General features: G+C 38.7%; 5 protein-coding genes across 8 annotated transcripts; 4 read left to right on the forward strand and 1 right to left on the reverse strand.

Moving 5' to 3' along the window:
* Positions 1-21752: 21752 nt before the first annotated feature.
* On the reverse strand, positions 21753-24199 carry LOC107772581 (subtilisin-like protease). The gene has a single exon (XM_016592079.2). The coding sequence runs from the start codon at positions 24160-24162 to the stop codon at positions 21892-21894; it is 2271 nt and encodes a 756-aa protein (XP_016447565.1). The 5' UTR covers positions 24163-24199; the 3' UTR covers positions 21753-21891.
* A 3432-nt stretch (positions 24200-27631) lies between these two features.
* On the forward strand, positions 27632-30228 carry LOC107772580 (subtilisin-like protease). The gene has a single exon (XM_016592078.2). It carries the CDS (start codon positions 27763-27765, stop codon positions 30031-30033), a length of 2271 nt encoding a protein of 756 aa, XP_016447564.1. The 5' UTR covers positions 27632-27762; the 3' UTR covers positions 30034-30228.
* A 5979-nt stretch (positions 30229-36207) lies between these two features.
* On the forward strand, positions 36208-38776 carry LOC107772579 (subtilisin-like protease). Its single transcript, XM_016592077.2, has one exon. The coding sequence runs from the start codon at positions 36342-36344 to the stop codon at positions 38610-38612; it is 2271 nt and encodes a 756-aa protein (XP_016447563.1). The 5' UTR covers positions 36208-36341; the 3' UTR covers positions 38613-38776.
* Positions 38777-40795: 2019 nt separating this feature from the next.
* Positions 40796-63219, forward strand: LOC107767246 (uncharacterized). Of its 4 annotated transcripts, none has more exons than XM_075246395.1 (18): positions 40796-41195; positions 50849-51070; positions 53100-53195; positions 53854-53906; positions 54039-54135; positions 55249-55322; positions 55985-56099; positions 57063-57173; positions 58123-58199; positions 58994-59060; positions 59197-59262; positions 60231-60338; positions 60479-60609; positions 60739-60805; positions 60892-60959; positions 61039-61120; positions 62353-62423; positions 62516-63219. In XM_075246395.1, the coding sequence occupies exons 1-18, from the start codon at positions 41058-41060 to the stop codon at positions 62892-62894; spliced, it is 2022 nt and encodes a 673-aa protein (XP_075102496.1). In that variant the 5' UTR covers positions 40796-41057; the 3' UTR covers positions 62895-63219. The 4 variants fall into 4 exon arrangements, with proteins under 4 accessions (XP_075102496.1, XP_075102494.1, XP_075102497.1 ...); XM_075246393.1 differs by having other exon boundaries at positions 60479-60604; positions 60689-60805; XM_075246396.1 differs by having other exon boundaries at positions 58994-59042.
* Positions 63220-66529: 3310 nt separating this feature from the next.
* LOC107767227 (subtilisin-like protease) lies at positions 66530-68892 on the forward strand. Its single transcript, XM_016586149.2, has one exon. It carries the CDS (start codon positions 66817-66819, stop codon positions 68761-68763), a length of 1947 nt encoding a protein of 648 aa, XP_016441635.2. The 5' UTR covers positions 66530-66816; the 3' UTR covers positions 68764-68892.
* Positions 68893-72089: the final 3197 nt, after the last annotated feature.

Raw genomic sequence — 72089 nt, forward strand, 5'->3', positions numbered from 1 at the left:
ATGTTGCTATGGAATTTGGGATAGAACCAAAACAGCTTCATGAGCCGTTATTTGTATCTACTCCGGTTGGTGAGTTTATTTTGGCCACGTGGGTTTATAGGGATTGTTTTGTCACGTTGCGTGGTCGGGACACCGTGGCCGATCTTATTGAATTGAGAATGGTCGATTTTGATGTGATAATGGGGATGGATTGGCTTTATTTATGTTTTGCCAAGCTTGATTGCCGAACCAGAACTGTTAGGTTCGAATTTTCAAATGAGCCAGTTATTGAGTGGAAGGGTGATGATGTAGTGCCGAAGGGTAGGTTTATTTCTTACCTTAAGGCCATAAAGATGATCAACAAGGGATGTATTTACCATTTGGTCCGGGTTACAGACACCGATGCCGATGCAGCTACACTTGAGTCCGTGCTTGTTGTGAATGAACTTCCGGGAGTCTTTCCGGATGAACTCCCTGGGATCCCACCAGACAGGGAGATTGATTTTGGGATTGATGTGATGCCAGACACACGTCTTATATCTATTCCACCCTACAGAATGGCACCGACAGAATTGAAGGAGCTAAAGGAACAATTGAAAGATTTGTTAGAAAAGGGTTTCATCCGACCTAGTGTGTCACCTTGGGGCACAGCTGTTCTCTTTGTAAGAAAGAAAGATGGGTCACTACGTATGTGTATTGACTATCGACAGCTTAATAAGGTCACAATCAAGAATAAGTACCCACTGCCAAGGATAGATGACTTGTTTGATCAATTGCAAGGTGCAAGGTACTTCTCCAAAATTGATTTATGATCCGGGTATCACCAATTGAAGATCAGGGAGCGGGATATTCTGAAAACAACTTTTAGGAACCGGTATGGGCATTTTGAATTTTTGGTGATGTCTTTTAGGCTAACAAATGCCCCGGCAGCCTTCATGGATCTTATGAATCGAGTTTTTAAGCCATTCCTCGACTCTTTTGTGATAGTGTTTATTGACGATATTCTTATATATTCACAAAGTCGAGAAGATCATGCCGATTATCTCACGGTAGTTCTGCAAACTCTGCATCAGCACCAGTTATATGCAAAGTTTTCAAAGTGTGAATTTTGGCTTGAATCAGTCATATTCTTGGGTCATGTAGTTTTTAGTGAGGGAATTAAGGTTGATCCTCAGAAAATTTCAGTTGTGAAGAATTGGCCGAGGCCTACGACTCCAACAGAGATTCGCAGTTTCTTAGGCTTAGCTGGGTATTACAGAAAGTTTGTGGAGGGGTTTTCTACTCTTGCCTCTCCATTGACTAAATTGAAGCAGAAGGCAATTAAGTTCCAATGGCCAGATGCTTGTGAAAGGAGTTTCCAGGAATTAAAAGCAAGATTGACTACGGCGCCGGTGTTGACTCTACCAGAAGGTATAGATGGATTTGTGGTATATTGTGATGCTTCAAGAATCGGGCTTGGGTGTGTATTAATGCAACATGGGAAGGTGATAGCTTATGCTTCTAGGCAACTAAAGAATCATGAAAAGAACTATCCAACACATGATTTAGAACTTGTGGCAGTGGTATTTGCATTGAAAATTTGGCGTCATTATTTATATGGGGTCCATGTGAATATATTCACGGACCATAAGAGCCTTCAATATATTTTCAAACAGAAGGAATTGAATATAAGGCAGAGAAGATGGCTTGAATTACTCAAGGATTATGACATTGATATTTTATACCATCCGGGGAAGGCTAATGTTGTGGCGGATGTTCTTAGCCAAAAATCTATGGGTAGCTTAGCACACTTGGAGGCATATCAAAGGCCATTGGCCAAAGAAGTTTACCGATTAGCTAGTTTGGGAGTTCATCTTACGAACTCTAGTGAAGGCGGGGTAATGGTGCAAAATAGGGTTGCATCATCGCTTGTTGTGAAAGTCAAAGAGAAGCAATACAATGATCCATTGTTGGTGCAATTGAAAGAGAGGATTAATAAACATAATACCATGGCCTTTTCTCTTGGCATGGATGATGGTACACTAAGGTACCAAGGGCGACTATGTGTTCCAAATGTGGATGGTCTCCGTGAAAGAATTTTGACTGAAGCTCACACTACTAGGTATTCCGTGCACCCAGGTTCTACAAAAATGTATCATGATCTTAAGGAAGTCTATTGGTGGAATGATATGAAAAGGAATGTGTCGGACTTTGTAGCAAGATGTCCGAACTGTCAGCAAGTGAAGGACGAACACCAAAGGCCCGGTGGGTTGGCACAAAACATAGAAATTCCAATGTGAAAGTGGGAAATGTTTAATATGGACTTTGTGGTAGGATTACCGCGCACTCCGCGCAAGTTTGACTCAATTTGGGTGATTGTGGATCGACTCACGAAATCAGCACACTTTTTGCCGGTTAAGTCTACCGACACAGTGAAGCAGTATGCTCAGTTGTATATCAAAGAAATAGTCAAGTTGCATGGCACACCAGTTTCCATCATTTCTGATTGGGGGCACAATTCACTGCTAATTTTTGGAAGAAATTTCAACAAGGTTTGGGTACTCAAGTGAATCTTAGTACAACCTTTCACCCGTAGACTGACGGGCAGGCAGAGCGGACTATTCAGACGCTTGAGGATATGTTGCGCGCTTATGTTATAGACTTCAAAGGTAGCTAGGATAATCATTTACCACTCATAGAATTTGCATATAACAATAGTTATCATGCTAGCATTCAAATGGCATCGTTCGAGGCTTTATATGGTAGGAGATGTAGATCTCCCATTGGGTGGTTCAAAATTGGGGAAGCAGAGTTGATAGGGCCGGACCTCGTGCATCAGGCTATGGAAAAAGTTAAAACCATTAAGGAGCGATTGAAGACTGCTCAGACTCGTCAAGAATCCTATTCGGATGTTCATCGTAGAGATTTGGAATTCAAAGAAGATGATTGGGTATTTTTGAAAGTTTCACCCATGAAGGGTGTAATGCGATTTGGTAAAAAAGGGAAATTGAGTCTGAGGTATGTCGGACCGTACAAAATCATTCAGAGGATCGGTGAGGTAGCATACAAGAATGAGCTACCACCTGAGATGTCATTAGTACATCTGGTGTTTCATGTGTCTATGTTAAAGAAAGTAGTTGGAGACCGGACAATCATTGTTCCGGTTGAGACTATTGAGGTAAATGAAGAATTGACTTATGAAGAGATTCCAGTTTCTATTATTGATCGGCAAGTCCGAAAGTTGAGAAACAAAAAAATTGCATCCGTGAAAGTGCTATGGCAAAACCAACAGGTTGAAGAGGCTACTTGGGAGGCCGAAGAAGAAATGAAGAAAAAATATCCTTATTTATTTGAATAACCATGTAATTATGAATTGTGCCTTATGAAAATGCTAAGGGATATTCCTATGAAATATGTATGACTTGTACATTTAGTGTTATGGGTGTTCCATTCTGGTAATATAATTGCTTGTGAGGCCACAGTTGGTGTTGTTTTGTAGTATGTTACGTTGTTGGACTATGTATATGCTGTTAGGATGTATTTCTGGGGCTCTCTGACAGGTGGATAGGCCTAGTTACAAAGAAAACTCTGGCAAAAATTTTGGAAATTTAGGGAGTTAATTAAATTTGGGATTGCTAGTTTGTTGTATAAAACAAACTCAGTTGCATAAGATGCTAATGACGGATTTTTACCCTCATTTGAGGATGAATGATCCTAAGCGGGGGAGAATGTAACACCCCGAAAAAATTCAAAATACTTTAGTGTAAGGCCTGGTAAAATTTACAAAGAAAATAATGTTTCATGGTGCCGGACTAGGCTTACGTGTTTGAGGACTCGGACTTTTTGGGTTGAAAAATGCACGGGAATGAAAAGGATAATTTTTGGCGAAAAAGTGCATTTCTGTGGTCTATTATGCGACCGCAGAATCACTTTACAGACCGCATAATGGCCACAGAGTGAGGCAGTTAATTGGTCAGTTGGAAGCAACTATGCGGTCGACTATGCGACCGCATAACTGTTATGCGGTGCATTATGCGACCGCATAATAGTTATGCGGACCGCATAGTGACCGCATACACAAACAATTCTTTTGGCTATTGTGTAACCAACTATGCGACCGATATGCGGTCCGCATATCGGTTATGCGATCGCATACCTTGTTCCGGAGCTCCATTTTGGGTTTTTAAAACCCGACCCTATTTCGTTAAATACAATCTTTGGGTCATTTTTGAGCTATTATCTGACATTTTAGAGTGAGAGATGGTGCCCTAAAGTGAGAAGGTATTCTCCAATATTTGTCCTTCAATTCTTGCCCAAGTTTTGGAAGATTAAGAAAGGAAACTCACTAGGTCTTCATCCTAGATGTAAGATTCTACACCCTAACCCTCAATTTCGAATTTTATGTAGAAATGTATAATAGGAAAGATAATTTCTGGGCAAGAGGATTGGTTATTTTACATGCATGTGTTATCAAAGGATGTAGGAAGATTGTTGAGCTAAAAATGATAAAGATTGGGTTGTGGGATGATGAAATCCTCCATAAAAAGGGCCTTGAAACCTTGTGCACACCTAGTGTTTGATAAAATGCTCAAATGAGCTAGAACCATGATCATCTTCCTAATTTTGATTTAATTTGTTATATTTCTAAAATAGATTGAAGTTGCTAATAATTCCGGAACATTTAGAGTGCAAGGAAGCTCAATTGAGGTATGTTGGCTAAACACTTCTTTAAGAGTTGGAATTCTCATTATCCTTGTAAGTTCCGAGATGTTGATTATAAATCGATTATTCCGATAAGTTTTGTGATGAAGATATATGTTCAATTCGTATTTCAAATGCTCTTATCATATTGCATTATAAATTGAGAATGTGTCCCAAACTATGGATTACATATCCACATGTTATAATTTCTAGTCATGATTTATGTAAAAGGTATTATGCCAAGTTGTGTAGAGATTGTGATTGTGATACACCTCCACCCGCATACATTGGGGGTGAGGTGGCATGACCGCTTTGTGTGGGGATTATGATATAGAGATTGTGATTGTGATACACCTCCACCCGCATATATATTGGGTTGAGGCGGCATGACCGCTTTGTGTAGGGATTATAATATAATGGGCTGCACCTCCACCCGCTTACATTGGGGTGAGGCGGTATGACCGCTTTGTGTATGGTTTTGGTATTGTTGTGGCACCACCACCCGTATACATTGGGGTGAGGCGGCATAGCCGCTTTGTGTAGGTTCTTGGTACTGTGGTTATATATCCACTCGCATACATTGAGGTGAGGCGGCAGGGCCGCTTGATTAAAGTTATGGTATTGTACGTACACCTCCACCTGCATACATCGGGTGAGGTGGCGAGGCCGCTTTGTGTAAAGATGGTTATAGAGGATCTCATCTTAAATCCTATAAATGTTGATGATAGACTTTTAATAAGCTTGCTATGATTGAGACAGTTATCTATATTATTCTATTGCCGCACTGGTTCATCATAATTATCTTGTATTTCTAAATTCTTAAATTGGTGTTTAGTTTTCATACTAGTACTATTCGATGGTACTAACGTCCCTTTTGCCGGGGGCACTACATCTCTAAATGGATGCAGGTGGTTCCACAGTAGGAGACATTAATTAGTGATAGCAGTACACCTTCTTCCCAGCTGACTTGGTGAGCCCCACTTCATCACGGGGTCATGTATTGCTTTGTACTTTGTGTATTCGGTTTGAGGTATAGCCGGGGCCTTGTTGCCGGCTTTATCATTGTACTCTTCTTCATCTATAGAGGCTCCGTAGACATAGTGTGGGTTGTGTATTGGTGCTTGGAAAGACAAACTAAGCTATGTTGTGGTTGTATTACTTGTCCATTTGAGACTTTAAAAATGGTGAAACTTATGGTAAGAAATTGGTAATTGCAGACATGGCCACTTTATTGTTTAATTAAGGAAAACATATATTCTCTTTATTCATGAATGAGTTTGGGTAGAAGGAATCTAATAGGCTTGCTCGGTCGGGTTCACTCGATTGAGCGCCGGTCGCGCTCCTCGATTTTAGGGTGTGACACTCATGGGTTTTGGTATTCAATTGTGAGCATATCGATCTTGGATTTCTTAACCTGTGTTGTTCCTTCGTGAACTGTCTGAAGGGCTTCCCAGATTTCCTTGGCTGACTGGCATGCCGATATCTTGTTGTATTCATCCGGACCAATGCCACAAATAAGAATTTTCTTCGCACGAAAATTCTTTTCTACGGCCTTTCGATCAGCGTCATTGAATTTCTTCCTTGTCTTGGGAATGGCTACAGCTGGGTCGCCAAAATTCTTGGTAGGAACAAAGGGTCCATCACAGATAACATCCCATAGCTCTGAATCTTCAGCCATGATGAAATTGTGCATCCTAGTCTTACACCATCCATAATACTGTCCGTTGAACCTAGGTGGTCTGTAAGTAGACTGGCCTTCTTCGAAGTTTGGTGGAGCGGCCATGAGGATCCTTTCTAGGTGTTAGCCTGATAGAAAAAACCTGCTCTGATACCAATTAATAGAATTCGAGGGTCCACCAAACTATATAGAGAACCAAGTTCTCTATTAGTTTTCACAGATTACACGAACACAACAGAAAGTAAATAACACTGAGAGTTTTTACGTGAAAAATTCTCAGCTCAACGGGATTAAAAACCACGACCTACCCTTGTAGGATTTCAACTTCACTACTGAGCAACTTTCATATTACAACCTATGCAACCTAGGAATTAACCTCTTAATCCCTCACTAACTTGTAACATACTATTACAAACCACTTTGTAATAACTCTATTACAAAGACTTTACAACTCAACTAACTCTAGCCAAGACACAAACACAAGGGTTTATGATTTACAAAGGGTTTCCTACGGAATGCTTCTAAACAAGCTAAGTAGGAATTACAATTGAAGAACTATTATAAAGTTACAACTCAACTAAGGACATACAATAACTTAATATGGGGAACTGATCCGTAGCAGTGTTGTTCTTTTGTTCTTGGTGCACTTGAGAATCGTTTTCTTAATGATCAATCACACAAAGTATTTTTTTTTTTGCAAATTCTCTAAGTGTTCGAGTCATTTGTTTTACCTTCCTTAATGTTAATAATGCATTTGTGACATCACTAGGATGATGTAAGCAAGGTAGGTAAAAGACACTCCCCATAAAGTTGACTTGTTACACCTCATATTTTCGTACGTGAAAGTACGCCATAAGTAAATTGATGGAAGTTCGGGAATGATATTATTTTAATATTATAAGCATTATGCTATTTCAAATAAGTGATGAATAAATTCGTGAAGGTGGGAGGGTGAGCAAATCGAAGAAAAAGAATTCTGTCGAAGTTTGACATTTTGGGATAAAATACGGCCCGATCTAAAATACTCTGTATTTATGGACTAGTATCATACAAGGTACCACATGGCCATGATAGTAAGATGTATACAGTGTATTAAAAGTGAGTAGTAATTTGCGATAATTCTTATTATATGGGTAATTGGTTAATTATTGGGTAATGGGACATTACCTAGTTAATTAAGGATTTGTGGGTGATTAATTAAAGAATGTGGTTAAGACAAAACATTCCCCACGTGGCAGCAAACCAATCCAAGAATTGTGACTCTTAAGTCACTATGTTATGTGGCAAGTCTTAAGAATGTGAGTCATTTCCACTTAATAAAGGAAAGACACATATAACGTGAGTCATATCCATTCTTAAGAAACATAAGTCACAAACCCATTCTTATATGCATTCAAACGTAAATGTTTGCATGTTACAAACATAAGTCACATAATCAAGATAAGAGCTTCAACCAAGACTTCCTTGTATAGAAACGTTACTGCTAATCACTTAAGGAAAAGTTTCAGCCAAGATTATCTTTGCATAGCAACGTTATTGCTTCGAGCTTTTCATACGACTTGTTCCGTATTTTGTCGCAATTAACGTGTGTTAGAGGATTGTCAAGAGAATCGACTCAGGTATGTTAAGGTTATCCCTTCTTTCTTTTGACATGATCCAAATGATACAAATGAAATGAGCAAAATACGCAACTTTCATAAATGACTGTATTCATAGAAATACTAGGGGTGTCTATATTCTTGATTTCCCATGTGTCTTATTATTCTATCATCTGTTCATGGGTCTCAGAAAATACATAAGTTGATAAATTTATTTTATGACATTAATCAAAGGTATAATGGTCCTATGATGTTTCGAGAGATTTTATTGACGTATTTCATATGCATTTCATTCATTTATACATGTAAATTGACTCATGACTAGATGGCATTATATACGTGTATATATGTATATATACGTATATGGGATATGAAAAAAGGTTACGGTGTTATATATGCACCACCAACTGATCAGCTGTTATACGTTAATGATTTTGCCCACAGTGGCCGAGATGATATGATGGGATGTCCTCATAGGTTTGATGATGTTATGAACACATGTACCTATGCACGACATGACATTCATACGCATATGCATGGCACTATAAGTATTTCATGATTTACAGAGTTACTCAGACTTACATGTCGAGTCTTTTACTCTATGTTTCTCTCATGTCTATTATTTACTGATTTTCATTCCTTAAATACTCAGTACATTATTTGTACTGACATCCCGTTTGCCTAGGGATGCTGCGTTTCATGCCCGCAGGTCCCGATAGACAGGTCGAGAGCCCTCCAAGTAGGCTATCAGCTCAGCGGAAGATGTTGGTGCGCTTTATTTGCTCCGGAGTTTCTTATTTAGTCAGTATGATTTAGACGTGTATTGTTTGGTATGGCGGGACTCTGTCTCGACCTTTATGACAATTATGTATTCTTAGATCCTTGTAGACAAATGTCATGTACGTTAAATATTGTTTGCCTTTATCGGCCTATGTTCAGTGTACGAGTAGTTATTTTGGTCTTATAGGCCCGTATGTCTTATGTATAAGTTGTTATTGGATGTTGTATTCTACTTATCTCACGGCAGTCTTTCCGGCTCAGTTATTTATGATAGCATGATATGAAAAGATACGTTATGTTGGTACTTGATTGAGTAAGGTACCGGGTGCCCGTCGCGGCCCATCGGTTTGGGTTGTGACATGACTGTTGCACTGTGCTACACTGTAGCATGTGCATGCATCAACTTTACAACTGGGATAGTTGACTTGTGCAGTTTCTTCGGGAAGTGGTAGCTATCTGTTCCCTCTGTTATTCCTTTGACTCTAAAGAGTTGAACCATATCCCAGGCTGGAACCTTTGTCTTAAGGTTTTGAGAATATGTAACAGGTTCCTTATATGGTTCTTGACAGTAAGTTTGTCAGATCATCAAAACATAACAAGGATATACATATAACCTATCAGCACATGTTTTTAAGTTTTACCCGACTTAGCCCATATTGTGCATATTTTGAAAGCACTAGCAAATTCAAAATCTGTGTTCGTACAACCATTGTTCCTAAATGGTATGGAGTTAAATTCGTGTTCTCATAGCTTCAAATTTAAATTTTGATCTCCATTTGATATTTTCAACCAATTGGAACAACACTCAATCCAAACAACTAACAAACTCAAAACATCATAATATGCACTATTATACACCTTTATACAAGCGTCTGTAAACAAACTTCTTTTACGATTTTCAGTTGCAATTCTTGTTCAAAACCAGTCCAAATCTCCATTAAATGACTTCAAATTTTATATACAACCTCCTTATACTATTTCTAACAAGTCTAAATAACACCCACTCCAAATTTCTCACAAAATCAAATTCGAAATTTAAATCCACATATTTAAGCTTGTTAAAAATCTAATTTTCACCACCCAAATGGATTTGGTTTGTTTAACTAATATTTGAGTCACAGTTACTGATTCGAAAATTAACTTAAAAGCTTGAGCAATCTACCTATTGGAGTTGGATGTTGATTCTTAACCTATTAATTTTGGGCTAGTTGGTTGTAATTGAAATATGGGCTATAAAATTGAAAAGTAGTGAGCCCAGTTGTTCTTATGTGAAATTTCTCCAAAATAAAACAGGAGATTACCAAATAAAAAAGAAAGAGAAGAAGATACATTTACATTTGTATACGGTAAAAACCGATTAGTCCTTCGTACGAACTGGTCGAAATGGTAATACATTGGATCGGAGAAGCATCTTCATAATTAGGTTGAGGTCCGAAGTCAGGTCACCAAGCTTCGAGCCCTAGGGATCGATTAATGTCGAGCTCGATATCATTATCGAGCTCGAATCCAATCGAACTATGATGCAAAGTGAAGTTATCGAGCTTATGAGGCAGGAGACCGACCAACACTGACCCCGAATCAATACAAGGATCCGAGACAGAATCGAGCTCGAGTCAAGATCGAAAGCTCGAGCCAAGATCGAGAGCTCGAGTCGATACCAAGCTCGAGTCAATATCGAGCTCATAGACAAGAGCCATTGCAATCCCACTAGAGGAGAGAATCCTGACAGAAATTATGGAAAAGTTGATTTATCATGGGTCTCTCACTATGTATTTTTAATTATATCTAAAGTAGGATCCCTCCACTATAAAGGGGGATGGTTATTATTTCTGAAGGGGCAAGTTTTGCATACATTGTAACTGAGATATCATACAATCCTATATTGAAGAATTACCCTTTTTTAGCTTGATAAATTGATTCATCTTGCTTAATCGATAAATCATCTTCTTCCCAACTCTGCTTATTTTTCATTCTCTATAGTCAACACTTGATATTTTTATTCATTCTTATGGTTTGTGTCAAGTTATACCACATACCCTTAGAACTACGTACAAATTCAACTCTATCCGTTTTTCTGGTAAACAGTTTGGCACCCATCGTGGGACTAAGGATAACAGTGGTTATTTTGGTACGAATCTGCTAAACGCACCCTCTTACACTTGTCATTAAAAGTATCTTTGATTTCGAATTAGCAACAACGAACTCTGAATTAATGGCCTTACCTATCAACAACGAAGCTGGCCTTCAAGGAGAAAACAATAACTTGACAACCAGGGCCGAACGGCCGCTTGTCAATGCCGTTGGGGCCCGAGTCAAAGTGCCATTAGAAGTTAATTCGCATGTGGCTATTGAGAAAAACCAACATTCTGAGCCTGAAAATAGCATTCATGGTGGTACTCGTTCTGCACCTCGAGACACCCAAAAACGTTGAGGGAAACAGAATCAGCTTACGTATGATTTTTGAAATGTTGCAAGCTCAACAGGTAGCGATAGCTCAGTTGCAGAGTCAAACACAGGTACCGAGCATACTGGAACCCAGTCCACCCCGAGAAATCACCCATATAACGGATCCAGCTATAGTAAGATGAAATGAGCAAGAATCGGGGACTAATCCCGAAATTGTTAAGATGTTCGAAGAACTGACAAAACAAATAGAATCAGGAGAAAAGAGGATCGAAGAAAACAACAAAAATATGGAAACGTACAACTCCAGGGTTGATCAGATCCCGGGGGCACCCCCGATATTGAAAGGCTTAGATTCCAAAAAATTCGAACAGAAGCCTTTCCCCCCCGAGCGCGGCCCCTAAACCAATCCCAAAGAAGTTTTGCATGCCCAAAATTCCGAAGTATAATGGGACGACCGACCCCAACGAACATGTCACCTCTTACAGATGTTCTATTAAAGGAAACGATCTAGAAGATGATGAGATCGAATCTGTATTATTGAAAAAATTTGGTGAAACCCTGTCGAAGGGGGCAATAATATGGTATCATAATTTACCATCTAACTCTATTTATTATTTTGCTATGCTTGCAGATTGTTTTGTAAAAGCACATGCCGGGGCCATAAAAGTCGAGACCCGGAAGTCGGACCTATTCAAGGTAAGACAAAAGGATAACGAGATGCTAAGAGAATTTGTATCTCATTTTCAAATGGAACGGATAGATCTACCACCAGTCACAGACGATTGGGCTGTTCAAGCTTTCTCTCAAGGTCTGAACGAACGAAGCTCGATGGCTTCACGGCGGCTGAAGCATAACCTAATTGAATACCCAGCTATTAATTGGGCCAATGTGCACAATCAATATCAATCTAAAATAAGGGTCGAAGATGACCAGTTGGGTTCCGGGTCCGATTTTAAAAGGGATACCGATTGAGAACCAAGGTCAAGCAAGGATCGATACTGGTCATACAATGGAGATCGTCAGGGTAGTGAACTTTCACATAACCCCGTACGAGGCAAAAAGAGAAATGATCGAAGCCAAGGGTCTCGGGGACTGTTGAACAGAAATGGGTTCGATAGGCATACCGCACCTAAGGAAGCACCACGACTATTGGAGTATAACTTCAGCATCAATGCATCCGCCATCGTGTCGGCTATCGGACGCATCAAAGACACTAAATGGCCTCGACCCATGCAGACCGATCCTGCCCAGAGGAACCCCAATCAAATGTGTGAATATCATGGCACCCATGGGCACATAACGGATGATTGCAGGCAACTAAGAGAGGAGGTAGCCCGGTTATTCAATAAAGGGCACCTTCAAAAATTTGTAAGCGATAGAGCCAAAACTATTTCAAAAACAGGGATTTCGGTAAACAAAACGAACAGGAAGAATCACAACACGTCATCCACATAATCATCGGTGGCGCCGATACCCCTCAGGGGCCGGTACTTAAACACACTTAGACATCGGATATGAGAGAAAAGCGATCTCGAACTTGGGATTACGCACCCATAGGAACCTTGTCCTTTAATGATGAAGATGCAGAATGAGTCATGCAACCTCACAATGATGCACTGGTAATATCCGTACTTATGAATAAAACTAAAGTTAAGCGTGTGTTAATTGATCCAGGTAACTCGGCCAACATTATTAGATTGAAGGTTGTAGAACATCTCGGTCTACAGGACCAGGACGTACCCGCAACCTTGGTTCTAAACGTATTCAATATGGCATGTGAAACTACCAAAGGCGAGATAATTCTGCCAATAAACGTGGTCGGGACTATCCAGGAAACAAAGTTCCACGTAATAGAAGGCGATATGAGATACAACGCCCTTTTTGGAAAGTCGTGGATTCACAATATGAGATCTGTACCTTAGACCTTCCACCAGGTTCTTATATTCTCAACATCGGAGGGAATCAAAACAGTGTACGAGGAACAACCGGCCGCAAGGGAAATATTTGTCGTCGAAGAAGCAATTCCGATATTCTCACCTTTATCGACAAATGGGTCGGGCTCAAAGAGGAACGTGATGCCAAATAGCAATCAAAGACGTCAGCTTCGAACCAACTAGAAGATCAGAAGATTGATGAAGATGATGAGCAAGGGATCCGAAGATCCTTTATGGTCCCCGATGATTCCGACGCTACCCAATCTACGATTGAAGAACTGGATAAAGTCATACTAATCGAATATCTGCCCGAACGAAAGGTATACCTGGGAACGGTATTAACCCCCGAACTCAGGAAAACATTTATTTGATTTCTTATTGATAATATAGATTATTTTGCTTGGTCCCATTTAGACATAACAGGGATCCCACCGGATATAACGACGCATCGGCTAAGCCTGGACCCTAGGTTCAAAGCGGTGAAGCAGAAGAGAAGACCCCAGTCCGAGGTAAAACACACATTCATAAAGAACGAGATAACTAAACTTCTCAAAATAGGGTCCATTCGGAAAGTGAAATATCCCGAATGATTAGCCAATGTGGTTGTAGTCCCTAAAAAAGGGAACAAACTTAGAATGTGTGTGATTACAAGGATTTAAATAAAGCATGCCTCAAAGATTCTTTTCCACTGCCTAACATCGATCGTATGATCGATGCCATGGCCGATCACGAGATCCTTACTTTTCTCGATGCCTATTCCGGGTACAATCAAATCCAAATGAACCCGGAGGACCGAGAAAAGACTTCGTTTATCACCAAGTACGGAACCTATTGTTATAATGTAATGGCCTCCGGGCTAAAAAATGCATGAGCTACTTACCAACGCCTAGTAAATAAAATGTTCGAGGAACAAATAGGTAAATCAATGAAAGTTTATATTGATGACATGCTAGTTAAGTCCCTGCGTGCAGATGGCCATTTGGCTCATTTGCAGAAAACATTCGAGATTTTAAAGAAATACAACATGAAGCTCAACCCCGAGAAATGTGCTTTCGGGGTCGGATCGGGAAAGTTTCTTGGCTTCATGGTATCGAATCGAGAGATCAAGATCAACCCCAATAAAATCAAGGCCATCGAAGACATCACCATCGTGGATAGTGTAAAAGCCGTGCAGAGGCTAACAGGACGGATTGCTGCCTTAGGCCGATTCATTTCAAGGTCGTCAGATCGAAGTCACAGATTTTTCTCTCTGCTCAGAAAGAAGAACGATTTCACTTGGACCCCGGAATGCCAACAGGCATTAGAGGAATTGAAACGATACCTATCGAGCCCACCACTGATGCACACTCCAAAGGAAGATGAGAAACTTTACTTATACTTGGCGGTAGCTGAAATCGCGGTAAGTGGCGTACTAGTTCGAAAAGAGCAAGGTACGCAATTTCCTATTTATTATGTAAGTCGAACCTTAGGAGAAGCAGAAACTAGATATCCACACTTAGAAAAATTGTCACTTGTACTGATAAGTGCCTCTAGAAAGTTAAGACCATACTTTTAATGTCACCCCATATGCGTGTTAACCACCTACCCACTTCGTAATATTTTGCACAAGCCCGAACTATCGGTCGATTGGCCAAATGGGCCGTCGAACTCAGTGGGTACGATATCGAACTATCAAGTCTCAAATTTTAACGGACTTCGTAGCCGACTTCACGCCAACCCTCGTAACTAAAGTCAAAAAATAACTCTTGTTGAAATCGGGTATGTCAACGGGGGTATGGACCCTTTTCACAGACGGGGCTTTGAACCTAAAAGGGTCCGGGCTAGGCATCATTTTAAAGTCGCCTACGGGTAGCACTATTAGGCAATCTATCAAAACTACTAGGTTGACTAACAACGAGGCCGAGTATGAGGCTATAATTACAAGTCTCGAGTTAGCTAAAATCTTGGGAGAAGTGGTCGTTGAAGCCAAGTGTGACTCTTTACTGGTGGTAAATTAAGCAAACAAAACCTTCAAAGTTCGAGAGGATAGAATGCAAAGGTATTTGGACAAACTGCAGGTAACTTTGCACCATTTCAAAGAATGGACTTTACAGCATATACCTCGAGAACAAAATAGTGAGGCCGATGCACTTGCAAATTTGGGATCATCGGTCGAGGAAGATGAGATCATCTCGGGGACTGTCGTTCAACTCTCGAGGTCCGTGATCGAAGAAGGTCATGCCGAAATAAATTCTACAAGCTTAACCTGGGATTGGAGGAATAAGTATATTGAATACTTGAAAAACGGGAAACTCCCATCGGACCCTAAAAATTCGAGGGCCCTGCGAACCAAAGCTGCTCGATTCAAGTTGAATACAGATGGAACATTGTACCGAAGGACATTCGATGGAACATTGGCAGTATGTTTAGGTCCAGGAGACACCGACTACATCCCACGTGATATTTACGAGGATACTTATGAAAATCATTCCGGTGCCGATTCATTAGTCTGAAAAATAATCAGAGCAGGATATTATTGGATCGATATGGACAAAGATGTAAAGGAATTTATTCGAAAAATGTGACAAATGTCAAAAGTTTGTACCGATGATCCATCAGCCCGGAGAACAACTTCACTTAGTTCTATCTCCATGGCCATTCATGAAATGGGGAATGGACATCGTCGGCCCTCTACTATCGGCCCTAGATAAAGCTAAATTCATTTTGTTTATGACTGACTATTTCTCTAAATAGGATGAAGCACAGGCGTTCGAGAAAGTGAGAGAAAAAGAGGTTATACACTTCATCTGGGATCACATCGTATGTCGATTTGAGATACCCGCCGAAATAATGTGTGACAATGGGAAACACTTTATCGGCAATAAAGTGACAAAATTTCTCGAAGACCATAAAATTAAAAGGATATTGTCAACACCGTATCACCCCAGTGGGAACGGACAAGCTGAATCGACAAATAAGACTGTCATCCAAAACTTGAAGAAAAGGTTGAACGAAGCTAAAGGGAAATGGAGAGAAATTCTGCCCGAAGTCCTTTGGGCATATAGAACAACATCGAAGTCCAGTACGAGGGCAACTCCATTTTCCTTAGTGTATGGTTCCGAAGCATTAATTGCAGTCGAAGTCGGAGAACCCAGTGCAAGGTTTTGACGTATATCAGAGGAATAAAACCACGAGGTTATGAGTACTAGCCTCGAATTATTAGATGAAAAATGAGAAGCGGCACTTGTTTGAATGGCTATGCAAAAGCAACGAATCGAAAGGTACTACAATAGAAGAACCAACCTCTGGCACTTCAGGATCGGGAACTTAGTCCTAAGGAAGGTCATCGCCAACACTCAAGATCCTAATGAAGGGAAGCTCGGCCCTAATTGGGAAGGACCCTATCAAGTCCTCAATAATCGGAAGAGGGTCTTATAAACTCGGAACGATGAATGGTGAACCATTACCAAACAACTGGAACATATCACTTCTCAAACGATATTATTGTTAAGGTATGATTTTCTCCCTTCTTTCGTCTATATATATTCGACGCTAACTCATTTCAGGAGTTCAACCAAAAATATCGAAACCTCAGGTTTTAAAGTACACGTTGCACTCTTTTTTCCTTAGATCGGTTTTTATCCCAACCGGGTTTTTTCGGCAAGGTTTTTAGCGAGACAACAACTATGTGCTACCTGAGGACAATTCAATAGTATCCAAGACTTCTTTACGATCAACCTCGAATACTGGAGGGCTTTATCATCGAATAAATCGAGTTCGATACATGAAAGTTATTTCATACCAAAGTCATGTCAAACAGGGTCTCGATGGGGAAAGGTGTAAGGGCCAAATGGTTAAAACGAACCATGTACGCATAGTTTTGCTCGAGCCCTGACGTAAAATACGAACACATGTATAATGACCTCTTTACCGATAACTCATCTTTTGAACATTTCGTTCTGCTTCATGATTCAAATAGGCTTAAGGGCCGACCACTACCGAAGGAGTTTTGAAAAACTTACACCATAAAGCCTACGGGCTGCAATGCTTCAAGTTCGAGCAACCACTCACTCGACTATTAAGCCTAACTGCCATCTTACTTCGAGTTCGAGCAATCACTCACTCGACTATTAAGCCTAAGGGCTATCTTACTTTTAGTTCGAGCAATTACTCACTTCGAGTTCGAGCACTTACTCGACTACTAAGCCTACGGGCTACTCTTATTTTGAGTTCGAGAAAATACTCACTCGACCATTAAGCCTACGGGATATATCACTTCGAGTTCGAGCAATCACCACTCACTCGATCATTAAGCTTACGAGCTGTATTAATTCGAGTTCGAGAAAATACTCACTCGACCAATAAAGCCTACGGGCTGCATCACTTCGAGTTCGAGCAAGCACTCACTCGACTATTAAGCCTAAGGGCTATCTTACTTCAAGTTCGAGAAATCACTCACTCGACCATAAGCCTACATGCTACATCACTTTGAGTTCGAGCAAGCACTCACTCGACTACTAAGAATACGGGCCACTCTAATTTCGATTTCGAGCAAATACTCACTCGACCATTAAGCCTACGGGCTACATCACTTCGAGTTCGAGTTCAAAATCACTCACTCGATCATTAAGCTTACGAGCTGTATTAATTCGAGTTCGAGCAAATACTCACTCGACCAATAAAGCCTATAGGCTACATTACTTCGAGTTTGAGCAAATACTCACTCGACTTCTAAGAATACGGGCTACTCTTATTTCGAGTTCGAGAAAATACTCACTCGACCATTAAGTCTATGGGCTACATCACTTCGAGTTCGAGCAATCACTCACTCGACTACTAAGCCTACGGTCTACCTTATTTTGAGTTCGAGCAAGCACTCACTCAGTTATAAAGGCTACAAGGTCCAAATACGATCGAATTGCCTAAAACCTTATGAAAATATTCATAAGGCATGAATGAAACAAAATCTTCATGAGGCAGAGAATAAAACAGAGGAAAGTCGGGAAAAGAAAAGATCTTTATATATATATACAAGAATGTTTACAATGTCCGAACAGGACCCTACACAGAAAACCAAAAGGAAAACTAAGGGCTAGGTTTCTTGGTTATCTACGGGGGCAGTCTCTTCTCCATCGAGCTCCTTTCCGCTCTCGGACCCACTTTTGCTCCCATCATCAGCATCACCATTGTCATCATCGGAAGCCAAGGCTTCAGCATCGACTTAGAGCTCTTTAGCCTTTTTTATCTCTTCGGCGAGATCGAAACCTCGAGCATAGATCTCCTCGAGGGTATCCCTCCGAGATCGGCACTTAGCAAGTTCAGCAACCCAATGCGCTCGAGTGTTGGCGGTCTCGGCTGCCTCTTTTGCTTGTACCTGAGCAACTTCAGCATCAGCCCGATATACAGCCACAAATGCATCTGCATCGGCTCGAGCTCCTCTATTCTTCTTGCTTGAACCGAGCTTTTCCCCTTCATGCTCTGAAGTTGGTTTTCAGCTGATGATAATTGGGCTCGAACAGTCTCTTTCTCTGTAGCAAAGCGGTCCATACTTTCTTTCCACTTCAAGGACTCCGCCTTTGTCACATCGACCTCCTGATAGAGTTTCCCGATCATCTCAAGTTTCTGCTACAACTGTGAGACTAAAACATTATCCATCGTTCCGATATCGAGCCCATAGGCTTTTAATAGTATCATTACCTGCTCGGACAGATCGATCTGATCCTGGTGAGCCTTGTCCAACTCAACTCGGAGGTCTTTGATTTCCTCTCCCCTTTGCCCTAAGAGGAGTTTAAGGGAGTTCCTCTCTTCCATGACCAGTTGAAGGTCGGCCTCGTATCGACGCAGCTCGGCTCGAGACCGAGAATATGCTTCTCGATGAACTACTGCGGCCTACGAAGAAAGAAGAAAAGAAGTTAGAATAGAATAGCAAACATGAAAGTGGTATAAACGAAGGGAGTTAGAGCTTACCCAATTTAGAGCTTGTTGCACTTCACAGAAAAGGCCTGACACATCACTAGGGCCAGCAACATCCTCGACACCAGTAAACAAATCACGGAAGGGGTCCTCCCCTTCATGTGATCGGTTTATCTCGAGGACCCCCAAATCTTGGGCATCCTGAATCGCCCCTTCGGAAAAGGTAGGGAGATTGGGCGAGTCCCCGATTACTATTGCCCCAAGCGACTCACTTGGGGCGTTCTCCTCAGTTGGGAGAGCTTCAGGATCGGTCTCTTCTGATATACCCACCGATTGTCGACTTCGGTAGGAAGCATCCTCGATCTCCAACGGTTCGGGGACTCTGCCTGAACCTTTCTCCGATACCTCCTCAGTATGAGGCGTTGCTTTATAAATCACCATCGATTCAGCTGCCTTTGAGGCATCGATGATTTTCTTCGTTCGGGCCACCAGCACGGACCCGTCGTTTTCTTCTTCTTCTTCTTCTTCTTTTTCATCTTCATCCCTTAGACGCAGAACTGATTCTACGGTCAAAAGAATGGTATTCTTCCTCGACTTTTGAGCCATCCTCATCTTCGATTTTGGATCTTCGGAGGCGGAGGCCCTTTTTCTCTTATTATCCTTCATCAGCTTTGGATCAGAGGCCGAAGCCTCTTTCTCGATGAATGGAAAATTAATTCTACCGCATCTTTGCCCATACCTACATACAGGAAAATTGATTTAAGTATATGGAAAGCATCTCATTCGAACTACCAAAGATACGAGAGAGAGGATCACCATGATATTTGGCCTCCCATCGGCCCTTTGACAAATCACGCCACAAGCACTCGGCATATGTGGAGGTCGAAGCTAGATCCCGTACCCAGTGGGCATCAAAGGAACCGCTGTATCACAAAAGGGGGACATCGGTGAGAAAAGGAATGAAGGGGCAAAATAGTAGAAGATAACAGCAGAATTACACTTATGCTTCATGTTCCACTCCTCGGGAAAAGGTATCTTTTCAGTCGAAATCAGGTCCGAAGTCTTTACTCGAACGAACCTACCTATCCAGCCTCGATCCTTATCCTCATCTATACTCGAGAACAGAACCTTAGTAGCCCAACGCTGAAGTTTTATTAATCCGCCTCGAAAGAGGCGAGGGTAGTACAATCGGATGAGATGATTGAGGGTGAAAGGCATCCCCTCGATTTTGTTCACGAAGTAACGGATCAAAATAACAATCCGCCAAAACGAAGGATAGATCTGGCCTAGGGTTATTTGGTATTGACGGCAGAAATCAATAATAACAGGATCGAGGGAACCTAACGTGAAAGGGTAAGTATACACACTTAAAAACCCTTTCACATAAGTGGTGATATCTTCTTCAGAAGACGGGATTACTATTTCTTTGTTCTCCCAATTGCAATCTTTCTTTAGCTGTTCGAGGTGCCTCTCGATTATCGAATACATATACCTTGATACTGGCTCACGTCGGCCGGGAACCGATGAGCCTTTATCGACCTTAAAATCAGAGGTAAGAACACACGCCCCAGGAACACACTCCTCAGGTCGTGGCTCCACCGGTGTTTTGTCGGTGGCAGGTTGTGAAGAAGAAGCTTTTTCTTTCTAAGGAATGATTTTTGATGTTTTCACCATTTCTAGATTTAAAGATTGAAAATAGAAGGAGGTAATAGAGATGTGGTGTTTTTAAAGAAAGATTTTGCAGAGAAGAATCACAGATTTGCGAGTGAATTCAGAAAGTGTGAGAAAGAAGTTAGAAAATTTAGAGTTTGAAGATGTAAAAGTGATTAAAAATGAAAAAGGGGGTTATTTATAGATATAGCAATGGTGGTTCAATTTCAATAATAGCCGACCACCGTCTGACACGCATTAAATTCCTTGAAAAACTAAACCGACGGGACAGATATCACGTGCGTCATGATCGATCCCTATGTAAACGTCAGCTTATATCTAATCGAGCCGTTGAGAAATCATATCGTTTCTCGCTACATCCTTCCCGAGAAACGAGGGGACTATCTGTATACGATAAAAATCGGTTAGTCCTTCGTATGAACTGGTCGAAATGGTAATACTTTGGATCGGAGAAGCATCTTCATAATCAGGTTGAGGTCCGAAGTCAAGTCACCAAGCTTCGAGCCCTAGGGACCGATCAATGTCGAGCTCGATATCATTATCGAGCTCGAATCCAAATCAAACTATGATACAAAGTGAAGTTATTGAGCTTATGAGGTAGAAGACTGACCAACACTGACCCCAAATCAATACAAGGATCCGAGTCAGAATCGAGCTCGAGTCAAGATCGAGAGCTCGAGTCGATACCAAGCTCGAGTCAATATCGAGCTCATAGACAAAAGCCGTTGCAATCCCACTAGAGGAGAGAATCCTGGCAGGAATTATGGAAAAGCTGATTTATCATGGGTCTCTCACTATGTAATTTTAATTATATCTAAAGTAGAATCCCTCCACTATAAAGGGGGATGATTATTATTTCTGAAGGGGCAGGTTTTGCATACATTGTAACTGAGATATCATACAATCCTATATTGAAGAATTACCCTTTTTTAGCTTGATAAATTGATTCATCTTGCTTAATCTATAAATCATCTTCTTCCCAACTCTGCTTATTTTTCATTCTCTACAGTCAACACTTGATATTTCTATTCATTCTTACGATTTGTGTCAAGTTATACCAGCATGTCAACACTTGATATTTGTGTCAACACTTGATATTTGTGTCAAGTTATACCAGCATGTCAACACTTGATATTTGTGTCAATCATTCTTACGCTTATTTTTCATTCTCTACAGTTAACACTTGATAAATTAACATCACACTATTTATGTTGTTTTATTACAAATGAAAAATCAGCATGTCGTTGAGATTAGCTCCTTCATTTCCTTTTTTCTAGAAAAAGAGGAATCTCACAGCAATTGGACTCCTAACAATGTGTTTGTCAGAAATCCATTTTAGAGATCCCTGATTATAGCTGGTACTTGGAATAGTACCCGAAGGTGTAAAAGTCACTTGATAGTTCAACTTTTGGTTCACCTCTGAAAAAACAAGTGTAGTTGGCTCAACTTTCACATCAACTCCCAGTGGTGAATCAATTTCAACACTGTATATTGAGTTGGCTTGTCCTACATTCGTCACAGTTCTTGAATATATCTGAGCAGTTGAGCTGACACTGACTTGGATCGAAAATGATGGATAATTTAGTTCACCTTCTAAGATGCTAGTTATCTCTGAACATCTAACTTTGCGATTCAAAATGATCCCAACTTGTACATCTGTGTAATTTAAACCACATAGATAAGGTACGTAGTCAACTGGTTCTATGTCATATATCAGGCCAGGATCATTTGCTTTTGACGGATTAACATGGCCTGAACCCGTAGCCAAGACACTAGCTGGATTGTACGTTTGATCCTCGATGAAGTCCAATCCGAGGTTTAAGATATCAGCTGTTGTCATAATTGCTGACTTAATTGCAGCTGGAGACCAATCAGGGTGGACACTTTTTAGCAGTGCTGCAACACCACTGAGATGAGGACACGACATTGAGGTACCTGAAATCATGTTGAAATAAGAGTTCGTGTTTATGTTATTCTCTAAGGAAATATGCCAAGCTGCTAGGATGTTAACACCAGGACCAATAATGTCCGGTTTTAGAATTCCAGGACTTGCATAATTTGGACCTCTGGATGAAAATCCAGCAACCACCGGAGCACGATCATCTCCGACTACAGTTCCCTTGAATACTATTGTTGCAGTAGGGATTAATGTTGAGTTTATATACTCTTTGATTTTTAGACCATCTGCATAGCTAACGTGTGTCACCGGAAGGACATGTGCCTCCGCGGATGTAGTGTTGGCTAGGAGTTCTGTATTCATAAGAATCATGGCAACACCACCAGCCGCCTTCACTGCTTTTCCTTTATTGACTCGCGTTATATTACCAACCTCACACAACACTATCTTTCCCATGACGTTTATGTTTTTCAGCGAATCAGGGGTACAAAATTTTGCATAAGAGTCACTAGCATCGTTTCCAGGATAGGCAAGAGGCAACAGTGTCGAAGGAAAGTCACTAGGTTGAAAAGCTGATTCTCCATCGTATTCTTCATTGTTTCCAAGCACAGCAGTAGCCTTAATTTTCCTGTCTATCGTACTTGCACCAACTGTTAAAATCCATGGCGCTTCATTAGAAAGTGAAAAACTGGATGGTCCTGAATTTCCAGCAGCACAACTAACAAAGATTCCCCTTTCCATTGCACTAAATGCACCAACTGCAACGACGTCTTCATAGAAATTATAAGTAATACCTCCAAGGGAAAGCGAAAGCACATCGACACCATCTTGAATAGCCATATCCATTGCAGCCAAAATATCACTTTCAGAACAAGTGGTAGGGGAGCACACTTTGTAAATAGCAACATGAGCTAGAGGTGCAACGCCCGCTGCAGTTCCATTAGCATTCCCAAATATATTAGCACCTGGCACAAAATTTCCAGCAGCCGTGCTAGCAGTGTGCGTACCATGTCCATCTTCGTCCAGTGGTGTCCCGTTCCCGGAGGACTGAAAGTACCTCGCGCCAATGAGCTTGTTGTTACACTTTGGGACATTAAATTCACACTTACCCTTCCATTTAGCAGGGGGTAGGGGCATCCCTTCGTCGCTAAACGAAGGGTGGTCCGGGAAAATTCCCGTGTCAATGACACCAATGATCACACCTTTTCCATAATTTGAGTCATTCCAGAACCCCATGTTCTGGTGCAATCCCAAGAAATTGAGACTATGTGTAGTGTACAAATCAAGTTGCTTTTCGGGGCGGGCAGTAATAAATCCTTCCTTTTTCTCCATTTCCTTAAGATCATCTGGAGATAACTTAGCTGCAAAACCTGTTAGAACGTTTCGATAGGAATAGATCAATCGTGGCGCCTCACGAGAGCTATCTGAGGTTGTTGCAGGCAAGAAAGAAAGATACCAGCTTTCTAAATCTTGATATCCGGTTGCCCTATCGCCATCAGGGAACTCACAATTAACAATATAGACTTGTGAATTGCTTTGTTTTTCTTTAGGCTTTTCATCAACAGGGCGTTCATTTGCATTAGTGGTGAATGAAGAGAAGAGAAAAGTAATGCCAATTATAGTGAGAATTGACCTGTATTGAACCATGACAACTTATAGCTGCTATTTGTGCTAATGAGTTTGGATTTTGGTAAGTGTTTTGGAATTTTTGAAGAGTCTATGACTCTATATATAGTTGTTGGAAGCTTTTTTTATTTGCTAGTCAGAAGCTATTATAGCTATGTGAAATGGATATTCTTGGATTAAATAGAAAAAGGAAAGTCAATTGGTAATCTACACGCTAAAGCAACTTCATTTTATTTAACTTATCTTAGATAATGAACTTGACATAGCAACAGCATATTTACGAAGAAGTCAATCAAAAATATACATTTTCTATAGAAGTAATGTTCGAGTCAACTTGCTAATTCGCCGGACAACTTGTTCAACTCACAAGTACAGTACCAAGGTAATCCTGCTCACATACATTGGAGCAAAGACACACTTATTATTGTAGCTGCAATTTGAATGTTAGACCTTCATATTGAATCTACTCGACTTTTTCTTTTCTTTTCTTTGCATTATTACATGATCAAGACTTATCCTTTTAATGACTTAGCTCTCCTACTCAATCGTATTACTTCGCCTTTGCCTTTAAATTTAAGTTTTGAAATTACATCAAATATATAATCTTATATATATATATATATATATATATATATATATATATATATATATACACACGAGATGGAATATCCCTGGGCTGGATTCTAGCTCGGTCACCTTGTAAGCTTTCTGACTTCCACAATTGAGATGGAAGGTTCAAATCTCATCAGTAGCGAACATCCTTTTCTCCAATTTCCCTTGGAAAAGAAGTCCTCCCTCCAAATAAAGGAAAAAAGATAAACTTTGAGCTTTGGCAATATTGATCCTCACTATACATAGATTATATATTAACTATATACAGTAATACATGAATTATAGATGAATTATGCATATATTACATATACATTGGCTATTTTTAGGCTATTTAGGTTAATTCTTCTTTAGTTAAACACATATTTGTATTTTATATTCACAGGTTTCAAAGAAAAATGTAATTAGTTTAACGAGAAAAACAATTAGTTTTACTGATTCAATTTGGTGACAACACTATATTTCTTGTAAAATTACATTTAAACCACTTGCAAGATTTAGTAGTATATAACTCACAATCGCATTTAACATTTCAAAATTTCTTCTAAGATCTTTACAAATAGTTATCTATATATTGGTATTTGATCAAATGAAGTTAGTCCTTGAAGTTTTACAAATTATTGGTATAACTTACTAATGACAGATAGATTATTTTAAGAGACAACGTCATAGTATTACACTGAAAAATTAAAAATAAGGAAATGTCAATTTTGAAATGATAATCCAATTCACCGCCAAAGAAGAAGTCTTTCAACATGCTTCTGTGATTTTCTCTCGTTGAAAATTTTTTTTCCTTCATTTTTTACCCTCTTTCTGATATTAATTTTCTGCCAGAATAAATATAAAAATTAAAGCTAACTCCTCTAAACGCTATACACTGGGCAGACTATTTGTATTATCCTAGTCTATCTGAATTTACAAGAATTTATGCCAATAAAATTAATTCCAACAAAATTGCTTAAGGAATATTCAATATTGTCAAGTGTTTCATTATTTAAAAACTTATATGGTTACATCAATATATTTATTTATCTATTAAGTCTACAACATAGTTTAACCTGAAATGAAATTACTATTTCAATACAAATTAAAAAGGAAAAAAAAAAGGAAAATCTAGATTAAATCAGCAAATTAAAGAGCGCCTTATTAATTCTTTCAACCAATAGATAGGCCATTGTATCCTCGTCTTGATTTCCCATCTTGAAGAGGTCAGATGCAAGATCTCTTTCTCATACATTCTATATTTATAGTTTACTTTTAACAATTCTCGTACTTTCTATATTTATAGTTTACTTTTAACATTTCTCGTCTTTCTATATTTATAGTTTACTTTTAACAAATTAATTAAATAACACATGTTGCACTTTTGAATATGAGGTTATGACTTTTCGAGAATATACTTAACACTAGATAGATGATGATATATGCTGCTAATTGGAATATACTGTTTTCTGGGAATGGAGTCCCATTTGGTACATAGTGCTTTACCCCACCGTGAGCAGAGACGGAGCTAAGATTTGAAGTTGATGGGTTCGGCATTATAGTTCTGTTGAGTTACTGAGTTCTAAATTAATATCTTGTACACATTCAATGGATTATAAGACAAATACAGAATTTGGATTAAAACTATTGGGTTTGGCCGAACCCGTAAGTGAAGGGCTAGCTCTGCCCCTGAAGGTGGGACACTCCGTCGCGAATCCAGATTAGCCGGGCCCTAAAACGTGTATGAGACGAGTGGGAAACCAACAAAAAACACTGTTATTGTTAAGCTTACAGCCTCTGAAACAGAAGTTTAAGCAGACAAGAAAGATGTTTTTTTGTTACTTGCTTGCCAAGGATTTAGCAATTTGGAGTTAAGAAGGCAGACATTATTTTATCTCATTCAAAACAAAAAACCAAAGTGGTAATGCTTGAATTTGTCAGGATTAACAAAGCTCAAAGTTTAAATAACTTAAGTGTTAGCATATCTTTATTATAGAAGTAAGTAATCAACATCAAATCCATTGGGATCCTATAAATCATTATCCATTTTTTATTTGGAGAAAGTATGCGCTCATAAATGAAAAAGGAAGACCATTGGTGAAAATTTGAATCCTTCACTTTAAAGGTAGAGGGCGAAGTTGCAAGTAATATCTCATTACATATAAAGTTAAAATTTGCATTTATGTTTGTAGAGTTTGCTCCAAATTATATATTTAGTAGTTAAGAGTACTACGTAGTTATAAAATCAGCTCGAGCACTTCAAAAGTACTTTTTAAGCGTCGATGCAAGCGGGCATGTGATTCAGCTAAGCCAAAGGGGCTCTTGTTTATATTTGAAGAATCCAATAGATTGAAGACTAAATGGTCAGTAATTAAGGAACCAGCTTAAGTGTTGATGCAAGTAATTATGTCTTAACAAATACGTACAACATTAACTGGTCTTGAATCAATAACTGTAAAAGAAAACAAACTTATTTTGAGCTCTGAAGTTATTAGCTTGACTTCTTTTAATCTCCAGGAGATGGTCTAATGATTGACCTATGTGCATAATCTTGATATTTTGAGTTTGAATTCCAGCCATAACACTTAAACGTGGGCTCGTGTGCTCCAACTTTTGTGAGCATAATTACCTTGGCAAACTGCACTTGTGGGTCGAACAAGTTGTCCAGTGAATTAGTTGAGGTGATTGCAAGTTGACTCGAACATTACTTACATAAAAAGGGCATAATGTAGATTGACCTCTTCGTCTATATGTTGTTGCTATCTCAAGTTCATTATCAAAGAGGAGTTAAATAAAATCAAGTCGATTTAGCGTGTAGATGACCAATCCACTTTCATTTTTCTATTTCATCCAAGAATCTCCAGGCATGACTATTTCACATATCTAAAAATAGCTTCTGACTAGCAAATTAAACAAAAAGCTTCCAACAACTATATATATATATAGCCTTCAAAAATTCCAAAACACTTACCAAAATCCAAACACATTAGCACAAATAGTCAGCTATATTTCACTAGCACTGAAGTTGTCATGGCTCAATACAGGTCAACTCTCACTATAATTGGCATAACTTTTCTCTTCTCTTCCTTCACCACTAATGCAAATGAACGCCTTGTTGATGAAAAGCCTAAAGGAGAACAAAGCAATTCACAAGTCTATATAGTTCACTGTGAGTTCCCTGATGGCGACAGGACTACCAGATATCAAGATTTAGATAGCTGGTATCTTTCTTTCTTACCTGCAACAACCTCAGATAGCTCCCGTGAGGTGCCACGTTTGATCTATTCCTATCGAAACGTTCTAACAGGTTTTGCAGCTAAATTATCACCAGATGATCTCAAGGAAATGGAGAAAAAGGAAGGATTTATTTCTGCCCGCCCCGAAAAGCAACTTGATTTGTACACCACACATAGTCTCAATTTCTTGGGACTGCACCAGAATATGGGGTTCTGGAATGACTCAAATTATGGAAAAGGTGTGATCATTGGTGTCATTGACACTGGAATTTTCCCGGACCACCCTTCGTTTAGCGACGGTGGGATGCCACCACCCCCTGCTAAATGGAAGGGTAAGTGTGAATTTAATGTTACAAAGTGTAACAACAAGCTCATTGGAGCGAGGTACTTCCAGTCCTCGGGGAACGGGTCACCATGGGACGAAAATGGACATGGTACGCACACTGCTAGCACGGCTGCTGGAAATTTCGTGCCAGGTGCTAATATATTTGGGAATGCTAATGGCACTGCAGCGGGCGTTGCACCTCTAGCTCATGTTGCTATTTATAAAGTGTGCTCTTATATCTATTGTTCTGAAAGTGACATTTTGGCTGCAATGGATATGGCTATTGAAGATGGTGTCGATGTGCTTTCGCTTTCCCTTGGAGGTGTTGCTTATAATTTCTATGAAGACGTCATTGCAGTTGGTGCCTTTAGTGCAATGGAAAAGGGGATCTTTGTTAGTTGTGCTGCTGGAAATTCAGGACCATCCAGTTTTTCGACATCTAATGAAGCGCCCTGGATTTTAACAGTTGGTGCAAGTACCATCGACAGGAAAATTAAGGCTGCTGCTGTGCTTGGAAACAACGAAGAATACGATGGAGAATCAGCTTTTCAACCTAGTGACTTTCTTCCAACACTGTTGCCTCTTGCCTATCCGGGGAGCAATGAAAGTGACATTTGGGCTAAATATTGTAACCCTACTTCGCTGAACAACACAAATGTCACGGGAAAGATAGTGTTGTGTGAGGTTGGTATAACATCACGAGTTTCTAAAGGAGAAGCAGTGAAGGCGGCAGGTGGTGCTGCCATGATAATTATGAATACAGAAAGCCTGGCTAACACAACATTAGCCGAGGCTCATGTCCTTCCGGCGACACACGTTAGCTATGCAGATGGTCTAAAAATCAAAGAGTATATAAACTCAACATTAGTCCCTACTGCAACAATAGTATTCAATGGAACTATAATCGGAGATGATCGTGCTCCAGTGGTTGCTGGATTTTCTTCCAGGGGTCCAAGTTATGCAAGTCCCGGAATTCTAAAACCGGACATTATTGGTCCTGGTGTTAACATCCTAGCAGCTTGGTGTGTTTCCTTAGAAAACAACACAAACACAAACTCTATGTTTAACATGATTTCAGGTACCTCTATGTCTTGTCCCCATCTCAGTGGCGTTGCAGCGCTGCTAAAAAGTGTTCACCCTGATTGGTCTCCAGCTGCAATTAAGTCAGCAATTATGACAACAGCTGATGTCTTAAATCTCGGATTGAACTTCATCGAGGATGAAACGTACCTTCCAGCTGGTGTTTTTGCCACAGGTGCAGGCCACGTTAATCCATCAAAAGCAAATGATCCCGGCCTGATATATGACATAGAACCAGCCGATTACGTATCTTACCTATGTGGTTTGAATTACACAAAAAGACAAGTTGGGATCTTTTTGCAGCGTAAAGTTAACTGTTCAGAGATAACTAGCATCTTAGAAGGTCAACTAAATTATCCATCATTTTCGATTAAACTCAGTGCCGACTCAGCAGCTCAAACATATTCAAGAAACGTGACGAACGTAGGACAAGCCAACTCAACATACAGTGTTGAAGTTGATTCACCACCGGGCGTTGATGTGAAAGTTGAGCCAATTACACTTGCATTTTCAGAGGTGAACCAGAAATTGAGCTATCAAGTGACGTTTACACCTTTGCCTAGTAATCCAAGTTTCGGTTATTATCAGGGATCCCTCAAATGGATTTCTGACAAACACATTGTTAGGAGTCCAATTTCTGTGAGATTCAGCTTTTTCTGAAAAGGAACTGAAGGAACTGATCTCTGTGACATGCTGATCAAGATTGTACATTTGTAATAAAACCAGTTTCACCTTACGACGTGAAAATGTATCTTCTTCTCTTTTTTTTCTTTGGTAATTTCCTGTTTTATCTTTTTAGCAAGAGTGTGACACTATTAATAACAAATGTGTGTTTTCCTTTTTATCTCTTTTTAGTATCAAGTTTAATGTATCAGAGTTGAAATTTACGTCGTCTGTTTTTCACTCTCGTCAATACAATCATATTCTTATTCTACTACTCAACTATACAAAAATGAAATATATTACAAACATGAATTTAATTCAAGTAATTAAACTTGCGATCTATCTGAAACAGAATTTTAAGTAGATAAGAAATATTTTATATTGTTCCGTGTTTGCCAAGAATTTAGCAATCTGGAATAAAGAAGGCACAAGGCCTATTTTGTCTCATTCAAAACAAAAGGCCAATGTGGATTAGCTTGAATTTGTCAAATATTGACAAAGCTCAAAATGTTAAAAACTTAATTAAGAGTTGGCATATCTTCATTATAGAAATAGGAACAACTAACATCAGATATAATGGGACTTTTTAAAATCTTTCTCAATAGTTAAGGTGTGTCATGTGGGGTCTATCCCCATAAATTAAAAAAAGAAAAGGAAGGAAAAGTGTCAGATTCCATCATGACTTATTTTGGATTTGATTTGCAAATCTGCAAATTGTCAAAAATAGTAGGCGTCAGAAAAAGTAATTTACAATTGCAAATTGCAATAACCAATCGTTTTGATTGGTGGAAGATTGGGCACTTAACACTATAAAAAAAGAGCTTCAACTCTCATTTCTACACATCAATCTCAGAGAGAAATATATTTGAGAGCATAGAGAGCAGTGTGAGGTATTCACAAGCGGTGTAGTCTGTAAGGAAAAATAGAGATAAGTGAGGTGAGAATCTTAAAAGAGGGTTATTTCTTTTGAGTGTATAGTGGTTCCTGGAGTATTTACTCGGGACTACGGAGTGTAAAATTTCTCATTATAGTGGATTACTTTGCTCCTCTCGGCCCGTGACTTTTTCCTTATTCAGAAGAATTTTCCACGTTAAAATCTTTGTGTCCTTGTTGTTCTTTTTATTCTTGATCACTGTATCTTGGCACTACGTTATTATTCCGTTGTTATTACCGTGAATATTTCTGTGAGGAGTTTATTCCCAACAACTGGTATCAGAGCACAAGTTCTGCTCGTTCATAAAAATATTATTCACTATTGGTAGTACTATATTCGGTGGAAAAAAAATGTCATGAGTAAAGTACGAGTTAGCAAAATTTAACAGAGATAGCGGTTTCTCAACATGGCAAAGAAGGATGAGGGGTCTGCTCATCCAACAAAGATTACATAAGGTACTAGATGCTGATGTCAAAAAGCCTGATACCATAAAAGCTGAGAATTGGACTGACTTGGATGAAAGAGCTGCTAGTGCAATCAGGTTGTACTTATCAGATGATGTGGTAAATAACATCATTGATGAATACACCACATGTGGAATTTGGACAAGGTTGAAAAGCCTATACATGTCCAAAATACCGACAAATAAATTGTACCTGAAGAAGCAGCTATACGCCCTACACATGGGTGAAGGTACGAATTTTTTGCCACATTGAAATGTGTTTAACGGACTAATCACACAGCTTGCCAACCTCGGAGTGAAAATCGAGAAAGAAGATAAAGCCATCTTGTTATTGAACTCGTTGCCATCTTCGTACGATAATTTGGCAACAACCATCCTGCACGGTAAGACTACCATTGAGTTGAAAGACGTCACATCGGCTCTTCTACTCAATGAGAAGATGAGAAAGAAGCCTGAAAATCAAGGGCAGGCTCTCATCACAGAAGGTAGAAGCAGAAGTTACCAAAGGAGTTCAAGCAACTATGGTAGATCCGGAGGGTGTGGGAAGTCCAAGAACCGGTATAAATCAAAAGTCAAAATTGCTACAATTGCGATCAACCGGGTCACTTCAAAAGAGATTGCCCAAATCTAATAAATGACAAAGGTGAAAGCAGTGGCCAGAAGAATGACGACAACATAACCGCATGGTGCAAAATAATGATAATGTTGTCCTTTTTATAAATGAGGAAGAGGAATGCATGCACTTGGCTGGTCCAGAGTCAGAATGGGTTAGTTGATACAACATCTTACCATGCCACACCGGTAAGAGAATTTTTTTTACATATATGTAGAAGGTGATTTTGGAACTGTGAGAATGGGTAACATGAGTTACTCAAAGATTACGGGGATCGGTGAAATTTGTATCAACACAAATATCGGATGCACACTGGTTCTAAAGGACATGTGGCATGTACCTGATTTGCGGATGAACTTGATCTCGGGAATCGTTTTAGACCAAGATGGATACAAGAACTATTTTGCAAATCAAAAGTGGAGACTCACCAAAAGATCATTGGTGATTGCAAAGGGAGTTACTCGTGGCACGTTGTACAGGACAAATGCAGAAATATGACTAGGTGAATCGAACCCAGCACAAGATGAGATTTCTGCAGATTTGTGGCACAAAAGAATGGGTCATATGAGTGAGAAGGAATTGCAGATTCTTGCCAGGAAATCACCAGTTTCTTATGCCAAAGGTACAACAGTAAAACCTTGTGACTACTGTTTATTTGGTAAGTAGCATAGAGTCTCATTTCAGACATCGTCTGAATGAAAATTGAATATACTTGATTTGGTATATTCTGATGTTTGTAGTCCAATGGAAATTGAATCAATGGGTTTTGTTACTTTTATTGATGATGCTTAACAAAAATTGTGGGTTTATATTATAAAAACCAAAGATCAAGTGTTTCACGTTTTCCAAAAGTTTTATGCTCTGGTGGAAAGGGAGACAAGCCAAAAGCTAAAGAGTCTCCGAAGTGACAATAGAGGTGAGTACACTTCAAGGGAATTTGAAGAGTTTTGTTCAAACCATGGGATAAAACATGAAAAGACAGTTCCTGAAATCCCACAACACAATGGTGTAGCTGAGAGAATGAACCGCAACATTATTGAGAAGGTGAGAAACATGCTTAGAGGGGCTAAACTGCCTAAGTCATTCTGGGATGAAGCAGTTCAGACAGCCTGTTACATGATCAATAGGAGTTCATCAGTTCCATTGGAGTTTGACATCCCAGAGACAGTTTGGACCAACAAGGAGGTGTCCTACTCACATCTAAAGGTATTCGGTTGCAGAGCTTTTGCACATGTACTAAAGGAATAGAGAACAAAGTTGGGTGATAAATCTGTTCCCTATATATTCATCGGATATGGAGATGAAGAGTTCGGGTACAGATTGTAGGATCCTATAAAGAAGAAGGTCATTAGAAGCAGAGATGGTAATCTTCCAAGAAAGTGAAGTTGGAGTTGTATATGATCAGTCAGAGAAGGACAAAAATGGTATAATCCCTAACCTTGTTACCATTCCTTCTACTTCTAACAATCCCACAAGTGCACAAAGTAGGGCCGACGAGGTTGCCGAGCATGAGGAGTAACCTGGTGAAGTTATTGAGCAGGGGGGCAATTTGATGATGATGTCGAGCAAGTGGAGTACCCCACTCAGGAAGAAGAACAACCTCGACCTCTAAGGAGATCAGAGAGGCCAAGGGTAGAGTCATGGAGGTACCCATCCACAGAGCATGTCCTCATCACTGATGAGGGGGAGCCAAAAAGTCTTAAGGAGGTGTTGTCCCATAAAAAAAGAACCAGTGGATGAAATCCATGAAAGAAGAGATGGAATCTCTACAGAAAAATGGCACGTACAAGCTGGTTGAACTTCCAAACGGTAAAAGATCACTCAAAAATGGTTTTTAAACCCAAGAAAGATGAAAATAGCAAGCTGATCAGATACAAAGCTCGACTAGTGGTAAAAGGCTTCGAACAGAAGAAAGGTATTGATTTTGACAAAATTTTCTCACTTGTTGTCAAAATGACTTCTGTTCGAACAATCTTGAGCTTAGCAGGTAGCCTAGATCTTGAAGTGGAGGAGTTGGACGTGAAAACTGCATTTTTTCACAGAAATTTGGAAGATGAGATCTATATGGAGCAGCCAAAAGGATTTGAAGTACCTGGAAGGAAACACATGTGGTGCAAACTGAATAAGAGTCTTTACAGTTGAAGCAGGCACCAAGGCAGTGGTACAAGAAGTTTGACTCATTCATGAAAAGTCAAACTTACATAAAGACATATTCTGATCCATGTGTATACTTCAAAAGATTTTCTGACAAATAATTTTATTATTTTGTTGTTGTATGTGGATGATATATTAATTGTAGGAAAAGACAAGGAGTTGATCGCAAAGTTGAAGGGAGATTTGTCCAAGTCATTTGATATGATGGACTTGGGCCCAGCACAACAAATTCTAGGTATGAAGATAGTTTGAGAGCGAACAATAAGACAGTTGTGACTGTCTCAAGAGAAGTACATTGAACGTGTACTGGAACGCTTCAACATAAAGAATGCTCAACCAGTCATCACACCTTTTGCTAGTCATCTTAAGTTAAGCAAGAAGATGTGTCCTACAACAATGGAGGAAAAAAAAAAACATGACCAAAGTTCCTTATTCCTTTACCGTCGGAAGTTTGATGTATCCAATGGTATGCACTAGACCTGATATTGCTCACGCGGTTAGTATTGTGAGCAGGTTTTTTGAAAATCCTGAAAAAGAACACTGAGAAGCAGTCAAGTGGATTACTCAAGTATCTGAGAGGTACTGCGGGAGATTGTTTGTGATTTGGATGATCCGATCCAATCTTGGAGGGCTATAGGTGCTAATATGGCAGGTGACATTGATAACAGAAAATCCACTACTGGATATTTGTTTACATTTTCAGGGGGAGCTATATCATGGCAGTCGAGGTTACAGAAAGTGTGTTGCACTCTCTACAACTGACGCGGAGTATATTGCCACTACTGAAGCTGGCAAGGAGATGATATGGTTGAAACAGTTCCTTCAAGAGCTTGGATTGTATCAGAAAGAGTATGTCGTCTATTGTGACAGCCAAAGTGCAATAGACCTTAGCAAGAACTCCACGTACCATGCAAGGACCAAACACATCGACATGAGATATCACTGGATTCGAGAAATGGTAGAGAATGAATCTCTAAAAGTCTTGAAGATTTCTACAAGTGAGAATCTCGCAAATATACTGACCAAGGTGGTACCAAGAGACAAGTTCGAATTGTGCAAAGAACTTGTCGATATGCACTCAAACTAGAAGTCTGGTGTTATCTCCTTTAGGTGAATGGGTCTAGAGGGGGATATTTATGGGGTCCATCCCCATAAATGAAAAAAAAAAAGGAAGGAAAAGTGTGAAATTTCATCATGACTTATTTTGGATTTGATTTGCAAATCTGCAAATTGTCAAAAATAGTAGGTGTCAGACAAAGCAAATTGCAATTGCAAATTGCAATAACCAATCGTTTTGATTGTTGGAAGATTGGGCGCTCAACACTATAAAACGAGAGCTTCGCTCTCATTTCTACACACCAATCTCAGAGAGAAATATATCTAAGAGCATAGAGAGCAGTGTGAGGTATTCACATGCAGTATAGTCTGTGAGGAAAAATAGAGAGTGTGAGCGATATTGTAATGAGGTGAGAATCATAAAAGAGGGTTATGTCTTTTGAGTGTATAGTATTTCCTGGAGTATTTACTCGGGACTATGGAGTATAAAATTTCTCATTATAGTGGATTACTTTGCTCCTCTTGGGCCCGTGATTTTTTCCTTATTTAGAAGAATTTTTCACGTTAAAATCTTTGTATCCTTGTTGTTCTTTTTATTCTTGATCACCGTATCTCGGTACTCCTTTATTACTCCGTTATTATTACCGTGAATATTATTTCTGTGGGGGGTTTATTCCCAACATGTCCAAGTTGACTCGAACATTACTGAGGTAGAAAAAATTATCATGAATATTAACGACTTTGTCTATATGTTGTTGCTAGCTAAAGTTCATTTCTCAAAGATTAGTTAGATTAAATTAAAATTGTTTTTAGCGTGTAGATGACCAATTCAGTTTTTGGCCTATTTTTTTATTTTCATGATTCCCCCCGCATGACTAGTTCATATGTCTATAGTAGCTTCTGAGTTCTGACTAGCAAATAAAAAAATACTTCCAAGAACTACATATAACCTCAACTAAAATTCCAGAATTCCAACCAAAATCCTTAGGCAAATACCTCTTTTTTCTAACTTCATCCCTCCATTGTAGATATAATCCAAACTCATTAGCACAGAAAACTGATATTTCACTAGCAGTAAAGTTGCCATGGCTCAATTCAGGTCAATTCTCACAATAATTGGCCTTATTTTTCTGTTCTCTTCATTTACCGCTAATGCAAATGAACACCCTGTAGATGAAAGGCCTGAAGAAGAACAAAGCAATTCACAAGTCTATATTGTTCATTGTGAGTTCCCTGATCGTGAAGGCGCTAGCAGATATCAAGATTTAGATAGCTGGTACCTTTCTTTCTTGCCTGCAACAACCTCAGATGGCTCTCGTGAGGAGCCACGATTGATTTATTCTTATCGAAATGTTCTAACAGGTTTTGCAGCTAAGTTATATCCAGATGATCTCAAGGAAATGGAGAAAAGGGAAGGATTTATTTCTGCCCGCCCCGAAAGGCAACTTGATTTGTACACTACACATAGTCTCAACTTCTTGGGGTTGCACCAGAACATGGGGTTCTGGAATGACTCAAATTATGGGAAAGGTGTGATTATTGGTGTCATTGACACGGGAATTTTCCCGGACCACCCTTCGTTTAGTGACGATGGGATGCCCCCACCCCCTGCTAAATGGAAGGGTAAGTGTGAATTTAATGTCACAAAGTGTAACAAGAAGCTCATTGGAGCGAGGTACTTCCTGTCCTCAGGGAATGGGTCACCATGGGACGAAAATGGACATGGTACACACACTGCTAGCACAGCTGCTGGAAATTTCGTGCCAGGAGCTAATATATTTGGCAATGCTAATGGAACTGCAGCAGGCGTTGCACCTCTAGCTCATGTTGCCATTTACAAAGTGTGCTCAGGTATCACTTGTTCTGAAAGTGACACTTTAGCTGCAATGGATATGGCAATAGAAGATGGTGTCGACGTGCTTTCGCTTTCCCTTGGTAGACTTACTAATAATTTCTATTCTGACAACATTGCGCTTGGTGCATTTAGTGCAATGGAAAAGGGGATCTTTGTCAGTTGTGCTGCTGGAAATTCAGGACCATCCAGTTTTTCAACGGCTAATGAAGCGCCCTGGATTTTAACAGTTGGTGCAAGTACCATTGACAGGAAAATTAAAGCTACTGCTGTGCTTGGAAACAGTGAAGAATTCGATGGAGAATCAGCTTTTCAACCTAGTGACTTTCCTCCAACACTGTTGCCTCTTGCCTATCCTGGAAGCAATGCTAGTGACTCTGATGCTAAGTATTGTACCCCTACTTCGCTGAACAACACGAATGTCATGGGAAAGATAGTGTTGTGTGAGGTTGGTAAAACTACGCGAGTTGACAAAGGAAAAGTAGTGAAGGCAGCTGGTGGTGCTGCCATGATTCTTATGAATACAGAAACCCTGGCTAACACAACGTTAGCCGAGGCACATGTCCTTCCGGTGACACACGTTACCTATGCAGATGGTATAAAAATCATAGAGTATATAAACTCAACATTAATCCCTACTGCAACAATAGTATTCAAGGGAACTATAATCGGAGATGATCGTGCTCCTGTGGTTGCTGGTTTTTCTTCCAGGGGTCCAAATTATGCAAGTCCTGGAATTCTAAAACCGGATATTATTGGTCCTGGTGTTAACATCCTAGCAGCTTGGCATGTTTCCTTGGAAAACAACACGAACACGAACTCTAATTTCAACATGATTTCAGGTACCTCAATGTCTTGTCCTCATCTCAGTGGCGTTGCAACGCTGCTAAAAAGTAGTCACCTTGATTGGTCTCCAGCTGCAATTAAGTCAGCAATTATGACAACAGCCGATGTCTTAAACCTCGGATTGAGCTCCATCGAGGATCAAACATACCTTCCAGCTAGCGTCTTCGCCACAGGTGCAGGGCACGTTAATCCATCAAAAGCAAATGATCCCGGCCTGATATATGACATTGAACCAGCCGATTACATAGCTTATCTATGTGGCCTAAATTACACGGATAGACAAGTTGGGATCTTTTTGCAGCGCAAATTTAAATGTTCAGCAATAACTAGCATCTTAGAAGGTCAACTAAATTATCCATCATTTTCGATCCAAGTCAGAAGCAACTCAACAGCTCAAACATATTCAAGAAATGTGATGAACGTAGGACAAGCCAACTCAACATACAGTGTTGAAATTGATTCGCCACCGGGCGTTGATGTGAAAGTTGAGCCAACTACACTTGCTTTTTCAGAGGTGAACCAAAAGTTGAGCTATCAAGTGACGTTCACACCTTTGGCTACTAGACCAAGTACCAGTTCTAATCAGGGATCTCTCAGATGGATTTCTGAAAAGCATATTGTTAGGAGCCCAATTGCTGTTCGATTTTTCTTTTTTTAAATAAACAAATGAAGGTGCTGATCTTACTGACGTGCAGATCAAGATTTTTCATTTATGAAATAAAACCATATATCAAGATGTTAACTTTGGTTTATTATTCCGTGTATTTACTCATGTATCTTACAATGTAAATATACCAAATATTTATCAATAAAGATTTAAAGCTCGAAGCTCATATTTTCAAACTCTCTTGAGAATCTTACTAAGTCAGAAATTGACCAATACATTAAGTATGGTTAAAAAACGGAAAAACAAATAAAGGAGAAACATGGATACGAAGACTTGTACCGAGCAATACACATGTACACATTGTTAGAATCGAAATAATCAGGTATCACGCGAAAGCTAGTAAGAGAAATCTTGAATGAAAATAAATCAAACAATGCAAGAGAAATATAACAGAGGAGACACAAACATTTAACGTGGTTTAGTCAATTGATTTACGTTATTTAACGTAGTTCAGTCAATTGGTCTACATCCACAATCGGAGATGGGCAATCCACTATATAAAAAAGAGTACAAAACACAAAGAGGCAAAACACAAAGAGGCAAACTAGCAGACTAACACTTGTCCGAAATTATTCCTCTAAACATGACTCTCTAACGCCTTAAAAGATCCTTAATTAATTGAAGTCAAAATTTTTTATTCCAAGAGAAAGGACTAGCCAAATATGAAAAAAAAATCATATTTTCCTTTTTCGTAAAAGGAAAAATCAATTATGGTAAATATATTGTCATTGTTTAAAGAAATAGAAAAATCAAATACGGTTAGAAAATTAGAACAAATAAAAAACACATAATAATAATAATAATAATAATAATAATAATAATAATAATAATAATAATAATAATACGAAAGAATGTAGAAGTTGATATTGGAAATGTGCTAGACAAGATACGCGTTTCGTTTCATCAATTAATATTTCAGTTGGCCATGAAGCAAAAGCCAAGTTGACTTCTACATTTGTGGTTTGCAACAAAGTTTCAATTGGAACTGTATTGGATGTTTTAGTATTAATTGATGTACCGATGTAAGTTTAGAGTTTAAATAATTGTGAAAAAAAAAATTGACTTCCGCTAAAAGTGAGGGAAATCATTTTTCACCTGACGTGAAAATAATTTTCAATAGAAAATATTTTCTGACAATAAAATACTAGAAAATAATTTTTGAAAAATAGATCATATCAAACATACACATGACTTGTCGACCTGTCAAAAGCAATTGATCCCCGACTAATAAAATAATTATGGGCATTATCAGTGTAGTTCAGAATTCAGATTATGCATATTGGCAAATTAATAAGATTGTGAAACCTTAGAGTTATTAGCTACAGAAAATACAAGTAATCAAGAAGCACAGCTCGGTTACAATTTTTTAATAATGGAATAGTAGATATTTTAATTTACCGATTTAATAGACTTGTGCAAGTACACGTAAAGCAGTAGAGAGACCCTATAAAGTTTAAGGATCCTCAATTTAGAAAGGAGGGAGGGAGTGATAATGATATTTTCTCGAGAATCATTTCCTATAACTAGAATAACAAAGCAGGAGCCAAGGATGAGTGCAATTATATTTAGGAATATCTCGTGAATTTGACATTTTATTTGGTGCACATGTGAATTATATTTGGTTCTAATTGTGTCCCCCAACAACTTGTAAGTTTGATAACCTTTAACCCTTAAGGTTGATACCTAAATTTTAGGCGCGTGAGAGTGATGAAAAATTGAAAAAGTTATCTTTCAAGGTATTATTTTTTAATTGTAATTACTGCATAGTCGTAAATAATAATTTATTTATTTTTATTGAGTATTTCTTCTGCCTTTTAATGTACCAATGCATATTTACATCTTTAAAATTTTTTAGTTTCTTCTAATTGTGCATTTTTCGGGCCAAATATGTAAAAAGGACTTAATTGAAACTCCATTATTTTTGCCAAGTAAAAAGTTTAAGCAAAAATAATAGAATTCAAGCTGTGAATTTTGTTTTCTTATTTAGATGCAACAAGTATTTATTTTAACTGTTTATTTTCTCTTTTTTTTCCGAAGAAATCTATATATTTTTTTTTACTAGAGTTCCATTATTTTTAACTAAATAATTTTTTTAGCTAAAATAATAAAATTTTAATTGTATATTTTATTACAGTATTTCATCTTTAAAAGCAATGACAATTTGTTTCAAGGTTTATTTCTCCTTTGTCCTAAAATACAACAAACTTCGTCAGTAAACGGGTCTGTCTTCCAAGTCAAGTAAAAATTGAAGTCGCAAAACAAGTTGGGTTTCCTTCCCATCCCAAGCTGTGGAGAGAAGAACAACAATCTTCATCTTTATTCCCATTTATTGATTAGATATCAGGAAAAAGAAAAAATTGTAGTAGCTTCATTAATCTTCTTCTGTTCTCTTCTGGCGTCATATACTATAGAGCCCTAATTCAAAGAATAGCAGAAATGTCGTGGTTGAAATCTGCGATGAGCAAAGCAGTGGAGGTTGGAAACAACAACAATCTCACCCGCACCGTAAAGAACTATGCCGACTCAGTCGTTCAACAAGCCGGTCAAGCTGTTGCCGAGCTCCACCACCGCATTGTAATTTCTCCACTTCCCTTTTCTCTTCTTGTATATTTATTTATTACTACTTTTATATAAATAAACTTAGCTCACTATAAATCGAGTACCTGGAAAAGAATTAAGACCCAAATGGAATCCAATAGAGTTCTACCAACTACAATTCCATCTCACCTCTAAGCACCAACGCACCATCGCTAATGTCATGGTGTTCCTGTTAAAGAAATGAAATTTGGGCATAAGTCAACCCCAAAAGCTAGCTCATGAGGTGGTGAAACCATCTCACAAAAACGATGTGGGACTCAACACCCCTCACGTACAGAACTGGACATCTGGAGCGTGTACAATGTAATATGGGGCCCCAACATCTAACTAAACAAGAATTAAGATGCCTAACTTTGATACCATGATAACGAAATGGAATCTGGGCATATCTCAACCCGAAAAACTAGATCATGAGGTGAAGATTGATCAAGACCATATAAGGAGTCCAAGTGCCCATCCACAAACGATATGGGACTCAACACCACTTACCTCAGACAATGCCTTCTTCTTGCTATCCTCTTATTTCTTCGCTACCTTGAACAGTTTCTTATGCAAAGCACTCAAACATTACCCCTTTTCGCCTTCTTATTCAAATTCTCAGCTACAAAATTGGCTGGAATAACCAGTTTCAACTCACCCAAGAACTTCAATTTAGATGACCCAAATTTGTGCTCCATGGATTTCTTGATTGAGGAGCCTAAATTGTGCTAGGTAGCGGGCACGTGAGTATGCGTGATACTGTGATAGAGAATCATGAGTCATGTGAGGGACGGAGAGGACGGTGGTTGTAAGTTTGAGGGGTTGAGGTAGAGGAAGAGAAAATCGAATTTAGTAGGCGTTTGGACATAAAAATTGTAATCTTTGAAAAAAAGTACTCTGTATTTGGAGTTAAGTTAAAAAAAGTTATTTGGAATTTGAAATTATGTTTGGACATGCATTTCAGTTGAAAAAATATTGTAGTTTTACTAGTGAGGAAACAAAAATTTCTGAAAAATTTGAAAAAGTGGTTTAAAAGTGGTCAAAACGACTTTTTGGTTTAAAAAAAATTCATTTTCGAAAAATTCCTAAAATTTGCAAAATTTCATGGACAAACATATTTTTGAAAAAAAAATAAAAAAAGGAAAAAATATCTATGGACAAACGGGTCATTACGCTCCTTAGTCTAGAAATTTTTGGAGCACAAATGTTGGTCATCTAAATTGAAGCAGAAGGGTGATTTGGAATTGGTTATTCCAGTGAATTATGTGGTGAAGGTTTTAGAGAACACAACATAAAGGGGTATTGTTTGAGCGTTTTTTGCATAATAAGCTATTCAAGAGAGTGAAGAAAGAGGAGGATAGTGAGAAGAAAGGTGTTGACTGAGGTGAGAGGGAACACCATGGATTTTTTATTTTATTTTAAATAAGGTAAAAGAGTGAGGAATTATTGAGTAATTTGCTTACTGGTAGAACTCTATTGAAATCCATTTTGGTTTTAATTCCTTCCTTAAAACTTGAGTTGTTGAATGTTGCTCAAGAATAGTGCTAAGTTTATCTAACAGTTTAGGCTTGGTAATATTTGACGAATTGGCTATTGTCGAATGTTCTACTTCACAAAATCCGGGAACCAAATAACCAAGTCCTGATACTAGGGTGATGGATTGATGGGCTGACTCGCCTATGAGATAAACTATATAAGAAAGCTTGATTCTTGACCTGAAGTGGGTTTTCTGATAAAGTTAGAGATTTGTACGTCATGCAGGGATAAAGATCCCTAAACCTCTGTTTGTAAGGGCTATGGAGCTTTATGTATATCACACCTAGACGATGTCAACATTATAGAGTATAAATTAAATAGCTAGAAAGTAAAATGAAAACATATCAGCGCTTGACGAGGTTGCCTAGTGGTAAAAAGTTTGAGTAATAACCCGAGTGAACTAAGGTTCAAATTGTAGGAGAGGTGGAACTAGGTTAACTCTTTCTATCTGCGTAAGTCTTGGTGGGTATTTGTGCTGGTGGGAGGTAGCAGTTACATGGTTGATTAGTTGAGTGTGTGAAGCTGGCCTGGCTCTGCCATTAATGAAAAGAAAAAAAAAGGAGCTAAAAGATCAACCCAACGATACGAGTGAAACGAAAGATCTTCTTTGAAGTAGAACTATCAAAGTGGCATTGAAGCAGAGCAAAGAAAAAGGAAAGAAAGAGCAAAAAAGAGCTTTTCATTGTACATGGGTATAACAACAGCAGCAAACTCTAAAATAATAACTACGAAGATAATGCAAGTGTAAGGATAATGAAAGAATAGAGAACATCCTGATATAAGCAGGCAAAAGATAAAAAATTTGAGGAAACAAAACCAAAGCCTCCTCATAAAACGGCTGTGGAGATTCACAACTGAAGAACATTCATTATGGAGGATGGTAATTGAAGACAAATATGGAGAGGCAGGGCTCTGGAAAACTAAGATAGTAAACACTACCTATGGGGTTAGTGTTTGGAAGACAATCAGAAATCTTCAGCAACAAAATCAGCTATAAAGTGGGTAGTGGACAGAGCATTTCTTTTTGGGAAGACAACTGGTTGGGACAGGAGCCTTTGAAGACAATGTACCTTGACATTTTCTCAATAATTCAGCAGCAGAAAGCCACTATGAATGAGGTTTGGTCAGCTCAAGGGTGGAATCTCACTTATAGAAGACTCCTAAATGATTGGGAAATCACTAGAATTGCAGATTTTTACAACAAACTCAATCAATTCACTGGGGTCAATCAGGACGTAGACAAGGTGTGGTGGTTGGGGCATTTTGTTTTTATCTACTGAATTTTCTTAGGCATAAGTGATGAAAGCGTAGTTTACTACACAGACACCCCAACCCACCCCTTCACCACCACCATGAATCATGAATCCTAAGACCTCACCACCACCGTCCGAGAGCCAACCCTGTCGCGACACCACCCCAGCAAGAATCGCCGGTATCTGACACCCCACAGCGCGGCAGATCTCCGACCACCCCTACCCCACGCGTCGGCGCGTGACGCCTTTCTAGGCCAGATCCCAATTGTTTTCCTTCAGACAGCCTCTTCGCGAGGCTGTTCCGATCTCACCCATCCATCAACCTCAACTTCCGACCACTTTTGCTATTTTCCGGCGACGGAGGTGTCTTTTTCCAGCCAGATTTCACTCCCTCTCACTTTCTCTTCTTCAGTCAGTCTCCTCGCGAGGCTCTTGGTTTAGCTATGACGGACTCTTCAGAGAGAAGCTCCTACTTCTCCCTAGAATCTAGAAAATTGGAAAGCATGTCTTTTAGCAAAGCTGCATCTTGGCCAGCCCTCGAACTTGGGGGAAGATGCCAGCGAAAGCTTGATGTAGGGCAGGAGCCACACTTCTCGCTGTCCGAGGAGCACACTCTCAGGCGTAAAGATTTCTTGGACTCTTGTTTGATTGGGTCTTTCTCCAAATGGGTTGGTTCTCTAGAAGCTGTTAGGAACTGGGCAACAGAGGCATGGAACGTCAAGGACGGGCTAAAAATATCGCAACTGGGGGACGCAATATTTCTTTCGATTTGTCGACGAGTCTCAAGCGTCAGAAATTCTTGTAAGAGGAAACAGGTGGTTCGACGGGAATTTCTTAAAGTTAGACAGATGGGTGGAGCACGATGGGTGTCTCGATCCTCGTTTCGCTGGCGAAACATTGGTGGTCAACATAGTGGGTCTCCCGGTGCACCTCTAGTGTCTTGACCTATTCAAGAAGGTTGGGGAAATCTGTAGGGGTTTCATTGATGTCACTTGCAGCTTGCACGATCTCTCGCGAGTAAGGATTGTGGTGAGGAAAGGGGGCAGAATCCCTGTCTCCACTGTGGTGGAAGATGGCTACTTGAGCTACAGGGTTTGGTTGAGCCCTGAATTTCGTCCTATCTTTATGCCTGTGATTTTGGCGGAAGAAAAGGAAAGGTTAAATAGAAGGGAGGGAAGGGGAAATCAGTTTCTGAGGGGAGGGGAGGGCTCACCGGATCAGTGGACTAAGCTGGAATCAGACGGTAGATCAAGAAGTGACGGGAGGTTTGATTTTGGGAGAAGAAGACAATTTTAACAGGAGGAAAAGACGTGAATGGGTTAGTGATGCGGACTGGAAAGGCAGAATGGGTCGGTCCTCTATTAACTATCATAGGGTCGGGCAAGATTTCAGCAAGCATAGGCCTGGGCCTCCACACATGGGTCCAACAACTTTTCCCAATTCTATTAGAATCGATCCAAAGGGGCCCAGATTATATCAAGCTGCGTCCGATAAGGCTCCTAAACATATGGGAGCAGTCACTCCTTCTTCTTCTGCCAATGACGCCTCACACAATGCTATTTCTTCACCAAGCACTAGGGACTTGTGCCCCTCTTCGGCCACTGTTCCAGGGGCAGCACCGGCTAAAGCCGGCGGTGTTATTCTACGGCCCCCCGCCTCTGATGGACCCAGCTCCATCGCCCCCTCATCTCCCACTGTGCTTAGATGTGCTGAGGTTACAATACAATCTCCTCCAAGAGAGGCATTAATTCCTGAGATTGGTGTCTCTCAAAGAAACGCCGTGATCCACCTGGCACCCAGAGTTTCTATTACTAGCAATGTCATGGTCTTGCATTTCTCCGGTAGGGGCAAGGAAAAGGTAATTACAGAAGACGCATGTCCAATTTCGTCACGGATTGGAGAAGGGGATATGTCCTTATGGATGAAGGATAAATTATTAAACTTTGGGAAGTTCTTAGGTGTTTCTTTTGAAGGGAAGGAAGATAGGGTGCTAGAACTGTTGAGGGAGATTGAGAAACAACCTTGTTACGAAGGCGCCGGGAGGGAGGTGGGTAAAGGTGTTAATCAAAATAAAATAGGGGATGTAGTAGTGTATCAGAGAAGGGGTCGAGTGTGTGACATAGAGAAAGGGACCTCGGCTGGGGGGGTGGGGAAATGGGGGCTATTGTTGCTTATGGAAGTTAAGATCCTTTCATAGAATGTTAGGGGGATGAATGACCCAAACAAAAGGGCCATTATCAAAGTGGGAGTTACGGAGTGGGGTGCCAACCTAGTTTGTTTTCAGGAGACCAAAATGGAAGTTTTGTCGGATGCGATCGTGAGAAGTGTATGGGGAGGTAGTTGGGTGAAATATGACTGGGTCCCAGCAGCAGGAAGTGCCGGGGGCATTCTACTTATGTGGGATGATAGAAGCTTGGAGGTAAAGGAGATTAGGAAGGGAGTTTTCTCTTTGGCAGCTCTCATCGAAGATAGAGTGAGTGGGGTGGAGTGGGGATTTGGGGGAGTGTACGGGCCGGTAGGGGAAGGGTCCAAGGTGTTTTTCTGGGAGGAACTTGCCAATATTATGGGGGAATGGGACATTCCATGTGTTCTAGGGGGAGACTTTAACACTATAGATTCCCGGAGGAGAGATTAGGGTGCAATTTGATTTCGAGGGCCATGGAGGAGTTTTCTGACTTCATCAATGATCACTTTCTCATTGATCTTCCTTTGTCAGGGGAAAGGTTTACTTGGGCCAGGGCGGAGGATTCAAACTCAAGGTCCAGACTCGATAGATTTCTGATATCGTCCTCCTGGGATGAGCTGGTGCCGAATGTATTGCAGATCCCTTTACCTAGCATGACTTCGGATCACTTGCCCATCTTGCTAGATGGATGTAGAGGGAGGGGGGTCCGTGCTCCCTTCCGGTTCGAGAACATGTGGTTGAAAGTGTCAGGATTTTGTGACAAAGTGTAAGAATGATGGACCAACTACGGGGTATTAGCCTCATTCCGTCAGTCGAAGAAACTCAAATTGCTCAAGGGAGATATTATTAGGTGGAATAAAGAGGTCTTCGGGAGGGTGGAGGTCAAAATGAGGGAGCTTATGCATGAATTGGAGGAATTAGAGAGAGGGGAAGGGGCGAGAGAGCTAGATGAACCTGAGAAAGTGAGATTGGGGGAGGTTAAGAGTGAAATAGTCGAGTTAGCAATAGCTCAGGAGACTAGTTGGCGACAAAAATCAAGGGCGCTCTGGTTAAATGAGGGGGATTCGAATACCAAGTTCTTCCACAGGGTTGCGGTTGCAAATCGAAGGAGAAACTTCATAGAGTCCCTAGTTGTAGATGGGGTGAGGATCGAGGGAGAGGAGGAGGTAAAAGGGGCGATAGTGGGGTTTTATGAGAACTTATACAAAGAGTAAGTTAGTTGGAGGCCTACTTTGGGGGGAATAGAGTTCAACCACATAGGGGAGGGAGACAATGAGTGGCTAGAAAGAGCTTTCGAGGAGGAGGAGGTGCACGATGCTGTGTCGAGTTGTGCTGGTGATAAGGCCCCTGGGCCTGATGGTTTCTCCTTGGCCTTCTTCCAGCTCTGTTGGGACACCGTTAAGGGGGAGTTGATGGAAGCCATCGAATACTTCCACGTGAATGGTGCTTTCGAGAGAAGCATCAATGCTTCTTTTATTACCATTGTGCCTAAGAAAGAAGGCGCATCTTGCATCAGAGACTATAGGCTTATCAGTCTAGTGGGGAGCATTTACAAGATTATTTCTAAAGTGCTCTTCAACAGACTCAGGAAGGTTCTTGACGTGTCTGTTTCGTCCTCCCAGAATGCGTTTGTGGAAGGTAGGCAGATCCTGGATGCTACTATGGTGGCAAGTGAACTTGTAGACTCCAGAAGGAAAAATAGAGAACCCGGATTACTGTGCAAGTTGGACCTTGAGAAGGCTTTCGATCATGTCAATTGGGAGTTTCTGGACTTCATTATGAAGCGGATGGGGTTTGGGGAAAGATGGAGGGGATGGATCAAGTTCTGCATTTCATCGGTCAGATTCTTTGTCCTGGTTAATGGTAGCCAGTGTGGTTTCTTTGGCAGCTCCAGGGGGCTCAGGCAAGGTGACCCCCTATCCCCCATGCTAATCATTTTAGTGATGGATGCTCTGAGTAAAATGATAGATCGTGCAGCGAGTGGAGGTTTCTTGAAAGGATTGTCAGCTCCGATCGGGGTGCTCAGTGCCCGAAGGGTCTCTCATTTGCTTTTTGCGGATGACACCCTGGTTTTTTGTGATGCCGATATGGACCAGTTGACCTGCCTGAAGCAGGTACTGCAGTGGTTTCAGATAGTATCAGGACTCAAAATCAACCTTGGCAAGTGTGAGATTTTCCCGGTAGGTGAGGTTGCTAACATTGATGCTTTGTCTCATGTTTTCGGATGCAAGATGAGCTCTCTTCCCACTACTTACCTGGGTCTACCATTGGGCCCTTTGCAAAAGGATATTACTGTTTGGAATCCTGTCATTGAAAGGGTTGAAAAACGATTAGCAGGCTGGCAGAAACGGTATTTGTCAAAAGGCGGTAAGGAAGTGCTTATTAAAAGCACTTTGTCGAGTATCCCTACCTATTACTTATCCCTGTTGCAAGCACCTGTAAGCATCACAGAAAAACTGGAGCGGCTTCAAAGGAATTTTCTTTGGGATGCGGCAGATGGAACTAGAAAGTTTCATCTAGTGAATTGGCAGACAGTCATTTCCCTAAAGAAGTGGGGTGGACTTGGAGTAAAAGATCTCAGGGTATTCAACAGAGCTTTGCTGGGGAAGTGGCTGTGGAGATTCGGGGTAGAACAACATGCTCTATGGAGGGAGGTCATAGCAGAAAAATACGATTCCACGGGAGGGGGTTGGAGGACCAAGGCAATCACAGCACCGTTCGGGTGTGGCATGTGGAGGAACATCATGAAGAACTGGGAAGCTTTCTATGGCAACATCACTTACAAGGTGGGAGGTGGAAGGTGGAAGGTGGAAGGAGAATCAGCTTTTGGAATCACAGGTGGTGTGGAGGTCTCTTTCCCCCACGTCTTCAGAGTTTCAAACCAGAAGGAATTGATGGTCCAACAAATTCGCAAGGAGCATGAAGGGGGATAGTATGGGACCTCTCTTTTAGAATGAACATGCAAGATTGGGAGATTGCGGAGCTCCAAAATTTGTTGGCACTGCTATACGGGCAAGATATGCCCCATCCATCTTATGATTCTTGGAGATGGGGGTTGCGTGGCGATGGCTTGTTCACCGTAAAGTCCTTATACCAGAGTATGTTGGTGAGACAGGAGACTACTTTCCCATACTCATCGATCTGGATTCCTAAGGCGCCCACGAAGGTGTGCTTCTTTGCATGGCTAGCAGCGAGGGGAGTGATCTTGACATATGAAAATCTGCGAAAGAGAGGAATTACACATGTTAGTTGGTGCTACATGTGTAAAAGCTCAGGGGAAGAAGTTGATCATCTTATGCTGCATTGCCCTATGTCCTGGGGTTTATAGAGGGTAATCCTGAATCTTTTTGGTGTTCAATGGGTGATGCCAAATACTGTAAAGGAAATGCTATATAGCTGGGCCGGTTTTCGTAGAAGAAGCAAGCAAAAGGCGTGGAAGTTCGCCCCGTTAGCTCTCATGTGGTTAGTCTGGGGAGAGAGAAATAGGAGAGTTTTTGAGGGGATTGAGTCTCCGTTTTCACACCTTAAGAATACTCTTCTATCTTTGATCGCCTTTTGGTGCACACATGTAGCCCCTACTTGTGTAGAAGATTGGGCGTCATTTGTAGAGAATCATGTTCTGATGTAAATTCTCTACTTTTTGTATACTTCTTGTATGCGGGAGTTTTTTCTCCCTTTTGATTAATACAATTTACCTTATAAAAAAAAAGGTGTGGTGGTTGGGGCACAACTCACGAAGGTTCTCAATCAATTCTTCCAATTAGATGTTTAATCAAACTAATATTTTGATTGATCTTTGGCCCTGGAAACACATATCGAAAGTAAAAATACCCTACAAAGTGGCATGTTTTGTTTGGTTGGTTGCTCGAAAGGCATGTTTAACACAGGACAATTTGAGGAGAAGGGGAATACCTTTGTGCTCTAGATGTCACCTATGCGGAAGGGAGGAAGAAACCAACAGTCACCTTTTCTGCACTGTTCAGTGACTGTTCAGGTTTGGAACATCTTTTTAGCACTAACAGGGATTCACTGGGTCATGCCCAATAGCACCATGGAAATGCTGTCATACTGGAACAAGGGGAGAAGATCTGTAAGTGAGAAGAATAGATGGGGTATGATTCCTGCATGCATATGGTGGACTCTTTGGAATGAGAGGAATTCTAGATGTTTTGAAGACAATGCTAACTCAATTCAGAAGATAAAAATGAATTGTCTACTGCTTTTCCATTTTTGATGTAAACTGGAATACATAGAGGACTCAGAAGCTATAATAGATGCTCTTGGGTCTTTGTAAGAAGATAGATAGATTGATGTATATTTATTTATGGTTATTCCCTAAGATATTATGGTATGCACATCCTTTGTGCTTTTGAATATAGAAAACTGTTATCATCTCAAAAAAAGAAAAAAAAAAGCAGGCAAGAGAGTATTATTGTATTGTAGTCCTCGAAAGAAAAGGGAACAAACTTGTTTTATTGTTTTAGCATTATGATAGCTGAACTGTAACAATAATTTAAAAGTAAGGTTTGCTTAAGAAAAGTAAGAAATATAGGCAGCTCAAATGGACTTCTGAAACTACAGGAACTGTAAAGTTTTATATTTGGGCTCCCTTGTGCTTGGACTCTATTCTTATTTGTAACTGAAGAGTTAACTAGATGATTTACTGTTTATGCCAGGGGAATAGGAACTTCAAAAGCTTCAAACAGACGGTCAAAAGATTGGAAGAAGCTTCTGTTTCTTGCAGGGGACCAGAGAGAGTTCGATTGCTGAAAATGTGGTTAGCTGTACTTAAAGAAATTGAAAAGAGGACTGAGATTTCTGCTGAAGATAAGGATAAGATCAAAGAGCAGCAGTATCCCTCTGAAGAAGCAAAGGAGAATCCAAGAAAACAATCGCTGGTGAGTAAATTGACCTTCCATGCTCTTTCTCTTTTACTGTTCCTGTTTTGTGATGAAGCAGGATTTGGATTTTCTCTGTGGAGAAAGAATTTCTCCCTTTTGTTCTTCATGTAAGGAAAAGGAAATGGTAATATTCTAGAATTATTTTGTTCTTCAGTTTGGGATTTTATGTGCATTAAGTGAAATAATTGTATGTTTTAGTAGTTTGCCGCAGATCCATTGGTGCTGTTTTATCTCATGGAATAATCTGTTGAGGAATTTGTTCATTGTTGTCTAGTTGGGGTGGGCATAATGCCGCCCGAATAAAAAAAACCACCCGAACCGGGAATTTCGGTTTTATTGGTTTCGGTTATTCGGTTAATTCGGTTGTTTTTGCGGTTTATATTTTTTAAAACATTGGTGTTCGGTGCGGTTTACGGTTTTGCTTCCTCGATTATTCGGTTAACCGAATAACCGAAGTTTGGGTATGGGAATTTGAGATATTGGGTTATGGGCTTCTGGCTAGTGATTTCTAAAGACTAAACATATGTCATGGCTAAGCATTAGGGAAGTGTGGTGGGTCTCAGTTCTCTTTTGGAATTCGCTAATCAGGTAAATTTGTATCCATGAATGTATTTTTGTGCTTTAGTAACCATTTTTAGGATGCATAGTCTTATAGTGAATAATCGATTTAGTTAGATTCTGGTATTAGCTAGCATTTACACTTTACTTCTTTGTTTCTTTGATGTTGCTGCTTCATTTTTGTGAGGTAAAACAGTCTCTTTTTATGGCAGAAATAGTTTGATGCTCAATGCCGTTTGGGATACATGTCGCCAACTACAAGTTTTTCAGCTTATAATTAAGCTACCTTTTAAAGATATTAAATATAAAACTCAATTTTCAGTTAGAAAAAAGCCAAATATGGCAGCCCCAAGACCGACCGACAAAACCGAAAATCAACCGAACCGTAATTTGTAAAACTGAACCAACCGAATTTATATTGGTTCGGTTGTCGGTACACCAAAATATTGGTTTGCAAACCGCACCGCACCGACCGACGCCCACCCCTAGTGTCTAGTACTCTCCTTTTTGATAAGGTGTATCCAGTAGTTCCCTAAATGGCTCTTTTGCTGGTTCTGAAATAAATATCAAGGAGTGTCGGTTGAGTGTATAGATTCCACTCCCTTCAATCCTTTTATGCTGCTTTTGATCACTAAGCAGCAGCTGCATCTTGTTTTGTTCTGCATACTTCTGGGATGTCTTCGTCAGCTGATTTGAAGTCTGATTGTGGAACTCCTGCTCTATAGTTATTTGCCACGTACTAAAGCTGCTATGTCCACTATCATTAGCTCAGTTTCTCTAGAGCGTGATTCATATACCATCTTCAGTCCAGTAATAGTTAATGCAGCAAGTACGCAGTCTACGAGAAACCAACACGTCAGAAACTGATGAAGCTGAGCATGTTTGATAAAACTTCTTTTTCCACAAGCTTATTTTTGAAGCAAATCTTAATGGATATCAGATTGCCTTTGGTTGTTTTACAAATGCATATCAAGTTTTGCTGATCCTGATTCGTGGATCATTTCTGCTTGTTCTTGAATAGTTTTAGAGAAAACATCTATGCTTTATATGTTATGCTAGTTGTTGTAAAAGCAATCACCTCAATTAAATACTGACTGTTTTGGTTCTTTTATATATACGTGTGTGTGTGTATTTTAACCCCTCCCCGGGAGCTCCCTGCTTTGCTCCCTGGTGACTCGAACCCACAACCTCAGGGTTGGAGGTGAAGGATGGTTACCATTGAGCAATCCTCTCTTGTCGACTGTTTTGATTGTGGTCCCCTTGTCTCTCTTATTTAGTTGCAGGTCTTGTACTTGTGTTGCTTAGATGGAGAGTAAACTCAAATCACATTATTGCAGTATTCTTTTCTATTATGGGTATATGTTGTTTATTGTTGATTGGATTCTCATGATTCACCCTTCAGAAAGCTTATAACCTCAATATACTTGTTTCACACAGATAGCTTTATCCCCTGTGTCCAATTTGATAGGTTCTCTATTATGATTCTGAGATGGGTGGTGAACCAATGAACTTCCGTGACGTCTTTCTGTACAGTCAAGCTTTGGAGGGCATATCAATATGTATGGTATGTAAATAAATATCTCTAGGCTGTGTTTGGTTTTTTTAAAGAAGCTACATACATTTTTAGTTTCCTTTACCAATTCTGTTGCTACGTTTTCATTTTCATGATTACTTTGATCTATTCAAATAAATGCTTCTTAAGAAACATCTTCCGTTAAAGTTCTTAGGTTAAAAAATGAAAGTTTAGATATAGACAACTACTCCATCTGTTTCAGTTTATGTGACATAGTTTGACTCAGCATGGAGTTGTAAGTTAAAAAAATGGTCTTAGACATGCTATAATATTTGTATGGCTATAAAGCATTTGAAACTTGTGGTTTTAAACGTCTCATTTCATTTGTGTGGCTATAAAAGCTTCTCATTACGGGTAAAATGGGTAAAATAGAAAGCTTACAGTTAAATTGTTTCCAAATATAGAGATATGTCATTCTTTTTGAAACAGACTTATAAGGAAATTGTGACACATAAATTGGAATGGAGGGAGTATTATTTTATTTGAACAAAGACATATATGGAGAATGATTGGTGTTTTAAGTTTCATCCTTTCAGATAATGTAATGTCCTTCGTCTTTTCTCTTATGTATGTAATTTGCCCGATATCTAGCTCTCAAGATTGCTGATTCTTAAGGTTAACAGCAGGTTTACTCTTTCCTGTGATTCAGATTCTTGAAGCGCCAAATGAAGAAGAAGTCGATCTCCTCCTTGAATTGTTTGGGTGAGTTTAATCAATATCACTGGCCATGAGTTTATGCTTTAGTAACTTTGGTATTCATTATGTTCTGGCTTATGTTGCATCTGTTGGCTAGGTATTCATTGTCAAGATATAACTTTATTTGGTTACTTGCAGACTGTGTCTTACCGGAGGAAAAGCGGTTCACTATGCAATAGTCAGCAGTATCCAGGATCTGGCAAAAGCTTTCTCAAGCTACCAAGATGAAGTATTGGTAAAGTCAAATAGTCCTTTATATATTTTATCAATAGAAAACCATAATTGGAACTCTATGTATTTTGTACTCTCCGTCCAATAGTTTTCACTGCAGGACTATGTTTCACGGAGGCTGAAAATGTTGTGAAGTTCAATTGTGAGACATCTTTTATCTAATAATTTCTGAAATTTTACACTGTGGTTGGTTAGCTAAACCAGACCACCAACTAAATCGTAGGCCATTTTATCCTAAAGTGTACTGACATCTGCATTTGGTCTGATAACTAATTGTATCTCCTTAATAAAATCTCAACTAGCTTAATAGAAATACTCAACCTGTGGAAAAGGAAAATTCTGTCTCCTTGAAACCACTGTGTATTAATTTATGGATTATAGATGCCCCACAATACTTATAAGATCTATTTGCGGATGTCCTTGAGCAGCCACATTGTGGACCACTTTATTTGAAACGTTGTAGTTTCCCCAATGGCTTGGTGTCTGAAGTTCGTCTCCAAGGATGCCTACTTTCTCCTTGTCTGTGTTTGTTCTGAATGTTTTTATCTGTGTTCCATCTAGGCCCAGTGTGATTCTTAGGCTCTTCCAGGTTCATTTACACATTTCTATTACATTTTCCGCCTGTTCCGTCTGTGGATCAAATTTGACAGGGGTGGGAACACTAGGAGAATCTTCATACTTTGGCATACATTGTTTTACCATCTGCTTGTGCTCAGGTGAAAATGTTTTTATGTGCTGTTGAGTCTTGACCGGTCTCAAGGAATTAATGCAGTTCTATTCGCTCCACTCCTTTCCATTTTTCAGAAGCTAATTTTGCACTTGTTTTCCAATGCCCGCTTTCACCTAATCTATTTTTCTAACCTGTTTAACTTTTTAGGTAATATCCCCCTGTTATCACACAATAGATAACAGAGGAGGATATTAACTAACTATGTTAGAAAAATAGATTAGGTTAACATTGCATACATAAGACCCAATGTGGTCCAGCCCTTTCCTAGACCCTGCGCATAGCGAGAGCTTAGTGTATCAGGCTGCCCAATAAATAAAATATTACCTAAAGACTAAAACTTGCTGTCATGGCTTTCTATCCTGTGAAAACATAATTTTCTTTTGGCAGGTAAAGCGAGATGAGCTGCTCCAGTTTGCAGAAAGTGCTATCACAGGTTTGAAAATTAATGCTGATCTTGGGAGGTAATTTCTTGTTAGCACACTTCACGTTCTTGAGATCTTTGTGTTTTTTAATACCTGTCTGTCTGGAGCTAAATATTTTTGAGACGGAGCTGCCATGTATTATGAGCTTTGACTGATGCAATTTGGTATCTTTAGGCGGTCTTATTTTGGTGAGAGGGGAAGTTTTGTGCTACTTGTTCTTTACGATGGAGAAAATGATAATGTGTTTAAAAACAAAATTTTAAGTTATTGCCTTTTTTCTTTTTGTTCTCTACCTTTTCCCGTTAATGCAAATGAAATCATAATTGTAGCCTTCCATTTTGTGTTTGTTGTGGAGTAACTATCAGTACCTATACAAAATAAATGGCAGTATCAGTGTTCAATTCGTGAATTGTCCCAAAAGGAAGGATAATTTTAATTTGTGAGAGTATTGTAAATAGTGGTCATTGTCAAGTTCTTGAATCATGAGCAAGGTACCATATAATATTTTTCTGATTTTTCATATGTTTGTGGTCTACTTAAGTCCGAAAAATACCGCGCTTGTAAATTCATAACTGAAGCTCAGTTTTAGAACCAGTTCTTGTTAAATCTTTTTTATAAGCATAGAATACATTGTGAAAAATGTTTAAACTTGTCAGGAAGAGTTTATAAGTTGATGCATCATTCATCTTTCTTCCTTGCAGAATTGATGCTGAGCTCTCATTGTTGAAGAAAAAACTTGATGAAATAAAAGCAGCAAAGGGCCCAAATGGTGAGGGTCATGAATTGATGCCCCAAGAGACTGCTGCCTCAATAGAGGTGAACCTTATTGCTTATTTATCCAGGAAAAAAAGGAGTGAACCTTATTGCTGTTCTGTTGTTTCCTTTTTGCTCCTGTGGCATAATGAAACTGAGCATGCCATCAAGAAGTTTATTTGAATTGCAAGTTATTATAATTGCATGCTTTATAAAGAAACTATCATTGTGGAATTATTTGTCATTGAATGGTTAATTGAGTTTACATTATTGAAACATGTGAATGTATTTTCATAAATTTGGATTGCTTGTTTTATCTTTAATCTGTATTTGAAGAATGTAATTGGACTATATATGAAAATGACATGATTTTGAAGGAGAGCGAAGAATCGATATTCAGGTGTTCTTCTCCATTGTTGTTCTGGTTCTTGCCAGTCTGTTAACTCCTATTCAGGAATATAATTTCTCTTTCAGATTTCTAAATAAGGTCTGTGACTGTTTTCTAAGATGGTAGAATAGATGGTTTACATGCATGGGATATAAGATATGCACTATCTAATTCTATATAATCTCACTTTTCTTGTTTTCAGATTTAACTCACTTTTCTGGTTTTCATGAAAAAGATTCATGGTCCTGGTCTTACTCTTATTAAAAAGTTCTTATGGTTCTAATTTTACTTGTTAAAAAAACTTTCTTGCTGTAATTGTAGACCTTTGTAAGGTCTCATAAATTTTGTATGAGCTTACTGCACGAGAGAGCTTTCCCGTTTGCATCAACAATGGTCATTTGCACTTAAAATGGTTGGTATGTTACTGTGCCTCAGCTATCAACATCACCTCAAATAGAATTCTCTCCGGGCCTTACTTTCAGAAGTTTTGGTTTTATCTTGCGAATATGATAAGTAACTGAGTTTTTTTTCAAAAAGTTTTCTTAGTACTTCATAAATTAGGCTAAACCTTCCTTTTTTGTTTTGTCGTTAGAAATAGAAAACTTGATTGAACGCGTCAGTTTTCATTTTATTGATAGGCTCTGAAAGAAGCACTTGCACATATTCGGGTCTGCTCTAAATTAGAAGGGCTTCTACTGAAGAAAAAAGCTCTTAAATATGGGGACTCCCCTGAAGTCCATGTTCAGAAGGTAGATCACTTCTTTTACCTAATACTTTCAAATGTTGTTTTCTGAAAAACAGGAACTTTGGTTCCCCGTTTGGGAAATTGCATTTTGCTCACCTTTCCATTTGATGTGTTGATTGTTATGGCTGCATCAGGTGGACAACAAACACTCAATAATATGTGATGTCCATATTGTTACTGTCTAGATTCCATTAAAATCATTACTCCTGACCTACTTTGTGAAGTTCTCTACCATTGGTGTGTATGCCATCTTTTAAATTTGTTCTATCATGATAAATTTTCGTTTCGTAGAAAAATCTAATCATTTCCCAGTCCTAACCATTCTTTGTTTCAAGTGGGGCATATGTTCTACTTACGCATCTACATTTTGTCAACTAGCTGCTTTTATTTCTATCCTTTCTACTCCTCTCCTCTGCTAGAGAAGGGGATTGGAGTTCGAAGGTCGTACCATTTAATTTACTGTCTCAATTCAGACATAATCTCCTAATTATTGAACAATAATTTTAAAATATGGTAACTAGATAAAAAGTATTATAGGTCATGAATTTTTATAAATTAAAAATATTTATAAAATGTATATAAAGTTGTAGTCAAATGAAAAATATTTGACTCTCCAAATAATAGCGGTTAAAAGGAAACATAGGGAATATCTGTTAGGAAATATTTTGTTACTGGTAGGTATCAAGCATCTCTTTTCGGTGTCAACTTATATTCCTAGGTTGTTTGCCACCTTTTGTCTTATATTTCAATTTTGACAGACAAATTTGGTCAGCATGTCCTAGTTCCTTCAAAGTTCTAGAAATGATTCATCGAATTTGTTTATGGAAAGAACAGGTGGATCGTTATACATTAATGAGTAATGAGGCCCAGTATTTTCGGCAAAATTCATCCCTTCTTCTACATCAATTGTTCGTTGCATCTTTCATAAGATTATGGTACATGACTGTTTGCAGGTTGATAAGTTGAAAGTCTTATCTGAATCTCTTGCTAGCTCCACCTGCAAAGCTGAAAAGAAGATATCCGACCACAGGTTGGAAGTGCATATTTCAGTTGCTATGTCCTTGTGGTTTATTAATCCCCTTGTAAAGCGGCAAATCTTATCCCCAAAAAAGAAAAAAAACACCATTTTAAAGTCGCAAATTGTTCGCTTCATCACTAAACAAGCACCACTATGCAATCTCCATTTTTATTTGTGTTGCCATTTGGTGAGACAGAGCTGCCTCTATAAAGGATCTGTATTCGTTTTGCCTCTAACTTAGCTTAAACTCATTTCTCACATAGAGTTGTTTCCACAAACCATATATGCTAAATTTCTGTTTTGCATGTGTTGTATGTTTTATACACTAAGGGGTTACTTGGTCTGCAAATAAGAATTTTTTTGAAGGTGAGGGTGGGGGATAATGCATCATATTGTTTTTTTGGATAACCGTAGTGTTCGGGGTAGCTTGTGTGCACTTCGACTAATTCCACGGGATACCTGGTACCTCCCACCAGCACAAGTACCAGGTAATTCTATCTACCAAGGCTTGAATAGATGGGAAGAAATTTTTTGCCTCCGCTGGAATTTGAGCCTGAAACCTCATGGTTCTCCTTTCATTTTATTGACCACTGGGCAACACCCTTGGGTGCAGGATAATAGGGGTTGTAGATGATAACTTCAGTCCCATGTTTGGTCATGTGATTAAAGGTTATTAAAGGGGGATCTGATATTTGAATGATGGCATCACTTAATAATGAATTGTGTGAAGTGTTTTTGCTGCTACTTGATTCTTAATGTGTATCTACATAGCTAGCTGATTTATTATCATTATTTGTTGTTGACAGAATTCAGAAAGAGGAGGCACTAAAATTTCGTGTGACCAAGACTAGCGAGGTTGGTGAAATGGAGAAGGTAACATGCGTGCACGATGTTAAATTATAGGCGAAGTGCTTTTGCACCAATCGTGGTTGAAGAGTAAATGCCAAGTATAGATTCCTGGGATTGTTTGGCCTAAAGGGGGTTTGGGGTTCATTTGCTTGGTTTTCAGGAATTAGCGACAGAGGTTTCTGCACTGGAGAAACAAAGAGATGAGATTGAAGCTCAGTTGAAACAGGTACTATGTTGTTGACAGAAGGCATTCCCTTGGTGACTTCTTTAAATGAAAAAAATAGTAACGAAGTTTCTCTGGTTTAAGGAACACGGGATAGAGAATTGGAACATCTTTTTGATTATTTTGACTTCATGATGTCAAAGATGTAGCGGAGTCATTGTAATGATCTTTTGTACTCTTTTGCAGAACCTTCTTGCTATTAGCTTGAATAAAATTACCTTTACGTTATCCAAAAAAATACTCCCTCTGTTTCAATTTAGATGATATACTTTCATTATTAGCCCGTTCCCAAAAGAATGACATATTTCTATAATTGGAAATAATTCAACTTTAAACTCCTCATTTTACCCATTTCACCCTTAGTGAGAAGCTTTTATAACCACACAAATGTCATGGCCCCACAAAGCTTTTACCCCTTAAGCTTTTAAGACCACAAATTTCAAAAGTCTTTTTTTTTAAAATTCCGTAACGAGTCACACTACCTCATCTAAATTGAAACAGAGGGAGTACTTCGAATTTTCTTCTAAGAATTTACATGTTACTTGTCCTCTGTGACCTTTGAAAAATCATGTGGTCTGTAAAAAAAGGTATCATTCTCTCTTTCATGACCACAAGAGATGTAGGTCTATACTCCCTTTAAGCAACTTGTCGGACCATAGTCTGAATACTAGAGAGATATGTGCTGCGGGTAACCTTATATATAATGTTTGAGGTTAAGATGATGCACCCCTTTACCAATTTTATAAATTTATTGACTTACATGATTAGTGACTGCACCATCTCCGTGTTGATGCAAATTATTGTTCTGTATCTGTCAAGTTGAGATTTCTTTGTAAAGGGATTCAAGATTGGTTTTGAATGATCAAATTGTTCGAGTTTGCATTTTGATTGGATTTTGATTTTTTTTTTTCCCGGAAAAATTGTGCTAGTTGTCAAGTTATTGGCTCTGGCTAATGGGTTTCTTCTTTCAGGTTAATATCTCATTGGCTGCGGCTAATGCACGCCTTCAAAATGTCCGAGAAGAGAGGGACCAGTTCTATGAAGCTAATGATCAGATTGTTGCTCATTTAAAAACTAGGGTTCGTCTTTTATTTAAATGTCTGTTCTTGTGTACTAATTCCCTATGCATTGATTCTAGTTCCAGCTCCTGGTATGCCTGTTATGTGTCTCCTATCCTTACTTCTTGCACTGGCCATCACCTATCTCTTCATCCTCATAGGAAGACGAGCTGACAAAATCCATTGGCTCATGTAAAGTTGAAGCAAATATCCTTGGTACATGGATTAATTTTTTGGAAGATACTTGGACCCTTCAGTCTTCATTTACAGAGAGTAAAGACAAGGAGGTCAGGTATGTTACTTGATTTACTGTATAATCTTTCTTCCAGATTTTAGAACCGGAAGGATGTTAAAGTATAACTCTGTTTTAGGTTGTTCAGTGTTGTCCTGAATGGATTCTTGGTGTTGATTACTTTTGTAGTGTTGAACTCGAAAAGCATGAGGATTATTTTGTAAACTTGGTGATGCAACTCCTCTCTGCTTATGAGGTACTTGATTGGTAAATGATCAGAGTTTTTTTTTTACTGTGCTTAGCACAGCACATCTTTCTAAACCATATCTTTTGCTTGCACAGAAAGAGTTGAGGCCTTCTATTGATCGTATTTCTAAATTTGTTGAGAACTTGCAGACTTTAGGTGAAGGGTAAGGACCTCTTTTTTCATGTGTGTGTTAGCTTATATGCACTGCAGAGTCTCATTGTTGTTTTATTTTTGTCTAACAGTGCAGCTGTGGGATCTGGTGTCTCAAAATCATTGAGCCCTAGGAAAAGTCTGGAGGAGGAATACTTGGACTATGAAGCCAAGGTAGAAAAACAAAATACATATACGTTCACTTTTATGTTACTGCCTGGTATCCAGAGAGTTATGCTAGAGATGTCAAAGGTTTTTCTAAACCAACTGAACCAATTGGACTGAAGGTTTAGGTACAAGTGTATAACCGTAACGAACAATTAGGAGTGATTTATTATTTTATACAAAAACTAAAGAAGTATCAAACTAAACCTAATCAAAGTACTATATGTATAAAAAATATTATCATACAAAGATTAGTATCGTAGTTGAGAAGTATTATGTTTTTGAAGGATTCTAGATCTACCAATTCAGTTAACTGGGGTTGCTTTTATTTTATGAGGGTTTCTCTTTATCAAATGAAGGAACCAGAGAGGGTAGGGCATTTAAAATATTGAGTATGTTATAAGTAAGGTACTAATGATTTATAACTTTAAGATACTATTTCAATTTACTAGTTTTGCTTTATTACTATAGTTACAAATTTTCCAATTCATCATCATATATTTTTTTCTAATTTTATGAGAATCTTTTTAACAAGACGATGGTGAATAGCATTAATTAATATGGATAACATTTAATTATATTCAATACTTCTATTGATCTATCTAATTTAGCTTTTATTTATTTAACAGTTTGTAGTTTTGTATAACAATCTAATATATAGACTATAACGAAACAATTTTGAATGGTGTATCCAATGATGACATAACAAAGTAAATCACACTTTCAAGAAAATAAAAAAAATGCTTAAAAGGCTAGTGTTTCTTATTTGATCCACTAGTTTTAACATATTTTCAGGTACTAGTTTCTTATTTTTATATTGGGACATTTATAAATTTTATTATTTGGATAAAAATTCATTGTTGTATATAAAAAGTAGTATCATTGACATTCTTATTTATCTTTTTAAAAATATTGTACCGTACTTTAGTTGAACTGAAAATAATCTGAAGAAGAACTGATACATTCAGATGGTTTGAGAAATTTACTTGTGGTTATGTACACTATATTAACTGAGAATTGGTATAATACAATTTTTCTAATTAAAACCATATCATTGAACCTCTCACCTGCGCTACTTTTGTTCATTCATACTTCTAATTTTTCCTCTTCTATCTAATAAGTAGACCTTCTAAAGATAAGCTCGAGAGCATCTTCGGATGAATTGGTCTTGCCTTTTACTTTGTTCCATATTCCTTGTAAAATCAATCTAGATTTCTCAAATTTATGTCTCATAAGTGCAGATTATAACCACATTTAGTGTAGTTGACAACATGAGGGAGCAGTTCTACTCTCAACAAGAGAAAATCTCCAGGTTTGGCTGTGCATTATCGTGTTTTCTTTGTTATTATATCCTTTTTTAGGTGCGATGGTTCATCAAGTAAATTACTTGTCCCGTTTCTTTAGGAAAGATGATCCAGATATGAAAAAGCTGTTTGAAAACATTGAGAAGCTAAGACAGGAATTTGAATCTATTGAACGACCAAATTTAGAAATGGAAATCCCTGTCCAAGAGGGAGACGATTCTTCCCATGAAATGGTAGATGATAATATTTCACATCCTAAAAAGCAGGCCATAAAAATTGCCGTAGCTGGGGAAAGCAAGAAAAATGAACCACCATCTGCCAAAATAGAGCAGGCCCTGGACCCTGAAGCAGAGTTGGCAAAGTTGGAATCTGAATTTGGTAAGATTACTCGCGATTACTCTGCAGAAGAGATAGGTGATTGGGAATTTGATGAGCTGGAGAAAGAGTTGAAATCTGGAGACTCAGCGACGAGCAAATAGATACAAACACCTGTTCAAACAAATTTGGTCCATTTCTAATAATGTATAAGTAGTCATGTAGGTACGCAGGTTAAGCAACTCTGAAATTTAAGCTCCTAAAAACTCTGAATGTTCTTTGTAAGTTGTATCACTATATGCTGTTCCATGCATTAATTCATTCTGTAAATTGTCAAAGTTGTGGATGTACAACTGCAGTTCACTGAACAAACCTGTAGGAAATTAGTTTAGCTACAGATTGTAAACATGCAAATGCATATCCAAGATACATTTGCAGATGAGAAAGTGACCATTTCTTTGTGGGCAATGTGATCGTGGTTTGCCATTATTTCATTGTTCGTATAACGTGGTTCTATATTTTTTGATCAGATGGAGTATGGTAAAGTTGTTGCCTTGTGACCAGGGGGTCATGGGTTCGAGCCGTGGAAACAGCTTCTTGCAGAAATGTAGGATAAGGTTGTGTACAATAGACCCTTGTGGTCCGGCCCTTCCCCGGACACCGCGCATAGCAGGAACTTAGTGCAACTGGGCTGCCCTTTATGGAGCGTAATATTGACGCATAGCATTTATCAACTGAGAGGGTATTGGGAATGAGGTCCATTTGACCAGTTATTGATAAAAGGACGTTAGTACTTAATACTCTGAGAACGACAACTAGTTAGGAGTTCCCATGAATGATGAGTTATTTGGATTTTAATAGTGTTAAGCTTATATTATTGGACTTTGTTCCTTGGATTTTGGTTACGCTTCGTCTGATATGTACAAAATTTCTACGTTGTTATTGTTGTTATTTTTTGGCATACTTAGTACTTAGTAGTCAGATATGTTTTATTTATTTGAGGAAATTACTTGTGGGAACTTACTGGGTTTGTTCTTTGTTGTCGTCGTTGTTGGATGAAACTGTATAATGATAGACGATCTACTAATATGCCATTCGCGATTTTGTTGCATTTCAAGTTTGTGAATGAAAAAGAAAAAAGAAAATTAAAGGATTGTATTTCGTCAAATGGGATTGTATATAAGAATACTAGTACTATCAAACAGCATCGTCATTACAGATTTTATTAAAATTCTGTTAAATTTCAAGGATTTTCAATTTAGAAAGTAGGGGGAGAGATTAAATTTTGACAATAATCATCTCCTACACCGGAATAACAAAGCTGTTATCAAAACAGGACCCCAATATGAGTGTAATCATAATTTATTTAACGTCGTATTTTAAAACTAATTTCTGAACACGTGCGTTGCACGTGTATTCCATGTCAATAAGTTCAAACTTTTTAAATCACAAAAATACTTTTTAACATGTGTATGATCGATGTATAATCGAAAGAAAAAAACAAAAGCTCAAAATGATGAACCGTAAGCTTATATGACCGACTTAACAGTTGCAAAATGATTTGGTAGTCTTAAATTGCAAAATGATTAATTGTTTGGAAATGCGATGTACGTGTATTTCGTGTCATTTATTATAAAATTTTATATAAAATATATCTTGTGTTAAATATTATAAACAGTATATTAAACAACAAAATTCTACCCCATACATATTTTAAAAATATTTCCAAAAGTTAAATCTCAAAAGCCAAAAAGGTTAAGAAAATCAATCCTCTAACCGAAGTGGAGAATGCAAGCTTAGCGATAAAAGTGGCATTACTACGATCCTGTCACTACAAGACTTACGGTCTAAGCCACGCCCATCCGACCCTTTTTAACGATCGCAATAGCTTTTTAAAGGCTAAAAAGTCTACCAAAAATATATAATTAAAAAAAAAAAAACAACAAATATTAATATGTTTTTCTAACAAAAACTGAAAACTTCAAGAAAAATAAAACACAGCTGATAAACCGTTGTCTTTTTATGACTTTTCCCTTAAATTATCAACCTAATGACCAAAAGAAAATTTGGTTAGTTCACTACCCAGGATGTAACATACAACATCAAAGAATGTATGTGATCAAATCACATTACTTATTGCGAAAACTTGATCCAAGTAGTAGGAAAAGAAGAAGAAGAACAAGAGTCACAAGAATCGAATAACTCCTACACATCTGAAGCTGCAACATACATAAAAAATTGATACTTAGCTTAGAGAGTATATTACAGCTAGACTTAAAGATGGATCAAAAAGAAAGAACCGTTTGGTGTCTTAGCAGCTTCTTGTATTTCAATTCTCTTTTTGTTACAAATGAAAATTAAAAGAGATATATACATAGAATGTCTGATAGGAAAAAATAAATGGTATTATCGAGAGAAATTGAAAGGTCCACAATTATTAGGAAAAAAACAACTTTTGATCTTCCTCTTCATCTTTTTCTTTTTTCTTTTCCTTTAGATCTCTCATTTTCAGTTTTTTTAAATCTCTCCTAATAATTGTTTTTGGTCTTTATTAGAATGTATATTTGCATCATAAAAAAGCATTTTGCTAGAGAAATAAAGTAAAAACGAATTACAAGAAGTGGTGCTAATGCATTGCATCTTCGTCAAATGTTGAAATTTATCACTCCACTCCATTCACTTTTAGTTGTCAAGTATTCTAAAAATAAAATTTTATTTTTACTTGTTACTTTTCGCATATCAAGAGAAAAATAGTTTATTTTTTGTGTTTTGCCGTTAGCATTAATTACTCATTCCAAATCATTTTTTAAATCTATTAAGACTATACACCAATTAATATGAGTATCATAGTAAATTATGCACTTTATTTATTATTTGTTAAGGGTTGTGCAAAGTCAATAGTGGACAAGTAAAAATGAACGGAGTATTTGTTTCTGCCCAGAAGGAAGAAAAATAAATAAATGACTTGAAGATGAAGTACATAATTGCACTTAATTCTTCCATGGGAGATGTGAAAAATGAAAATAAACACCAAAAAGTCAAGCTTGTCAAGTCCACTCACACCTGGAATATTTGGTGTTTGTAAGTTAACTTGGATAGTCTGTTGAGTTTTAATTGTCTTTGGCATTTATCGGTGCTTTTTACGTATTGTAATAAATTCTAATTGCTTCCGTCTTTATTGAATATGGACATGTTTTGTAGGATTTGCACTAAAGCTTAATTAGATAAACATTGTCCGAGAAAACCAAGTCTTACTAAAAGCTGATCATATGAGTGCTTGTAATGAATTGGAAGGGACTCATGGGCATTAATAATGAATAATGTAGCTGAAATTATTTAATCTAATTTTTTTTTGGTGAAGGGCAAAATAGTCAATCAGTTTTTTATGGATATTTTCGTAATTCAACTTTACACTAAGGTCTTCCCACTTATAATGTAGTATGATTTAACATAAAATACAAGGAATAATCATATACTTGATAAACCCATATTTTATCCTTAGTTACTGCTTTTGGATGATTAGGATTGAGCTAATAGTTTACTCAACCAATGAAACAAATAATTCTATTTTCGTCTCCTAAAAAATACTACAGTCTGGTTTAATTTACTTCCTATCTTGTTATGATGTTTTTCAGCTTATCCTAAAGTACAACAACTTATGTTAGTAGGCCGGCTGTTTCAGAAAGCTATGTGTTTGTTTTCATACGTTGGTTTATCATATCCTTCTTCCCTCAATTCATACTATAAATGTCGTGTTCCTTATTTTCAGATCATCATCCATAATTAAACTTTTGAATAATGTTAGAAAAACCAACTCTGACTTGCATTTTTATCTTCTCCATTGCTTTCTTGTTGAGTTTCAGTTTGAGTATTGCTCAACCTCAAACCGGCTTACAAACTTACCTTGTCCGTGTAAATAAGCCCGAAGCCCAAGTTGTGTCTAATTCAGATGATCTAGAAAGCTACTATAACTCATTTTTACCAATAGCGACTGCTGGCTCAGAGGAGCCATCACGCATTATTCACTCATATCACCATGTGGCTACTGGCTTTGCAGCTAGATTGTCAGCTGAGGAGGTAAAAGAAATGGAAAAGAAAGATGGTTTTGTGTCGGCGAGGGTTGAGAAGATTTTGGCTTTGCATACAACACATACTCCAAACTTCTTGGGGTTGTACCAAAATATGGGGTTTTGGCAAGAGTCAAATTATGGTAAGGGTGTGATCATTGGGCTTCTGGACACTGGGATTAATCCAGGACATCCATCTTTTAGTGATGATAACATGCCACCTCCACCAAAAAAGTGGAAAGGGAAATGTGAATTTACAGGAAACATAACGTGTAACAAGAAGCTCATTGGTGCGAGGAATTTTGTGAGCGGTTCAACTGATCCACCATATGAAGAAGGAGGCCATGGAACACTTACTTCAAGCGTAGCAGCTGGAAACTTTGTTGACGATGCAAATGTGTTTGGCAATGCCAATGGCACAGCAGCCGGCATTGCCCCTCTTGCCCACATTGCCATGTACAAGGTGTGTTCAAACGTTGGTTGTTCAGATGTTGACACATTGGCTGCAATCGATGCTGCAATAGATGATGGTGTTGATTTGCTTTCTCTCTCCATTGGTGGATATAATGCTCCTTTTTATGACGACGGTATGGCCATTGGCGCTTTTGCTGCAATCCAAAAGGGTATCTTCATGAGCGCTTCAGCCGGTAATGATGGTCCACTCAGTGCTACCCTATCAAATGAGGCCCCTTGGATTCTCACCGTTGGCGCTAGCACCCATGATAGAAAGATAGTGGCAACAGCTGTGCTAGGGAATGGACAAGAATATAACGGTGAATCAGTTTTGCAGCCCACAGGCTTTCCTCATGATATCTTATTTCCCTTAGTATACCCTGGCTTGTTAGATCAAAAGGCTGCATTATGTTCATCAGGATCATTGAATAGCACTGATGTCAAAGGCAAGGTTGTTGTGTGTGACAAAAGTGGCGGTAGTACAGCAAGACTTGAGAAAGGGCAAACAGTAAAGGATGCAGGTGGTGTTGCCATGATTCTAATCAATCTAGAGATTGACGGAGATGGCACATTAGCTTATGTCGATGTCCTTCCTACAACAAATGTGGGTTACAATGCAGGGGAAATGATTAAAGCGTACATAAACTCAACCTCAACGCCTTTGGCAAGAATCCTTTTCAAAGGCACAAAGATAGGCTTTAAGAGTGCACCATCTGTAATATCTTTTTCCTCCAGGGGTCCAAGCTTGGCAAGTCCAGGCATAGTAAAACCAGACATTATCGGTCCTGGAGTGAACATCCTTGCAGCAACGCACGTCTCAGTGGAGAACAAAACTGGCACCGATTTGACATTTAACATTGTCTCAGGTACCTCAATCTCCTGTCCTCACCTTAGTGGCATTGCGGCTTTGCTTAAAAGTGCACATCCTGATTGGTCACCGGCTGCTATTAAATCTGCAATGATGACCACAGCTGATCAATCTAATCTTGAAGGTCAGCCCATCCTTGATCACAGGAATCAACCTGCTGATGTTTTTGCCACTGGTTCTGGCCATATAAATCCATTAAAAGCATGTAATCCAGGACTTATTTATGACATCCAACCGCATAACTACATCCAGTATCTATGCGGTCTTGGCTACACAGATAAAGAGATTGGGCTCGTCGTGCAACAAACTGGCAACTGCTCGCTACAAGTGAGCATACCTGAGGCAGAACTGAACTATCCTTCTTTCTCCATTATACTTGGACCACAGACGCAAAACTATACAAGAACAGTCACAAATGTTGGCGATGCAAGCTCAACTTACGTTGTTAACATCACTCGAATTCAAGGAGTTTATATAGTTGTCGAGCCTACCACGCTTGTCTTCACCAAGGTGAACCAACAGGCAACTTATTCAGTTTCCTTTTCCCAAACAGGTGGCATCACCGGCCGTTCTGTACAAGGAGCTATATCATGGATCTCTAACAAATATGTTGTTAGAAGCCCAGTATCTGTTAAATTGGAATAAGGAGCTAACCAGGAGATGCTCTAGAAGTGGACTTCTAACTCCCTTCTCTTATGTTAGTTTTCATAAGCCCAAGTAAATTAACTCGACTATGACATGGAAATGGCTGTATTTTTGCTCGACTATGCTTCTGTCATATTATAAGTCAAAAACTATACATAACTAAATGTCATATAACATCAAGTCCTAATGTCAGAATCCTGTTCAACGGAACTATTATTGCGGATGATTGTACTCTAGTTGTCACAATCTTTAATAACATTTACTAAAATATTGATAATAATATTAGCAAATCGGATAAGTATGTCAGTCATAAATATTAATAATAATATTAAGTGTTGATTGGAGCAGTGTTATGAAGTTAAGAGTTTGATATGCACAGTTGTGAAGAAAAATGACTTTTGCCTTTTTGATTGAATTTTTTTTTTATCAAAGAACTAAATATCAGAAAATAACTTACTTTACTAAAATCATTTCTCAGTAAGTATGTCCGTCATACCAAACACACATGTTTTCCATAGCCGCAGGCAGGGGCGGATGTAGCCTTTTAGCTATGGGTTCAACTGAACCCATAACTTTCGACACAGAGTATGAATTTATATGTAAAAACCTACTAAAATCTCAACAAATATTAGATTTAAACATATAATTTTAACAATACAATGAATTCAATGTTAAAGATCTTAAAAACTGAACCCATTAAATTTAGGTCCTGGATCCGTCTTTGGGCGCAAGCCGTGTCAACCCGTCAATAGCACTATCTTGGTCCAATTACTTATTATTGGCGATATTCAAATTATAGGTAAATTAGGAAGATTATGCAAACTAGAGTACGTTAACTGTTAAGAAGAATAAAAGAATTCAAGAAGCATAACTTAGATAGCCCCGCCCCCCTTAATTTGTTTAATAGAGTAATAAAGATTGTACTATGGCCAAATTTTCATGACATTTGCCATGACATAATATCCATTATAACAAATTTGTGGATCATGACATTTGCCATGACATAATATCCATTATTAGGCCAATGATTTCTTGCTATAAATAGAGGAGTTTCTCCTCATTTGCAAACACACCAATTCAAGAGCTTTTCACTCTTGTCTTTCTTTCTCCTCCTTTATTTCATTATAGAGTATTTTGTAAGAGAGTGAGTGTTGGAAAATACTTGTGTGAACCTTTTCTTTGGAGTGATCTTGTGAGGTTATTTTCTTAGGGTATTTGGGATTAATTAGAGTATTTACTCTAATTTTGTACTTTCTTTTGTACTCTTATTGTTATAGTAAATTGCCCCTCTCCGCTTGTGGACGTAGGTCACTTTGACTGAACCACGTTAAATTTGTGTCTTCTTTATCTACTTTAATTGTCGTTGTTATCAACTTCCATTGTCTTTGTTATTGCCATTATACCGTTGTTTGGCTATATTTCGCACTACCCGGGTTTTCGATCCTAACAAATTGGTATCAGAGCCAGATCTAACTGGCCAAAATGACTCTAACAAAGTCTTATGTTGAGAAATTTGACCGAAGTGCAAACTTTGGAATGTGGCAATTAAAGATGAAAGCTATCCTAATTCAGGATGGCTTAGATTTGGCACTGCAAGGAAATGAGAAGATGCCGGATAAAATGACGGACGAGGAGTTTGCCGTCATAGACAAAAAGGCAAAAGCAGATATTATTTTAAATCTTTCAAATGAGGTTTTGCGTGAAGTTGCAACAGAAAGCTCAGCCAAAGGCATATGAGAAAAGCTTAAAACCCTATATATGAAAAGAACAGTAGAAAACAGACTTTACCTAAAGCAAAAACTCTACACTTTTCGTATGGCTGAAGGTACCTCTATACTTACTCATCTTGATACTTTTGATTCTCTTTTTATGGATTTAAGTAACATAGATGCTGAAATCAAAGATGAGGATCAAGCTGTGTTATTGCTTGTTTCCTTACCCCAGTCGTTTAAACATATAAGAGATACTATGCTTTATGGAAAGGATAATATCTCTTATAAAGATATCAAATCTATTTTGAAATCAAAAGAACAAATAGATAGAGATATTACTGGGGAAACTAGTGGGAACCAAGGGGAGGGGTTATTCATAAGAGGTAGATCCAATAAAAAAGATTTAAGTAGTGAGAAACCTAAATCAAGGTCAAAATCCAGATACAGAAATGTCATGTGCAAATATTGCATAAGAAAGGTTACATTATTTCTGAATGCTTTAAATTGAAAAATAAAGAAAAGCATACAGAAAAGAAAAATGAGCACAAAAATATTGACACTGCCGAAGCAAGTGTAGCTGCTGATGAGACTGAGGGAACTATTTTTTTAGCAACTAATAATAGTTTCAAATCTAACAATGAGTGAATTTTAGATTCGGGTTGTTCTTATCATATATGTCCCAGTCGGGATTTATTTACCACATATGAATCTATTGGAGGCGGAGTTGTCTTGATGGGCAACAATGCTGCCTGCAAAGTTATTGGAAAAGGTATAGTCCGAATCAAAATGTACGATGGTGTGGTGAGAACTCTCACCGATGTTAGACATGTTCCTGACTTGAAGAAAAATCTCATCTCTTTGGGCACTCTAGAATCTCTTGGGTGCAAGTACACAGGTGAAGGTGGAGTTCTGAAAATTTCTCATGGTGCTCTTGTGATCATGAAAGCACGCAGATCTGATACGTTGTATACTCTTTTGGGATCTATTGTTACAGGTGCTGCTGCAGTTTCAATATCAGATAAATCAGATTCTGACATTACCAAATTGTGGCATATGCGATTGGGGCATATGAGTGAAAAAGGTCTTTTCATCCTCAGTAAAAGAGGTTTCTTATGTGGCCAAAGTACCGGAAATATGGAGTTCTGTGAACATTGTGTGTTCGGGAAGCAGAAAAGAGTCAGCTTCAAATCTCCAGCGATTCATAGAACAAAAGGTACTTTGGATTACATTTATTCAGATCTTTGGGGTCCTTCACGTACCCCATCAAAAGGTGGTGCCAGATATATATTAACTTTCATTGATGATTATTCAAGGAAAGTTTGGGTTTATTTCCTGAAAAATAAAAGTGATGTTTTCTTAAATTTCAAACAATGAAAAATTTTGATTGAGAAGCAAACATGAAAACAGGTTAAGCGGCTTAGAACAGATAATGGCTTGGAATTTTGTAATGATGAATTCAACGAATTTTGCAAGAATGAAGGAATTGCTCGACATCGTACTGTGAGAATGACACCTCAGCAAAATGGTGTGGCAGAAAGGATGAATAGAACTCTTTTGGAAAGGGCTCGTTGCATGATTTCAAATGTTGGGTTGACAAACGCCTTTTGGGCAGAA

Source organism: Nicotiana tabacum, chromosome 23 (assembly GCF_000715075.1).
Source record: "Nicotiana tabacum cultivar K326 chromosome 23, ASM71507v2, whole genome shotgun sequence".
Taxonomy (NCBI): Eukaryota; Viridiplantae; Streptophyta; class Magnoliopsida; order Solanales; family Solanaceae; genus Nicotiana; species Nicotiana tabacum.

Excerpts from the sequence above, each read along its gene's own strand:
- LOC107767227 (XM_016586149.2), top strand. The coding sequence starts at position 66,817 with ATGGAAAAGAAAGATGGTTTTGTGTCGGCGAGGGTTGAGAAGATTTTG.
- LOC107767246 (XM_075246393.1), top strand. The coding sequence starts at position 41,058 with ATGTCGTGGTTGAAATCTGCGATGAGCAAAGCAGTGGAGGTTGGAAAC. Across the intron at positions 59,061-59,196 it reads AGGTTGGTGAAATGGAGAAG|GAATTAGCGACAGAGGTTTC; the intron begins GTAACATGCGTG and ends CTTGGTTTTCAG. Across the intron at positions 60,806-60,891 it reads AACTCCTCTCTGCTTATGAG|AAAGAGTTGAGGCCTTCTAT; the intron begins GTACTTGATTGG and ends TTGCTTGCACAG.
- LOC107772580 (XM_016592078.2), top strand. The coding sequence starts at position 27,763 with ATGGCTCAATACAGGTCAACTCTCACTATAATTGGCATAACTTTTCTC.
- LOC107772581 (XM_016592079.2), bottom strand. The coding sequence starts at position 24,162 with ATGGTTCAATACAGGTCAATTCTCACTATAATTGGCATTACTTTTCTC.
- LOC107772579 (XM_016592077.2), top strand. The coding sequence starts at position 36,342 with ATGGCTCAATTCAGGTCAATTCTCACAATAATTGGCCTTATTTTTCTG.